The sequence below is a fragment of the Loxodonta africana genome, chromosome 18, assembly GCF_030014295.1.
Source record: "Loxodonta africana isolate mLoxAfr1 chromosome 18, mLoxAfr1.hap2, whole genome shotgun sequence".
Lineage (NCBI taxonomy): Eukaryota > Metazoa > Chordata > Mammalia > Proboscidea > Elephantidae > Loxodonta > Loxodonta africana.
The window spans coordinates 62,864,676-62,936,764 of record NC_087359.1 but is presented as its reverse complement, the minus strand read 5'-3'; the positions used below and the strand labels follow the sequence as shown (position 1 = coordinate 62,936,764).

General features: G+C 39.4%; 1 protein-coding gene and 1 long non-coding RNA gene across 3 annotated transcripts; both read left to right on the top strand.

Moving 5' to 3' along the window:
- The first annotated feature begins 26,191 nt into the window (after positions 1-26,191).
- On the top strand, positions 26,192-67,002 carry YWHAE (tyrosine 3-monooxygenase/tryptophan 5-monooxygenase activation protein epsilon). 2 transcript variants are annotated; one of them, XM_064271511.1, is made up of 7 exons: positions 26,253-26,371; positions 48,154-48,340; positions 53,655-53,854; positions 57,589-57,695; positions 58,382-58,588; positions 61,361-61,497; positions 65,976-67,002. In XM_064271511.1, exons 3-7 carry the CDS (start codon positions 53,657-53,659, stop codon positions 66,026-66,028), a joined length of 702 nt encoding a protein of 233 aa, XP_064127581.1. In that variant the 5' UTR covers positions 26,253-26,371; positions 48,154-48,340; positions 53,655-53,656; the 3' UTR covers positions 66,029-67,002. The 2 variants fall into 2 exon arrangements, with proteins under 2 accessions (XP_003416855.1, XP_064127581.1); XM_003416807.3 differs by lacking the exon at positions 48,154-48,340 and having other exon boundaries at positions 26,192-26,371.
- Positions 26,672-48,144, top strand: LOC135228111 (uncharacterized). Its single transcript, XR_010318424.1, has 3 exons — positions 26,672-44,624; positions 46,272-46,533; positions 47,825-48,144. It is a non-coding gene; the product is annotated as an uncharacterized LOC135228111 (long non-coding RNA).
- Positions 67,003-72,089: the final 5,087 nt, after the last annotated feature.

The window sequence follows — 72,089 nt, the reverse complement described above, 5'->3', positions numbered from 1 at the left end:
TCTTAGCCCTTTTTCTTACTTTAATGTTGTCTTCTTGTACGTAATAACATCGTTGTTTCCCTGTTTTGAGCATTTTTTTAATCTGATTTATTTTTGTGATTTCCCTGCCTGGGTTGACCTCTGATTGCTCTGTCCAGTGTTCTAGTCTTGGGTTGATACCTGATATTATTGATCTTCTAACCATAGAATTCCCTTTAGTATTTCTTATAGATTTGGTTTTGTTTTTACAAATTCCCTCAACTTCTGTTTATATGGAAATGTCCTGATTTCACCTTCATATTTGAGAGATTTTGCTGGATACATGATTCTTGGCTGGCAATTTTTTTTCTTCAATGCTTTATGTAAGTCATTCCATTGCCTTCTTGCCTGCATGGTTTCTGTGGAGTAGTCCAAGTTTATTCTTATTGACTCTCCTTTGTAGGTGATTTTTAGTTTATCCCTAGCTGCTCTTAGAATTCTCTCTTTATCTTTGGTTTTGGCAAGTTTGCTTATGTATTGGTGACTTTCTTTTAAAATATACCTTATGTGGAGTTCGATGAGCGTCTTGGATAGATATCTTCTCATCTTTCACAATATCAGGGAAGTTTTCTGCCAACAAATCTTCAACAATTCTCTCAGTATTTTCTGTTGTCCCTCCCTGTTCTGGTACTCCAATCACTCGTAGGTAATTTGTCTCGATAGAGTCCCACATGATACTTAAATTTTCTTCATTTTTTTTTTTAATTCTTTTATTTGATTTTTCTTCAAATATATTGGTGGCAAGTGCTTTATCTTCGAGCTCACTAATTCTGCCTTCCACTTGCTCAATTCTACTCCTCTGACTTTCTATTGAGTTGTCTAATTCCGTAATTTTGTTAATATTCTGAATTTCTGATTCTGTCTCTCTATGGATTCTTGCAGCTTATTAAATTTTTCATTATGTTCTTGAATAACCTTTTTAATTTCTTTAACTACTTTATCTGTGTGTTCCTTGGCTTGTTCTGTATATTGCCTGATCTCCTTCCTAATTTCGTTCCTGATGTCTTGAAGAGTTCTATATATTAATCTTTTGAATTCTGCATGTAATTCCAGGAAGGCACCTTCATCCAGTATATCCATTGATTCTTTGTTTTGAGAGCTTGTTGAGGCAATCATGGTCTGTTTCTTTATGTGAGTTGATATTGACTGTTGTCTCCGAGCCATCTATAAGTTATTGTATTAGTTTATTTTATATTTGCTTACTGTATCCTAGCTTATTGCTTTGTTTTGTTTTGATATGCCCAAATGGGTTGCTTGAGTGAGCTAGCTTGATTATTTTTGCCTCTGAAGCTCTGATGTTCTGTCACCAGATGGCTAGAGCTGTTATTATCAGGTATATCAGTATAGGAGTCATTCACTTTTCTTGTATGAATTCAGCTCAGGTGTCCAGGTAGCTGGCCATCAAGTGTGTGGTGCAGGCTTTGCCCTACTGTCTTAGAGGGGCAGGGATGATTGGTGTAGGTACTGGTATCTGGTGGTAGCAGGGCTTTATGCTCTGAACAAAGCAGGGGGCTGAGAACCGTCCCCTGAGTGTCTGTGAGGAAAGCGTGTCCCTGTTATGTAGAGTGTACAGCTGGGTGGATTCTACAGATGGACTATGGGCAACCAATGCTTTCATTTGTAAGGACTGGGAAGTACTAGTTATCCTTGGACCACTGTCACAGGTGGCTGGATGACCTGAGTGGAGCTACCAGTCCTTAGGCCCCTGATGTGGGTAGGCGAGGACCCTATTTAATAGGCAAAGTGGTGTCAAATATCAAACACCCACCTCTTCATCGCACAGCTGAAATGGTCGCAATCTGTCAACAAGGAGCTATTCTCCTGAAATAGGCCTGCACAGGTCCATGCAGGGGGGAAAGATATTCAAATTCCATGGACCATTTATGCCTGGACAGGAGCCACTTCTGCCCTGAGTTCCTGTTGTTAGTGAAGGTGGCAAATTATCTTTTCCTCCAATTGTGAATTTATTCCTATTCCATGGCTGGGAGGATGGCTCTGGGCACTCAGCAGGGCCTATCTCAGACCCAGGGAAATCAACAGCCTCTGAAGCTGGCTTGAGGGTGGGGAGCGGGGTAAAATATATGCAAGTACTTAGCTTTTACCGAAAGCTCCGTTATTCTCTGGTTTCAGAGGTGTGAGTAGGCTGTGCATCTGGCTGCTTCCCCCTGAGGAAATTGCAGCTGAACGCTACTACCGGACTGCTGCAGCCTCTCCTGGGAATGGTGCCTGAGGGCTCCCGGCGATTCAGGTCAAGTAACTCCTCTCCACTTCTGAACCGTCTCTCCATCCCCCTTGCTGCTCAGTCTGTTTTCTAACTTTGCCTTTGATGTTCAGGGCTCCTAGCTTGCCATAAATATAATTATTTCACTTGTTTTTTTGGTCTTTCTTGTAAGAGCGATCTCAGAAAGCGTCTGGCTATTCCTCCATCTTGGCCCTGCCTCAGCATCCTATATTTTTATTTGCTAAATCTGGCAACCCTATTCCTGGTCTGCCCTTAGAGAAACTCTGCTCCAGGGCTGCTGCTCTTTCCTGCAGGGAGATTCTTTCTGAAGCATCAGACATCCATACCAGGAGAACTGGGACCAGCCAGCTCACTCCATAGCTCACATTGCTATCATCTTTGCTAACTGCCTCAATTGTAAGTCCCTCCAGTCATCTATCTTCTTGTTACTGGCATCCTCAAGCCTTTCTGAATTTTCTTTTCCCTGGCCTAGTCTCTCATTGCACCCCATCACTCCTATGTATACCCCATTTTTGGACTTTACTTCACCTTAGAAGCTCTTGCCATCCTAACAGGATGGCATAACATGCCCCCAGCCAGCCTCTTTACTGTCATTTATAAATCTTGCCCTCGTTTGTTATAGATTTTGACTTCTGGCTCACAGTCTTTCTTCATCCCAATGCCTGCTATCATCTGGAGTGACCGACTGTGATTGTTAAGGTTGTATGTTGACTTGGCTTGGCCATGATTCTCAGTGGTTTTGCAGTTATGATGTAGTTTGGCAGCTGTGTAATGATGTGATCACCTCCGTGATGAGATTTAATATAATGTGATCACCTCCTTGATGAGATCTGCTGTGAGTAGCCAATCAGTTGAAAGTGAGTTTCCTTGCGGGGGGGTGGCCTGCATTGAATATAGGTGGACTTTCTGGCAAGACTCATGGCTTTTTGCTCGCACTGGATCCTGCGGCTGCCTCCTGTTTAACTGACCTCTGATTCTTGGGACTTGAGTTAGCAGCTTACCTGCCATCTTGCCTACTGATCTTGGGATTTCTCAGTCTTTGCAGCCTGTGAGCCAGAGCCCTGCTGCTGTCTGACTTGCTGATCTTGGGTTCTCCAGCCCTTGCAGCAACATAAATCTGGAGAAACCTCTCCTGATGCATGGACTTGGAATATTCCAGCCTCGACAATCATGTGAGCCGTTTCCTTAATATAAATATCTTTTTTTTATATATATTTATATCTTTACTGATTTTGCTTGTCTAGAGAACTCAGTCTAAGACACCCATTCATCATCTGGGCCTCTCACCTTTTTGACCATCTCAGTTCCCATTGTCTAGTGCTGTTGCTGTGTAGTTGGCTCTAACTCATGGAGAGCTTACACAAACAGAATGAAACATTGCCTGGTCCTGCACCATCCTCACAATGCTTGGTATGTTTGAGCCTACCGTTGCAGCCCAATGGATGTTTGCAGCTATTACTTCTCATTTTGAGTTGTGTCACATCAGCAAATGAAGATCCCGAAGTCATCATCTTAAAGATCTGCATCATTAGGGTTGACTTTACTTTGAGGAGGCAACTTTTCTCTAGTCGTATTTTAAATGCTTTCTAACCTGAAAGGCTCATCTTCCAGCACTATATCTGACAATGTTCTGTTATTATCCATAAGCTTTTCCTTGGCTTATTTTTGGAAGCTCTGCTAAAACATGTCCACCATAGGTTACCCTGCTTATATTTGAAAGAATATGGTTTCGTCCCTGGAATCTTAAACATCCTATTCTCTGAACACTACCTTCTAACCTTCCATTCTTTCACTTTTTTCCTATGCCCTTGTTCTTCAATCTCAGGGAGCCCTCTAAGCCCTAGACTTCTCAACTATCAATCTTTCCTTTTTTCAAGTTAGGTAGTAAGCAAACATATAAAATAATGTCAGGTCTTAGATATATCCAATTGTCTACTGGACATCTCCAATCAGATGTCCTGAAGGCACTTCAAACTTAACATATTTCAAACTAAATGCATCATCCCCTCCTAATCTGCTCCTTGTCTATGTTCCCTACCTCAATGTCTGTCACTATTTGGCCAAGCCAAAAATCTGGGTGCCATCCTTTATCCCTTCCTTTTGTTCATTATCCTACTTTCTAGCCGTTCACCAGGTCCTAACTCTTGACCATCTAAGATCAGTCCACTTCTCTTCAGCCCTACTGCTACTACCTTAGTTCAAGCTGCCAACATCTCTCATCTGGATGATCTCAGCAGCCACCTACCTGGTCTCCTTGCCTCTAGCTTTGGTCTCTTCAATCCCTCCCCCACATTGCAGCCCTAGTGAGCTTTCTATAATTCATACTGGGGTATGTTCTCCTTCATCAGATATCTAAACTCCCTGCAAAGGGATACAGAGCTCTTTGCAGTCTCATCTCTCCTTACTCTCCCTCCTATCCTCTGGGCTCCAGCCACACTGAATTTCCTGCCTTTTCTTCACCTGACCCACCTGCCCTCCTCTCCAGGCTTTTGGATAGTCTGCTCTTCCATCTGGCTCATCTTCTCTTACCTGACCTTCAAGTATCAGTCTTATCTGATACTCTAATTTGAGTCAGGTGCCTGTTCTGTGTCCTCCCTTGGCAATTTGTGCTCACTGTTGTGACATCACACTAAACTGAAATTGCCTGTACATGTGTACCTCACAAGACCAAGGCCCTGTGCATTGCTGTATTCCAATGCCCAACCAGTGCTTGATACACAGTAGACCCCTAGGACATGCACTTTGAACAACAACAACAAAAAAATGAGAATCAGAGGATAAGGGGCTAGAGGTCATTAAAAGCCAAGGGGGAGCCCTGGGCAGTAATAATCCTGGGGATTTAAGAAAGGTACTGGATCAGTTAACTTTTGCTGCAAAATAAACAAACCATTCTAATACTTAATTAAAATAATAATCATTTATTTATGTTACATTTATTCTGTAGGTCAGCAATTTGGGTTAGACTCAGCTGGGGAGTTCTCCTGGTCTTGGCTAGTCTCAACTCATATGTTAGAGGTTACTTGCTGGGTTGGCTGGAAGCTGGCTGGTCTTGGGTGGTCCTTGGCCCGTATAGTTTACCTCTGCTTCATGTGGTTTCCCATCCTCCAGCAGGGTGGACTAGTTCTTATGGCAATTGGCAGAATTCTAAGAGAGTGTGCAGAATCATACAAGGTCTCTTAAGGTCTAGCCTTGGATCTGACACAATGTCAGGTCCTCTGCATTCTATTGATTGAAGCAAGTCACAAGGCCAACCCAAGTTCAAGGAGTGAGGAAATAAACTCCACCTGTTGATGGAAGGTGCTGCAAGGCACATTGCAAAGGGGTGTGGACATAGGAAAAGTGATGGATTGGATCATTTTTGCGAACAATCTGCACAGAGACCCCATAATAAGTAAAGAAACTGGTAGGTTAAAATGTGTAAAGAAGCAGATTTCTGGAAAGTATCATCATTCAATGAGTCAATGCCCAAATGCTTATATAGTTTATTTTTATTTTGTAACTTGAAAATGTTGCATGTGCAAGCGTGATGATTTTCAGCCCCTGTCAAAAGTAGCTGTTTGGAACTGGGTTATGTGGACTGTTTGGGCAGGAAGGCACATGGAAAAACATCACTGCAATGAAAAGACATTGACAGTAAGCTTCATAAGGGAAGGGGTTGTGTTCACCTTATTAATTTTTATCTGTAGCACCTCACATGATTAGCACATGGAAAACACTCAGCAAATATTTGTAGAGGGAAGGATTGAATAATACCACACCCGTTGCCATAGAGTCAATAGTGACTCATGGTGCCTCCACATGTTACAGAGTAGAATTGGCTATAATCTTTATGGAAGAAGATCACCAAGCCTTTCTCCCACGGTGCTTCTGAGTAGGTTTGAACCTCTCAACTTTAGTTAGCATTTGTGCCCCCCAGGGATGCAGTGACTGGACAATAGGAAACCTGGATTTACTATTGTAAAGGAGGTTTCGAAGGAGAACTGAATGCCTCGTTTTACTGACAGTGCTGCTGTGTGTGGTATGCGCCAGTGATTCCCCACCCAAGGATACCTGGTAATTGGGTCTGGGAGTAGAGCTCTAAGACCCAGTCTGCTTTCTGCTGGCCAAGCCAGGTTCCCGGTGCTTGTCTGTCTGCCTGGTTGTTGTTAGTTGCCATTAAGTCTACTGCGACTCATGGTGACCCATGTGTTCAGAGTAGAACTGCGTTCCATGGGGTTTTCAAGGCTGTGACCTTTCAGAAGCAGATTACCAGGACTCTCTTCCAAGGTGCATCTGGGTGGGTTCAAACTGCCAACCTTTCTGCTAGTAGTGGAGCACTTACCAGTTTGCACCACCCAGGGTCGCCCATTGTCTGCCTGGAGGGGGAGACATTTAATTAAGACAAACACATTTTGCTTGCCAAGCAGCAAGCCCCCCAGAGCTGCATCTGCTAGGAAGGGGTACCTTTTCCAGAATGTCACAAAAGTTCCCAATGAACTAGCAGGGGCCTGCTACTCGACCTAAAGGCAGCAGAGAACTGGATACTGAGGGCTAGGAGATGGCCCAGAATGCACAAAGCAAGAGAATAAAATAAGCACAAAACTAGATACACAGTTCTTATAGGTGGATCAAGATAAATTAATGAGGGATTGAGAGAAAACAGGAGCAAAGGAAAAAAAAAAAAAGGCTTAGTGAGGTTAATATGTCTGGATCAAATTCAGAAGCCAACTGAGAGTTAACAGGGACCAGAACAGAAAAATGTGCAAAACCTGATTTGTTTCTAGAAAAGGCAAATCCATAGAGGTAGAAGATAGATTAGTAGTTGCCTAGAGCAGCTGAAAGCCACCAGCTGCTCCTCGGGAGAAAGACGTGGCAGTTGCCTTCTGCAAAGATTACAGCCTTGAAAACCCCGTGGGGCAACTCTACTCTGTCTTACAGGGTCACTATGAGTCACAATCTTCTCCACAGCACAGGTGGGGCTGGAGGTGGCGATGAGGGTTGACTGAAAATAGGTATAAAGTTTCTTTTTAGTGTGATGAAGATGTTCTAAAATGAGATTCCAGGGATGATTGAAGAACTTTGTAAATATACTAAATTTTTATTGAATTGTATACTTCAAGTAGTTGGATTTTTATAGTAGGTAAATTTTACTATCAATGAAGCCATTTTAAAAATACTGTTTTTCTCTTGTCAGTTTGGAAACCCTGGTGGCGCTGTGGTTAAGAGCTATGGCTGCCATCGAAAAGGTCAGCAGTTCAAATCCACCAGGTGCTCCTTGGAAACTCTATGGAGCAGTTCTACTCTGTCCTACAGGGTCTCTATGAGTTGGAATCGACTCGACAGCAATGTTTTTTTTTTTTCTTGTCAGTTTTAGCGTCACTAAAAGTGAAAGACAAGAATTCGTGTCCCTCTGATGTGATGCAAAAGGAGGGTTATAGCAAGCCTCCCTTCTGAAGCGTTCTGGCCAAAAAACAATTGAACCTGACTCTAATCCAGTTATCAGTTTACAGGAAATACAGAAAATGGAGGAACAAGTTAAATAACACCACAGGAAGCAAAGAAACAAATCCAGAATATGAGATATTCTCAAGTCAATGGCATGAAAATAAAAAAGGACAGGAAGGGATATGTGTTACGGATGGAAAGAGATGTGATCTATCAACAAATTGAACTTTGTCTGTGCCCAGAAATAAACCAACTAGAAGAAGACACGAGACAATGGTGGGAAATTGAACATGGACTGGTTATTAGATGATATTAAGAAATAAATGTTAACCTTGTTGGGTGTAATGGTATTTTGCTTATATTAACAATATCTGTTAGGTAGACACAATCATGGACCCCCAGAGATGTATCCACACTCTCATCCCTGGAACCTCACTTGACAAAGGGATTTTGCAGTTGTGATTAAAGAACTTAAACAGTTTATCCTGGGTTATCCAGGTGGGCCCAATGTAACCACAAATGTCTTTATAAGACAGATACAGGAGGAATCAGAGTTAGAAAAAGGAGATGTGACGATGGAACCAGAGGCTGGAATGAAGTGCTTTGAAGATGTAGGAAGGGCCCATAAGCCAAGGAATGCAGGCAACTTCTAGAAGGTGGAAGAGGGCAGGGAAACAGATTTCCCCCTAGAACCTCCAGAAAGAACACAGCCCTGCCGACGCCTCAATTTTAGGACTCGTGACCTCTAGAACTGTAAGATGATAAATCTGTGTTGTTTTAAGCCACTAAATTTGTGGTAATTTGTTACAGGAACAATAGACAACTAATACAAATACCTTTACGAGTACAGCCTTTTGGTTCAACTGAAATTTTTTTTTTTTTTAGCATAAATCCCTAAGAGTAGGGTTAATGGGTCACGGCTATTACTACATTTTAATATACTGTTTTCCAAAGAGTGTTTACCAGATGTTAAAACTACCAGCAGAGTTACCTGGGAAGCATGGGCCATTATTAAACTTTTTAAAAGATAATTTAGTATGTTTAAAAGTTTTATTTGTATATGTTTTATTACCAGTAAGAATGAGAGTATTTCCATTTGTGTATTTACCACACGGATTTCCTCACGTATGAATTATCTAGTTATGTCCTTTGTATGGAAACCCTGGTGGTGTAGTGGTTAAGTGCTACGGCTGCAAACCAAAGGGTTGGCAGTTGAAATCCGCCAGGTGCTCCTTGGAAACTCTATGGGGCAGTTCTACTCTGTCCTATGGGGTCTCTATGAGTCGGAATCAACTCGACGGCACTGGGTTTGGTTTTTGGTTTTGGTCCTTTGTGTATTTTTTTTTTTTCAGGTGTTTGTATGACCAGGTTTTAGGGGGTTCATGATCCCCCTGGACTTATCTGTCATATGCTGTGAGTGTACGAATTTGTGTACATTTTTTCAATTATTTTTTTTATAATTTTTATTGCGCTTTAAGTGAAAGTTTACAAATCAAGTCACTTTCTCACATAAAAACTTATGTACACCTTGCTACATACTCCCAATTACTTTCCCCCTAATGAGACAGCCCGCTCCCTCCTTCCACTCTCTCTTTTCGTGTCCATTTTGCCAGCTTTTAACCCCCTCCTCTGTATATTTTTACTTATTGGTTTTACTGTTTATTTAAATAGAGTAACAGAAACAGAATTTACTTTCAGTGGCGAAAAGGCATTCTTCCAAGATCCAGTGAGGATCTGATGCTATTTTATACTAGTATTTCTGTAAGTTAGTTCTTAAACTTACCTCGTTAAATTAAAAAAAAAAAAAATTTGGTGAATGGTTTAAAGCCTTGTCATAACTTCTTTCTTTCGAATTTACTATTGTCCTCAAGCCACTTATTAGATAATCCTTTCTTACTCCTTTGTTTTGAAATTTTGAGAGGTTTGAAAGTGATGGTTTTTCTAAGTATTTTGGAGAACAGCAGAATCTTGGTCTAAATCAGTCACAAAAGTAGAAGGATGCAGATGGGGTGGGTTTCTCATGTGTCCCTGCCTCTCTGGGCACCTGAGAGGGCGACTGAAGAGATATGGCAGGACTGGGAGGAGGTTCCAGGGGAGCCAGCTGTACTCCATTTCTTGGCACAGTAAGAATGAGGGAATTTTCATGAGGGTCAAATGGACACCACAAAAAGTTGCTGGGCTGAAGCCTCTGGGTAGCTGTAATCTACCCAAGAGGGAAAGCTTTGAAGAACCCTCCTAAGAACTCACACAGGTACCCCTGGGAGAGCCAGTCACTGGCTGTATGCCATACAGGGGCATCAATGGCCAATGAGCGTTGAACAGAGAACAGCAACCACTGAGAGAGGACTACAATGAATAGACCCTTGTTCCTTTCCTCTCCTGCCTCTCCCACCTACACACTGGAGAGGGGGTTAGTGTTGGGGCCTCTCAGGACCTGACCATGGCCTTCTACTCTAAAGCAGCCAGAGTCCCAGCTGCAGCTTATGTGGGGGGAGGGTAAGTGATGCTTTGACTGGAATCTGAGATTAAAATTGTAAATAACTGAAAGTGAGTAGGAGGCTCATAAAAATGCTTCACCAAAAGAATAAAAAGAGAACCCACAGACTGGGAAAAAAATTTGGGGTACAACACATCCAACAAGGGTCTAATCTCTAAAATCTATAGACAACTTCAACACATCTATAACAAAAAGACAAATAATCCTATTAAAAAATGGGCAAAGTACATGAACAGGCACAAAGAAGACATTCAGATGGCTAACAGACACATGAGGAAATGCTCATGATCATTCGGCATTAGAGAAATGCAAATCAAAAATACAATTAGATACCATCTCACCATGACATTACTGGCACTAATCAAAAAAACAGAAAATGACAAATGTTGGAGAGTTTGCAGGCAGATTAGAACTCTTATGCACTGCTGGTATAAAATGGTACAACACTATGGAAAACGATACGGCACTTCCTTAAAAAGCTAGAAATAGAATAGAAATACCATATGATCCAGCAATTCCGCTCCTAGGAATATACCCTAGAGAAATAAGAGCCATCAAACAAATAGACATACACACACCCATGTTCATTGCAGCATTATTCACAATAGCAAAAAGGTGGAAACAACCTAAGGACCCAACAACACATGAACGGATAAACAAATTATGGTACGTACACACAATGGAATACTACACAACTATAAATAACAAGGATGAATCAGCAAAACATCTCTCAACATGGATGAATCTGGAGGGCATTATACTGAGTGAAGTAAGTCAACCACAAAAGGACAAATATTGTTTGAGGCCACTATTATAAAAACCCAAGAAAAGGTTTACACACAGAAATAAACAATCTTTGACAGTTATGAAGGAAGGGAGAGGTGGGGAGGGGAAATCACTAACTAGATCATAACTAAAACCAAACCCAAACCATTGCTGTTGAGTCAATTCCGACTCATAGTGACCATATAAATCAGCGTAGAACTGCCCCATAGGGTTTCCAAGGAGCACCTGGTGTATTCGAACTGCCAACCTTTTGGTTAGCAGCCATAGCTCTTAACCACTATGCCACCAGGGTTTTAGACAAGGGTTAACTTTGGTGAAAGGAAAGACAACACACAATACAGGGGAATTCAGCACAACTTGACCAAGGCAAAGTCATAGAAGCTTCCTAGACACATCCAAACACCTTGAGGGACCGAGTTACTGGGGCTGAGGGCTGGGGATCATGGTCTTGGGGGACATCTAGCTCAACTGGCACAGCATAGTTCATAAAGAAAATGTTCTACCTCCTACTTTGGTGAGTAGCTTCTGTGGTCTTAAAAGCTTAGGGGAAACTATCTAAAATACATCTATTGGTCCCATCACGTTCAAAGCAAAGGAGAAAGAACAAAACCAAAGACACAAGGAAAATATCAGTCCATAGGACTAAAGGATCACATGAACCACAGCCTCCACCAGCCTGAGCCCAGAAGAACTAGATGGTGCCTGGCTACCACTACCGATGACTCTGACAGGGATCACAACAGAGGGTCCTGGACAGAGCAGGAAAAAAAATGCAGAACTAAATTCAAAATCACAAAAGAAAACCAGATCAAGACTCAGTGAGCTAGGAAGCAGTGGGCTGCGGCAGCTCACCTGGGCTTACCCTTAGTTCTCCCGACCCAATACACGTTGCTTTGGCCATATGCTGAGAGCTAAGGGATAATAAGCCCTTGTGCTCAAGAGACGTGATAGAGATCCATGAGAGATTCTCAGGGATCAAGGCTAATTTGACATCCAAGCCATCGATGAAGGTGTGGTCAAGAGTTGGCCTGGACCAGAAAACAACAACGCTCATACACCGCCCTCATTTGCCGTAAGCTGGCTTGCTTTCCCTCTCCATTCCCCTGGTGAATTGAGGTCTCTGGCGTCTGGGGTAGCCAAGAACCTGTGTGCCTATAATATTAATAACTAATAAAGACACTGTGGAAAGACACACACAAAAAAAGAAGACCAGACTTACTGGTGTGACAGACACTGGAAGAACCTCTGAGACTATGGCCCTCGGACACCCTGCTAACTCAGAATTGAAGCCACTCCTGTAGTCCACCTTTCAGTCAAAGATTAGACTTGTCTATAAAACCAACAGTTCAAAGGTGTCAATTCTTCTTTGGTCTTCCTTATTCATCAGTCCCTGGACATCACGGTTGGTAAACCACAGGGTCAGCAAAAAAGAGGAAGACCCTCAATGAGATGGATTGACACAGTGGCTGCAACAATGGGCATAAGCATAACAACAATTGTGAGGATGGCGCAGGATCAGGCAGTTTTTTTTTTTTTTAGTAAAGCCAAAAAAGTTTCATTCGGCATATATTCAAAAAGGCAAAAATGGGAAATTGGACAAACATGCTGCCAGAGCCATGTCTGCCCGAATCCAAGGAATATTACAGAACAGACAAAAGTGGGAAATGGACAAGCATGCTGCTAGAGCCTTGTCTGCCCAAGTCCAAGGATTACAGAATAAGCGAGAGTAGGAAAATGGACAAGCATGCCAGGCAGTCTTCTGTTCTGTTGTACATAGGGTCGCTATGAGTTGGAACAAACTTGATGGCACCTAGCAACAACAACAACATAAAACAAATGATAACACTTATGTGGAATGTGCTTCTAAGTTCAATCAAGTATATGAGACCAAATATGCAACATCTGCCCAAAAGCAGAGACAAGGAGGCAGGAAGGGATAGGAAACCTGGGTAAATGGATATGGGGAAACTGGGGTGTAAAGGAAAAGGGGGAGAGTGCTGAAACATTGCAGGAATTTAAACTAATGTCACAAAACAATTCGTGTATAAATACTTGAATGAAAAACTAACTTGTGCTGTAAACTTTCACCTAAAGCTCAATTAAAAAAAAAAAGTGAGTAGAAAGCTAAAAAATCTGTCCAAGAGGTAGTTTCCCATTGCCCTAGAGTCAATTCTGACTCATAGAGACACTACAGGATGGTGTAGAACTGCCCCATAGGGTTTTTGTCATGGATTGAATTGTTTCCCCCCAAAATATCTGTCAACTTGGCTGGGTCATGGTTCCCAGTATTATATGATTGTCTATCATTTTGTCATTTGATGTGATTTCCCTATGTGTTGTAAATCCTATCGCTATGGTGTAATGAGATGGATTAGCGGCGGTTATATTGATGAGATCTGCAAGATTAGATAGCATCTTAAGCCAATCTCTTTTGAGATAGAAAAGAGAGAAGTGAGCAGACAGCCATGGGGACATCGTACCACCAAGAAAGATGCACCAGGAGCACAGTGTGTCCTTTGGACCTGGCGTCCCTGTGCCTGAGAAGCTTCTCGACCAGGGGAAGACTGATGACAAGGACCTTCCTTCAGAGCCGACAGAGAAAGCCTTCCCCTGTAGCTGATGCCCTGAATTCGGACTTCTAGACTACCGGGCTGTGAGAGAGTAAACTTCTGTTTGTTAAAGCCACCCACTTGTGGTACTTCTGTTATAGCACCACCAGATGACTAAAACAGGTTCCCAAGGCTGTAATGCCTATAGGGGCAGATTGCCACATTCCTCCAGCGCTGAGTTCGAACTACCAATCTTTAGGTTAGCAGCCGGGCACCTAACCACTGTGCTACCAGGGCTCCTTAAGAAGTTAGTTAAAGCATTGCCATCAAGTCAATTCTGACTCATAGCGACCCTACAGGACAGAATAGAACTGCCCCATAGGGTTTCCAAGGAGCTGATCAGGAGATAAGAGATTTGCCAGAGCATAGTTGAAAGAAATGATTGAAAGAAAATTCAAACAATTTCATCTCTGGGAGCTGAGACTGCTTAATAATGCAGGGCTTGCCACAGAACAAGAACGTAAATCTTCTCTGCAGTATTAAATGTTAAAAAACACTCAAGCAATAACTAAAGAATCTTGAAGAAAAGGGTTATGGATTCTATATTTCACCACTCGCCTGTCTCAGTTTATCACACTGTGGTGGTGCGTGTTGTTGTGATGCTCAAAGTTGTGCCGCTGGTATTTCATATATCAGCAGGATCACCCATGGTGGATAGGGTTCTGCAGGGCTTCCAGACCAAGGCAGAACAGGAAGGACCTGCCAATCTACTTCCTAAAAAATGGGTCAGTGAAACCATAAATGCTATAGTGCTAGGAGGTGAGCCCCTCAGTTTGGAAGGCATTCAAAAATGACTTGGGAAGTGCTGCCTCCTCAAATAGAGTCCACCTTAATGACATGGATGGAGTAAAGCTTTTGGGACCTACATTGGCTGATGTGGCACTACTCAAAATGATAAGAAACAGCTGGAAATGTCCACTAATAATCAGAATATGGACTGTATGGCGTATGAATCTAGGAAAATTGGAAGTCATCAAAAAAGAAATGGAATACATAAAAATCAATATCCTAGCCATTAATGAGCTGAAATGGACTGGTATTGGCCATTTTGAATCAGACAGTCATATGGTTTACATATGACAAATTGGAACGACAAATTGAAGAGGAATGAGGTCGCATTCATCATCAAAAAGAATGCCTCAAGATCTGGAGAGGTACAATGCTGTCAGTGATAGGATAATAATCTATACACCTACAAGGAAGACCAGTTAATACAACTATTATTCAAATTTACACACGAATCACTAATGCCAAAGATGAAGCAATTGAAGATTTTTACCAAGTTCTATAGTCTGAAATTGATGAAATAAGCAATCAAGATGCATTGATAATTACTGGTAATTGGAATATGAAAGTTAGAAACAAAGAAGGATTGGTAGTTGCAAAAAATGGCCTTGGTGATAGAAATGATGCCAAAGATCACATGATAGAATTTTGCAAGACCAACGCCTTCATTGCAAATATCTTTTTTCAACAACATAAATGGCAACTATATGCTTGGGGCTCACCAGATGGAATACACAGGAATCAAATCAACTACATCTGTGGAAAGAGGCAATGGAGCAGCTTAATATCATCAGTCAGAACAAGGCCAGGGCCTACACCAGAACAGAACATCAATTGCTTATATGCAAATTCAAGTTGAAGCTGAAGAAAATTAAAACAAGTCTATGAGAGCCAAAGTATGACCTCCAGTATATCCCACCTGAATTTAGAGACCATCTCAAGAATAGATTTGATGCACTGAACGCTAATGACCGATGACCAGATGAGTTGTAGGATGATATCAAGGACATTATACAAGAAGAAAGCAAAATATCATTTAAAATACAGGAAAGAAAGAAAAGACTAAAATGGGTGTCAGAAGAGACTAAAATGGGTGTCAGAAGAGACTAAAACTTGCTCTTGAACATACAGCAGCTAAAGTGAATGGAAGAAATGATGACGTAAAAGAGCTGAATAGAAAATTTCAAAGGACAGCTTGAAGTATTAAAATGACATGTGCAAAGACCTGGAGTTAGAAAACCAAAAGGAAGAACACGCTCAGCATTTCTCAAGCTGAAAGAACTGAGGAAAAAGTTCAAACCTCAAGTTGGAATATTGAAGGATTCCATGGGCAAAATGTTGAGCAACGCAGGAAACATCAAAAGGAGATGAAAGGAATACACAGAGTCATTGTACTAAAAAGAATTGGTTTACGTTGAATCATTTCAGAAGGTAGCATATGATCAAGAATCGATGGTACTGAAGGATGAAGCTGAAGCTGCACTGAAGGCAATGGCGAAAAACAAGGCTCCAGGAATTGAGGGAATACCAACTGAGATTATTTCAACAAATGGATGCAGTGCTGGAGGTGCTCACTTGTCTATGCCAAGAAATTTGGAAGAAAGCTACCTGGCCAACTGACTGGAAGAGATCCGTATTTGTGCCCACTCCAAAGAAAGGTGATCTGACAGAATGCAAAATTTATCAAACGATATCATTAATATCACACACAAGTAAAATTTTGCTGAAGATAATTCGAAAACGGTTGCAGCAGTACATCAACAGGGTACTGCCAGAAACTCAAGCTGGATTCAGAAGAGGACGTAGAATGAGAAATATCATTGCTGTTAGATGGATTCTGGCTGAAAGCAAAGAATACCAGAAAGATGTTTACCTGTGTTTTACTGACTAAGCAAAAGCATTCAACTGTGTGGATCATAACAAATTATGGATAACTTTGTGAACAATGGGAATTCCAGAATGCTTAATTGTGCTCATGCAGAACCTGTACATCAACCAAGAGGCAGTCGTTCGAACCAGAACAAGGGGATACTAAGTGGTTTAAAATCAGAAAAGGTGTGGGTCAGGGTTGTATCCTTTCACCATACTTATTCATTCCGCATGCTGAGCAGAGAATCTGAGAAGTTGGACAATACGAAGAAGAATGTGGCATCAGGTCTGGAGAAAGACTCAGTAACAACCTGCAATACTCAGATGACAAAACCTTGCTTGCTGAAAGTGAAGAGGACTTGAAACTGTTACTGATGATCAAAGACCACAGCCTTCAGTATGGATTATACCTCAACATAAAGAAAACAAAAATCCTCACAACTGGACCAATAAGCAACATCATGATAAACTGAGAAAAGATTGACGTTATCAAGGATTTCATTTTACTTGGATCTATAAGTAATGCCCATGGAAGCAGTAGTCAAGAAATCAAATGAAGTACTGCACTGGGCAAACCTGCTGCAAAAGATGTTAAAAAGCAAAGATGTCACTTTGAGGACTAAGGTGAGCTTGACCCAACCCATGGTATTTTCAATCGCCTCATATGCATGGGAAAGCTGAACAATGTAAAAGGAAGACTGAAGAAGAACTGATGCCTTTGAATTACGGTGTTAATTTGATAAGGACTATTTATCAGAAACCAATAGTAAATATCACACTTAATCGTGGAGTTACAGACATTCTCACTGAAATCAGGAATTAAACAATAATGCCCATTTCATCTCTCTTACTCATTATTTCTAGGGCTCCAAGGCTATACAATGAGAAATGAGAATTAAATAAGAACTATACATATGAGAAAGGAAGAGGCAAAGTTATCATTTGTTCACTCTGAAAATCTAAGTCAATTAACTAGTAAACTATTAGAATTAATAAGAAAGTTCAGCAAGTCAGTTGGATGCAAGTTAACTATTCAAAAATCATTAATTTTCATATGTATCAGCAGTAGCCAATTCAAAACATAAAGTGGAGGGAGATCCCATTTATAATATCAATTGCCTCTGAATATTTGGGAACAAAATTAACTAGAAATATGTAAGACCCCTATTAACCTAATTATAAAAATGCATTTAAGGCAATATATTTTTAAAAAGACTTGAATAAAAGAGAAACGTACATTCCTGATTGGGAAGACAGTTTTAAAAAAAAGATATAAGCTTTCCTCTAATTAATCAGTAATTTCAAGATCAAAATGAACATGGGTGCTGAAAGAACTTTCCAGTTGATTCAAAAGTTCACCTGGAAGAATAAATGTATAAAATGAGGGAAAATTTGAAAAAACAGACAAACAAGCAAAAACATATTCTATCAGATATGAAAATGTACTATAAAGCTATTGTAACTAAAATAATATCATACTGGCATAAGAAGAGGCAAACAAGATTAGTGGAACTGAATAGAAAGGTTCTAAAACCAGACAGATAAGAAGAAAATTTGGTACATAGTAAACACTGCCTTCCAAATCAGTTGAGAAATGATTATTAAAAATATCAGAACTACTGACTTTATTCCCTACTTTCCCAGCATACACAATTTCAAATAGATCAAAGATCTAAAAGTAAAGAGCAAACTGTAACAGAAGAAGAAAGCACAAGCATACACCGTGGAATACGGTTGGTGAATACTGTGGCGTACATGGTTATATTGTTGCAAGTCCAGAAGCCTTTTTTTTTGTATATATATATATATTTTAACTTTTATTGAGCTTCAAGTGAATGTTTACAAATCAAGTCAGACTGTCATATATACGTTTATATACACCTTACTCCGTACTCCCACTTGTTCTCCCCCTAATGAGTCAGCCCTCCCAGTCTCTCCTTTCATGACAATTTTGCCAGCTTCCAACTCTCTCTATCCTCCCATCCTCCCTCCAGACAGGAGATGCCAACACAGTCTCAAGTGTCCACCTGATACAAATAGCTCACTCTTCATCAGCATCTCTCTCCTACCCACTGTCCAGTCCCTTTCATGTCTGATGAGTTGTCTTTGGGAATGGTTCCTGTCCTGGGCCAACAGAAGGTTTGGGGACCATGACCGCCGGGATTCCTCTAGTCTCAGTCAGACCATTAAGTCTGGTCTTTTTATGAGAATTTGGGGTCTGCATCCCACTGCTCTCCTGCTCCCTCAGGGGTTCTCTGTTGTGCTCCCTGTCAGGGCAGTAATCGGTTGTGGCTGGGCACCATCTAGTTCTTCTGGTCTCAGGATGATGTGTCTCTGGTTCATGTGGCCCTTTCTGTCTCTTGGGCTCATAGTTATTGCGTGACCTTGGTGTTCTTCCAGAAGCCTTTTTAAGCACAGCACAAAACTGAGAGACCCAAAAGAAAAATACTAAAGGATCTGATTATAAAATATGAAAAATTTATTTCATTTAAAGGTCATCATAAAGTTAAAGGACAAATGACAAAGGAGAAAATATATGCGTCATACGTAACAGCCAAAAGGTAACGTCCATAAAACAAAGAATTCTTAAAAAAACCATAAGAAAAGGACAACTCAATAGAAAAACGAACAAGGGTAGACATAAACAAGTTACAGAAGAAACACAAATGGCCAATAAAAGCTTCAACTTTATTAAACGAAATGCAAAAGAGACAACGATCTTAGCTCACCTATCAAGTCGTCAAAAGTGAAAGATTGTTAGTATCTTGCGTCGGAGAGAAAGTCCAGAACCCGGCAGTCTCCAATACTGTTGGTCTAGGTATAAATTAGTATAATGTTTTTGTAAGGCAATTTCACAGCGATCATAAAAATTAAAGTGTGCATACACAAAGGCACTTCTGGGTTGTGCGTAACGATCTGTTTCCAGAACTGGATGGAGTTTACACGAGCTATGTTTATTTTGTAGAAAGTCATTGAGCTATGTATTTACGATTTTTGCACTTTTCTCTTTGTATGTTACGCTTCAATAAAGTTTGCCCCCCAAAAAGTGTGCATACTTTAAAAATTGTTAAAATGTGCATACTGTTGACCATAATTTCCCTTCTAGAAAATACTTTCCCTACTTGTACGCTTATCCACATGTGAAGATATAAAGGGGTTCATTGCAGTGTTATTTGTAATAGCAAAAAATTTTAGAGCACCTAAATGTCCATCAATAGAGGGTTGATTAAATAACCTAACATCCACACAAGGAAACACCATGAAGCTATTAAAAAGATTAAAGTAGCTTTATAGGTATTATTAGAAAGATACGTCATAATATATTAAGTGAAAAAAGCAATCTGCAGAACAATATTGTAGTATAACAGCTCGTTTTTTTTCACTTTTGTACCTTAAAAGTAATACGATAATTAAAGGCATTTCTAAAAAATACAAAACAGTAAAAAGTTGAAAATAGTCCCCTTACCTAAAAAAAAGCTTATTTTAACATTTGTTTGATGTATTTTTCTGATCTTTTAAAGTATAATTTTATTTTTAACTATGCAATAATACTGAATATGTCATTTTATCTCTTGGCTTTTATACTTAACCATACATTGTGAGGAGCCCTGGTGGTGTAGTGGTTAAGTGCTCAGCTGCTAACCGAAAGGTTGGCTTGTGGAACCCACCAGCCACTCCGCTCATGGAAGATGTGGCAGTCTATTTCTGCGAAGATTCCAGCCTTGGAAACCCTATGGGGCAGTTCTACCTTGTCCTATACGGTTGCTGTGGGTCAGAATCCACGCAATGACAGCGGGGGTTTTTTGTTTTCTGTGTTTTTTTGGTACATACTGTGAGAAGTTTTCATGTGACTGCTTATTTTCATGAATACATTTAAATTACAAAGGAAGCACATATACACGGTGAGAAAATTAAATGGCTACAGAAAGGTAAAAAAATAAAAAATGAGCCTATTTTTGTAAACAAAAACTCAATATGGATTAAAAAAAAAGTTTTTAAAAGCACTGAACTGTAAGCTCCTAGGGACAATGACTAATCATATTTTTTAACATCACATTTCCTTCTTGTGGGGCTTAGTACGCCATGTATCCGTGGTAGACACTCTACTCCGCAGGTCTAGTGAGCTCTTGTTTGTACTAAAGCAAATTCTTCAATTAAGTTTGGAGACATACTTCAGGGTGTGACCTAATGACCTGGGGATTGTTTCAGAGGCTTTTCAATGGACTGTGAAGGATCCATTAACACATCATTGGAGAGAAGTGAAGGACCAAACCTGTGAGAGGCACAACCAGTACAGCACCATAATTTTTTTTTAAAACATCTGTTTGTAATCCCTGATGCTATACCAGAAATGTTTCTGTTTTTGGTGCCCTATCAACAATTTCCATCCCTTTTAGTACTGTTTACTGAGAGAACAGGCAGTACACTCAGAAAATCAATCTTGGTTTAAGATTTCTGCATTCTCAGTCATTTCTTAGGAGCAGACACCTTCAGATAGACTTCAGCTAGTCTTGGGAGACACTGGTCAGGAGTTCCCTGCCGGGAGAGAAGACCCAGTGGATAAAAGAAGGTTACCTCCTAATCTCTGCATGTCCTGTCGTTAATCTAGGAGCAAAGCTGACATTTTTTTTTAGGTGGGGTGACATATGTGAACACATGGGTCAAAACCTGTGACTGAACTTCATTATTTGGCCACCCTTATTGGTCACCACGACTTCATTTTCATTTCTCTCAAATTATTTTTGCTGTGTCCACAAGTTGATTCTGACCCGTAGTGACCCTCTAGGACAGAGAACTGCCCCATAGGGTTTCCTAGGCTGTAATCTTTGTGGGAGCAAAATTCCAGGTCTTTTCCCCTTGGAGCTGCTGCTGGATTCGAACCACTGACCTTTTGGTTAGAAGCTGAGCTCTGCACCATTGCTCCACCAGAGCCACTTTCTCCCAAATTATGCTGTACGGTCGCTACGAGTCGTAATCAACTGGACGGCAACTGGTTTGGTTTTGGGTTTTGAGTCAGAATCAACTCTACAGCAACGTCTTTTTTGGTATCTCTTCACTGCTATGCTTTTCAAGAGAGCTCTACACTTAACTGCTTTCATTTCCTCACCTTCTTTGGGTCTGAACCAAATGTAGTCTAGCTTCCAACACCCTTTCAAAACTGCTCTTGAAGGTCAATAATGACCTAATTGCTATATTTAATGGCTTTTCCTCAGTGCCAGTCTTACTTAATGTCTCCGCAGAATTTAATACTACTCACCACACCCTTGGAAACCCTGGTGGGTAGTGGTTAAGTGCTATGGCTGCTAACCAAAATGTTGGCAGTTCGAATCCACCAGGCGCTCCTTGGAAACTCTATGGGGCAGTTCTACTCTGTCTTATAGAGGCCATATGATTCAGAATTGACTCGACGGCAACAGGTTTGGTTTGGACCACCTCATTATTTTTGAAACTCTTCTCACTTGTTTTATGACACTAATGTCTCCTGATTCTCACTCAAACTTGAGCCACAGAAACATTAATAATACATAGTTAACATTCATTGAGTATCAGGCATCTTCCAGGTAACCGCCCACTTGATTCTCATTTGTATGAGGAAAATATCATTCCCATTTTATAGGTAAGAAAACTGAGGCTTAAAGAAGGTGAGTGACTTGCCTCCATTGCACACGCAATAAGTAGCCCTTGAACCCAAGGAATCCAAGAGCAGAGGCCATAGTCTTAATTGCTAGGACGTGTTCTACAGAGCTGGAAAAGGTCAGCAGATCCAGTTCCTTCACTTTACACATGAATACGAAGCTCATAGAGGTGAAGTGACTTGCTGAAGGTCATACATTTATTTAGTCCTAGAATTTTTTCTTTTTTTCAGACTTAGTACTCCCCCTCGTGTCTGTCAGTTTGTCGTACTGTGGGGGCTTGTGTGTTGCTGTGATGCTGGAAGCTATGCCGCCAGTATTCAGATACCAGCAGGGTCACCCATGGAGGACGGGTTTCAGCTGAGTTTCCAGACTAAGACGGGCTAGGAAGAAGGACCCGGCAGTCTACTTCTGAAAAGCATTAGCCAGTGAAAACCTTAGGAATAGCAGTGGAACACTGTCTGATATAGTGCAGGAAGATGAGCCCCCCAGGTTGGAAGGCACTCAAAAGATGAGTGGGGAAGAGCTGCCTCCTCAAAGTAGAGTCAACCTTAATGACGTGGATGGAGTAAAGCTTTCAGGACTTTCATTTGCTGATGTGGCACAACTCAAAATGAGAAGAAACAGCTGCAAACATCCATTAATAATCAGGACCTAAAATGTACGAAGTATGAATCTAGGAAAATTGGAAATAGTCAAAAATGAAATGGAACGCATAAACATCGATATCCTAGGCATAGAGAGATGAAATGGACTGGTATTGGCCATTTTGAATTGGACAATCATACAGTCTACTATGCTAGGAATGAAAACTCGAAGAGGAATGGTGTTGCATTCATCGTCAAAAAGAACGTTTCAAGATCTACCCTAAAGTACAACGCTGTCAGTGATAGGATAATATCCATATGCCTACAAGGAGGACCAGTTAATACGACTATTATTCAAATTTACCCACCAACCAGTAGGGCCAAAATGAAGAAATAGAAGATTTTTATCAGCTGCTGCAGTCTGAAATTGATCGAACATGCAATTAAGATGCATTGATAATTACTGGCGATTGCAATGGGAAAGTTGGAAACAAAGAAGGATCAGTAGTTGGAAAATACGGCCTTGGTGATAGAAACAATGCCGGAGATCGAATGATAGAATTTTGCAAGACCAACAACTTCATTGCAAATACCTTCTTTCACCAACATAAACAGCGACTATACACAAAAAAAAAAAAAAAAAAAATACACATGGACCTCACCAGATGGAACACACAGAAATCAAATTGACTACATATGTGGAAAGAGACGATGGAAAAGTTCAATATCATCAGTCAGAACAAGGCCAGGGGCCAACTGGGGAACAGACCATCAATTGCTCATATGCAAGTTCAAGCTGAAACTGAAGAAAATCAGAGCAAGTCCACAAGAACCAAAATATGACCTTGAGTATATCCCACCTGAATTTAGAAACCATCTCAAGAATAGATTTGACGCACTGAACACTAGTGACCGAAGACCAGACGAGTTGTGGAATGACATCAAGGACATCATCCATGAAGAAAGCAAGAGGTCACTGAAAAGACAGGAAAGAAAGAAAAGACCAAGATGGATGTCAGAGGAGACTCTGAAACTTGCTCTTGAGTGTCAAGCAACTAAAGCAAAAGGAAGAATTGATGAAGTAAAAGACCTGAACAGAAGATTTCAAAGGGCCTCTCAAGAAGACAAAGTGAAGTAGTATAACGACATTTGCAAAGAGCTGGAGAAGGAAAACCAAAAGGGAAGAACATGCTTGGCGTTTCTCAAGCTGAAAGAACTGAAGAAAAAATTCAAGCCTCGAGTTGCAATAGTGGATTCCATGGGGAAAATATTAAACGACGCAGGAAGCATCAAAAGAAGATGGAAGGAATACACAGAGTCATTAGACCAAAAAGAATTAGTCGATACTCAACCATTTCAAGAGGTGGCATATGATCAGGAACCGATGGTACTGAAGGAAGATGTCCAAGCTGCTCTGAAGGCACTGGCAAAAAACAAGTCTCCAGGAATTGAAGGGATATCAATTGCGATGTTTCAACAAACAGATGCAGCGCTGGAGGTGCTCACTCGTCTATGCCAAGAAATATGGAAGGCAGCTTCCTGGCCAACTGACTGGAAGAGATCCATATTTATGCCTATTCCCAAGAAAGGTGATCCAACCGAATGTGGAAATCATAGAACAATATCATTAATATCACACGCAAGCAAAATTTTGCTGAAGATCATTCAAAAACGGCTGCAGCAGTATATTGACAGGGAACTGCCAGAAATTCAGGCCTGTTTCAGAAGAGGACGTGGAACTAGAGATATCACGGCTGATGTCAAATGGATCCTGGCTGAAACCAGAGAATACCAGAAGGATGTTTACCTGTGTTTTATTGACTATGCAAAGGCATTCAACTATGTGGATCATAACAAACTACGGATAACACTGCGAAGAATGGGAATTCCAGAACACTTAATTGTGCTCATCAGGAACCTCTACATTGATCAAGAGGCAGTTGTTCTGACAGAACAAGGGGATACTGATTGGTTTAAAGTCAGGAAAGCTGTGTGTCAGAGTTGTATTCTTTCACCATACCTATTCAATCTGTATGCTGAGCAAATTATCCGAGAGGCTGGACTATATGAAGAATGGGACATCAAGATTGGAGGAAGACTCATTAACAACCTGTGTTATGCAGATGACACAACCTTGCTTGCTGAAAGTGAAGAGGACTTGATGCACTTACTAATGAAAATCAAAGACCACAGCCTTCAGTTTGGATTACACCTCAACATAAGGAAAACAAAAATCCTCACAACTGGACCAATGAGCAACATCATGATAAACGGAGAAAAGATTGAAGTTGTCAAGGATTTCATTTTACTTGGATCCACAATCAACAGCCACAGAAGCAGCAGTCAAGAAATCAAAAGACGCATTGCATTGGGTAAATTTCCTGCAAAGGACCTCTTCAAAGTGTTGAAGAGCAAAGATGTCACCCTGAAGACTAAGGTATGCCTGACCCAAGCCATGGTATTTTCAATCACATCATATGCATGTGAAAGCTGGACAATGAATAAGGAAGACCGAAGAAGAGTTGACGCCTTTGAATTGTGGTGTTGGGGAAGAATATTGAATATACCATGGACTGCCAAAAGAACAAACAAACCTGTCTTGGAAGAAGTGCGGCCAGAATGCTCCTTAGAGGCAAGGATGGCGAGACTGCATCTTACATACTTGGACATGTTGTCAGAAGGGATCAGTCCCTGGAGAAGGACATCATGCTTGGCAGAGTACAGGGTCAGCAGAAAAGAGGAAGACCCTCAACGAGGTGGATTGACAGGGTGGCTGCAGCAATGAGCTCAAGCATAACAAAGATTGTAAGAATGGCGCAGGACCGGGCAGTGTTTCGTTCTGTTGTGCATAGGGTAGCTATGAGTAGGAACGGACTCCAGGGCACCTAGTAACAACAACACAATTAGTACTAGAACCCAAGTCTTTTGAGCCTCAGTCTTTTATCATTGGAATTTGATAAATTAGGGTTAAGAGTGTGAAGTGACATAATTTGGAATGCATAGGGAGCCACCCAGTCTCCTTCGCTGGCTCCTCTCTGCTTTCACTTACCTTAATGTAGGAATTCTCCAGTGTTTTGTGTTTGGTCCTTTTCTAGCTCTATATGCACTCTCTAGGCACTTCCAAGCAGCGTGAGAATTGGAAGCCCTTCCGCCTATTGCCAACCAAACCAAATCCATTGCCGTCAAGTTGATTCTATCACATTTTCTCCCACAGAGCGGCTGGTGGATTCAAACTGCCTATCTTCCTGTTACCAGTCAAGTTCTGAACTACTGTGCTACCAGGGATCCTATGGCCAAACACAGCAGGGCCCAACTCTTTACACTGGGATTAAAGGAATCTCAAAAGCTCTGGGACGGAGCAATGTAGGAGTGGCAATGTAGGACAGGGCATATTTATTTCGGTGACAAAGGCCTGCAATGATCAAAACCGTTATGGCCTCTCGTTTTCTTTGCCCGTAGTCCAGGCCTCGACTTGCTCGTGTCCCTCGGCTCCCTCGAGGTGCGGTCCAGGCCCATTTCGCCTCCCGATCCCCGCCTCCCTACATCCCCGCGGACCGTCCTCCCTCCCAGCAGTCAGCGTTCCCGCCTCTGCGCTCCAGCGCCTGCTGAGCCGACAGAGGTGTGCCGTCTCGAGGGTTCCAGCCTCTTCTGGCGGTGATCTTCAGGACCCGCCCCCCGCGCCAGTTGCCAGGGAGCGGTTACCATAGAGCTGAGCAGTTGTCCGCGTGCGCAGGCGGAAGTCCCGGATTGAGGCGCCGCCATTTTTGCTGCCCGGACGCGGAGCGAGAGGCTGAGAGAGTCGGAGACGCTATCCGCTTCCATCCGTCGCGCAGACCCTGCTTGAGCCACCGCCGCTATGGATGATCGGGAGGATCTGGTGTACCAGGCGAAGCTGGCTGAGCAGGCTGAGCGATACGACGGTGAGTTGGTGGGGCAGCGGAGGGCTGGAATTCTCGGACCCTCTGCCGCCGCCCACAGAGGCCGGGAGGAGACAAAATGGCGGCATCGTCTCCGCGCCTGGCCCGGGGACGTGGATTCGGGAAGCAGGAAATGGCCTATGGGCTCCTGGAGCGATGGAAGGCTCCAGGCCCAGGAATTTGACCCCTTCGGCGTCCTCAGTTGTAGCCACTCGCGGACCGGGAGGCCGAGGCGATAGGGTGGAGGAGTTGATTGTAAAATGGCGGCTGGGGGAGGGCGAGTCTCGGGGCGGGGGAGGGGGAGGAGATCTCGGGTGCTGTCTCCGGACGTGCAGTCCCCAGGGGAGCTTTTGGGACAGTCTTGGGATGTGGAGAACAATTGGTTGGGGTGATGGGGGAAGAAACGCCCGCCACATGGGGGAGAGTGGAGACTGGGAGCTGTAGCGCTGGCGCCTTTGAGGGAAATATGGCGGGTGGGGGCGGTGGCTTTTCCCCGGAGGCCCAGTGTGGGGCGGCGGCTGTGGAGTCTCACAAAGGAGAACCTTTGCGAGTGGAGGGTTTCCTTGGGCTTGTGGTGGGGGGTGTAGTCCTGGATGAGAGTGAGAGTAGGGGGAGATGGGAATCACTGCAGTTCATCTTTGGGCGGAGACAAGCTGAGATGCTGCGATCGGATTTCTTCCCGTCGGCTGGCACACCTTGGAGGAGGGTTTTTTGGGCTTTACGATCTGCCTCGCCTTCTTGTTCTGGGGAGGTCCAGAAAAATCTCACTCATACTCCCTTTTTTCAGGCTTATCCCTCAGAGCTCGAAGTTTCCTGGTATCATTTGGCTCCAGAAACACTGGGTTTTAGTGGATAGGACATTAAACAGGAGGCGAGGAGATCATGACTGTCAGTTTTAGGTTTTGTAATGCCTGTGCCTCGATTTACCAGTTTGTAAAAATGATGGCTTCCCCGTTCTCACGAACGCACCGTTATGACAAATGGAAGGATCTTCTGTTGAACGAAATTATCTAAAATGATGTGTAGTAGCCGTATTTTGGTCGAGTCCCCAAGCTTGGAATGCGTGTTTTACTTTATTGGAAATCTTAACCTGATTCAGGCGCAGAACTGAGGCTTGAGTCTTTGAATTAGGCGATTCCAGGAGAGTCTGTATTTTCTTTTTTGCATATGAATTAAATGGTTTTATGCACAGTTTTGAACAGTTCCTCTTCTGTTTATTGCTTCTTTGTCCTGAAAGGTTCTTTAGTAATTTTTCAGAACTTTATCGAATGGCCGTTGTGTCTGTTCAGTTAGTCCCAGGCAGTTTCCTTTTCAACATAACTCCTCTTCCCACCCCTCCCCTTCGCATACACCCACATATCACACATTGGACCTAGGTACTTGTTACCCGTACATCCATTAAATTGCACTGTATTAAAAACCAGCATTACGTGGTCTTACACAAATAGATTATTTCTAATGTTTTTTTTTCCCGGGGGGGCGTGTGGCGGGGTGAGACGTGGTTGGAGTCAAATGCCTTGACCCATCTCGTAATTACTTAAGCTACTGATTTTTCGAAATTTTCTTCTCAAGTACTTAAGCCAGTTATTTTTTAAAATGTAAGGTAGGGCCCTTGGTTTCTTGAATAGCGTCAGGGCTAGTCCCCCTGTGTCATTAGAAATTAGAAATCAGGGATTTAAAAATTAGAGGGAGAAGGCCTCCAGAAGTCAAATTTAGGAAAGACACTGCACTGAATTTTTTCTTGTAAATCTTTAAGTTATTGGTATTGAACGAGGTTCCTTTTGGAAGGGGGAGGGGTAATAAAAGGGGAGAAGTACAGCTCAAGGTCAGTTTGTCTTTATTTCAGTGTTTAAAATTCAAACAAATGTAGGTATACTTGTAACGGAGTTGTTTTTTCCCGCCTTGTGCCCCAGATCGGTTTCACCCTTAATCTACCAGTGCCCTTGCGAGGAAACTTAACATTATATTTGAATACTTTCGGTTGTATAGAGATTTAGGCTGTGAGTAAACTTGATGTGATAACAAAAAGAATGTGGAGGTTTTTTTTTTTTTTTGAAACGGATTGGGAAACTCATGATTGTAGTTTCCAAACAAATCATAGTTTAATGATAATTGTATTTTGGAGTTGAGTGCTGAGGATTTAAAAGCAAGATCTTTATTGGTTATTCAACATAGAATGCTTTTGATAGAGCCACATTATTACGTTGTTCAAATGTTAGATTTCCCTTTCAGAATCTAAAGGGGAGGGACATAGGACCTACAATGTGGAGAAGAACTATAGAGAACTCTGACAATTGGGAGCTTAAGAATCAGTGGAAAGGAAGAGGAGGAGGAAGGTGCAACAGGAGTAAGCCTGTCTCTACCTGTATCCACAGATGCATGTTGTTGTTGTTGGTTGTAGAGTCGGTTCTGACACATGATGGACCTCATGTGTGCAGAGTAGAATGATCCATAGGGTTTTCAAGTCTGTGACTTTTGAGAAGCAGAATGCTGGGCCTGTCTTCAAAGGAGCCTCTGGGTGGGTTTGAACTGCCAACCTTCAGCTAATAGTGCTTAAGTGTTTCTGCCACCCAGGGACTCTAGAGAGTCATAAAACCAAAACCAAACCCGCTGCCGTCGAGTTGATTTCGACTCATTGCAATCCTATAGTACAGAGTAGTACTGCTCCATAGGGTTTTCAAGGAGTGCCTGGTGGATTTGAACTGCTGACCTTTTGGTTAGCAGCTCTTAACCACTATCCCACCAGGCTTTCCCTTTAGAGGCTAAAAAACCAAAAACCAAACCCAGTGCCATCGAGTCGATTCCGACTCATAGCGACCCTATAGGACAGAGTAGAACTGCCCCATAGTTTCCAAGGAGCGCCTGGCGGATTCGAACTGTTGACCCTTTGGTTAGCAGCCGTAGCACTTAACCACTACACCACCAGGGTTTCCTGTAGCGCCATAGGTTTCCTTTATTGAGTGCAGTGAATTCAGTTTTGTGTCTGGTAACAAAAAATGATCCCATAGTCCTGGTCACCAAACAAAGTTTACTACCAGGTGTGGGGAGTAGGAAAAGATGAGGATGCATTTGAGTGATTTGTTTTCTGGGTACTTGGATATAAATGTTGGTTTCCCAATAGTCCGTGCTTTTCTCCTCGTTTCTGTATTTTGCATGCTGTGTTGAGTTTAATGCCTAAACTCCTTTTTAGCCTTACTTACCTATCCTGGGAGATTGGAATCAATTTATATATATCTATATATATCTATCTATATATATTTTTTTTTTAACGATACTAGAGGAGGAGCTAAGCTTTGTACAGGAAAAGGACAATTTCGGGTTGCGGTTAGAAAATATTGAAGTTTGGGGCCAATAAGATTGTTCACCTTGGAGATCAAATCCCCCATCCCGTCACTTTAACAAGTCAGTAGCTTAAGGAATAAACTACTGGTGCAATGCTGGACTGGTAGGCTAAAGGCTTGGTAGCCTGCTTCCATTAGGATTACAGCCAAGAAAAAGAAATAGAGCAGTTCTACTCTATAACACATGGGGTCACCATGAATCAGAATCCACTTGATGGCAACAGTCTTAAGGAATAGGTTTTTATCTTAGTAGTAGTAATGTTAAGCAAGTTGATCCATCTCTCAGCATTCCTGAACCAAGTCTTACCTTTTGTGTATATGAACCATGTTAAAGAAAAGTGGAGAATATTAGAAAGGAAAAAAGAATGAGTACTTTTCCCATTTTGGGGAGTAGAGGGGTCAGCATAAATTACTTTTGGGCTTGTGGGGTACTTGATGGTTTTGTTCCTTCCTTTTCTCCACTCCCTGTGAAAATTGGCTCCATGGGAAGTAGGGGTAAAGTTTTGATGATCACTTTTGGTTCACTTGGATGCATGAATGTGTCAGTTCCAGGAATGCATCTGTTCTGAGACTGTTCAGTGAAAGCTGTCATTTTCAAACATCAGAGCCCCACTTCCAGCTTATTCTGATTGAATGGTGGGGGCATGTTTTGAATTAACTCCTTAATACATATCTTGTTGGGAAAAAGTGAGTAATAGTAGATTAACTTTAATAATGAGTTTAAAAATATTAAGAATAAACACCAAATCTTTGTTAATTCTTATGTTGGTATTTCAGCTAGTAGACTAGCTTTGTTGAACAAATTTTATTTTTCTCCTGCTTAACTAAGTACACAGAATTAGGTAATGACATTTTAAAAAGAGCTTTAAAAAATCAAGTTTTAGCCTAGGTATTAAATTAGATGTTCTTCTGTGTGCACTTCAGACTTGTACACAGTATGGTGTACATTGAACATGTTTCATTCTGGTTTGTGTTATAAAATTATGGAATAAAATGAAATAACTGCAATTGGGGGTATTGGGTAAATTCTTACTACTGTGAGCATTCTTTGGCACCTTTTTCACCTGTCTATGACAAAGGTCTCAGTTTGAACTCTGCTATGGGGAAGAGTACTTATGACAGGTATTAAGCTGAGCAAATTTTGGGTTTAGTAAATACAAGCAAGCACATTGAAAGTCTGTACAAACAAGCTGGCTTTTCATAATTGTTTTGTAGCTTGGTCAAGGGCTTATAAAATACCTTTAAATGTCCTGGTTTTAATCTGGTATAGCAATCCAAATTTCAGCCTAGTAAATTAATGTATCTGACTTTACAAGTGAGTTTTAAATACTTTAAGAAGCTGATCTGACTTAAAAGGAGAGCTGTAAGCAGATTTTGCAGGAATTTTTTACCTTATATCTCAGAAAACAGAGTGTATGTGTAGGTTGAGTTTTTAAATTATGCATTATGTAATGCCATATTTATATAGTGCTTCACAGTTCCCAGTACACTTTCACAGAAATTTTTATTTCATGTAACAACATTGAAGTAGAGTGTTACATTCATTTTATGGTTCAGGAAAGTAAATTTGAAAAGATAAAATAATTTGTTTTCCTCTATGATCACTTGACTGGTTGGCTAGTAAATGGCAAAGCCAGAACTTGGCTTTCTGCTGACCTTTAGACCAATCCTCTTGCTCCTTAGCCACTGGCAGAAGACCTACCTGTAAGTCAGGTGGTACTTTCTGAGGCTTATGCTAGTTTCTTTAGCAGTGGTTTCAAATAAGTAATACGTCTCACTTTTCTAAAGAAACTTGGTTCTTTGTTTTCAAAACGTAAACCCCAACTCAAGCCACGGTGAATGAAGGCTTTAGGGGATCTCAGAATTGTGTGTTTACATACAGGTCCTAAGACCTACTTTCTTTAAACACCATGGTTATCACAGTGTCTGTACTGGAGTATGGCTAGTGGCATGCATTTCTGTAAAGTACTTTTTTAAGGCTTTTTTTCCCTTTTGTCTTCACGAATGTAAGGGTTAAGTTAATGAGGTGGTTATAAAACTTTTAGGAGGGGAGAGATTGGCAAATGATTCACAGATGTTCTAAATAGTAACCTAGGTAGCTGTCAAACAGAATCTATTAAGGAGTAATGAGAAACTAGCAACAAGAAATAATTACTTTTACTGCTTTTGAAGTGGTCAGTTACCAGTGTGATAGGGTAGTTGAATATGGATATATTTGACAAATTGGGTTGTCTACACAACTTTTTGGTTTATGCTTATAACTAAATATCCAGGCTAGTCATGCTTCTAGGAATGATTTCAGAAGCTCATTTAAATTTACTGAATTGTAACGACAACTGCCTTAATAAAAGAGTCGTCATGGTGATTTATTGCCCAAATTAGGACATCAGTGAAAGGAAGGGGTGCTGATTAATAATTATGCTGGGACAGCAGGTACAAACTAAGATTATCCTAGGTGGCAAACTTATGGTCATCCTACCTAAGACCATTTGTTACTGCTAGTTTTCTTAGATTATATGAAAGTTTTTTTAAACTTTGTCCATCCCTCTACCACTGAGATAGGTAGCTTTGCTCTAAGCTCCCAGAAGATAATTCTTTTTTTCTCAAATGAAGTTAGCGTTTGGCAGACAGATTAAAGGCTAAGTGAAAGATTTTCCCCTCCCCAACAACAGGGAACTGGAAAAGTCAAGGATATGGTAGTTGCTGAAAATAGAGCTCGCTGGCCTTCCAGTTAGTGAATCTGTACTGATAGTGTCAAAGCCAAGTATGTTGGTTTTGTTATGAATGTCAGCTTTGAGCTAGTTTTGTATTTAAAAAAGTAATACACTTGGTGTTAGCAACAGTGTTCTAAATTCATAATTTTTTCCTTCTATACAATTAAAAAAGAAGTCTCACCTACAGCTTGTTACGATCATTTTGTTTAGACTACTGAGTCCTGTATAGTTTAGAAAACATTTGACCCAGTTTAGCTTTTCTGAAATTTAATCTTGAATTTATTGCTATTCCAGTGATTGATTGCAGTATTTGGGCAGATAGATCTGCCATTGGTAGGCTTAATTTATGGTCAGGTCACGATTTTATGTAGAAACCTATCCAGTTTTTTCTTCATTTATATGTAATATTTGAAGGAGGCACTATGAACAAGAGTTATGACACTATTTCATAGGTTGGCAGATGTGTTCCAGTTTGTAGTTTTGAACAAATAGTTAAACCTCTTGGAGCTTTAGGTTTCTCATCTGTAGAATGGGGATTAATGATGTCTGCTTTACCTACTAATTTACAAGTTGGTTAAGATAATCGAGGGCTTCTGGAAACTATAAAATGTAATACTTGTCAGGTAGTACTTACTGTGAAAAATTCTTAGTGGCTGAAGTGAAAGGTCAAATAAATGTCTTTGCTACCTATCTACTAGGGTCATATTAGGAGAAAATAAACCTACTTTTTTGAGTTATTCTTAGCAAGTGTACTCTCATGGTCTTAGTCCAACTAAGTAACATTTGCATAAAGATATAATTCTCAAAATACTTAATTTTAGCATATCTGAAAATTTGCATACCCAGAAAGTGAAAATTGTCCACATTGTTTACTCCCAAGCAATATAACTTACACTTTTGTCACGTTGAGCGAGTATGCAGTTCTTTTGATATTAATTCCAGGTTAACATTTGGGAGAATATACCTATTTCCCAAGCAAATATAACATCTTTTGTGTATGGGTTTTTGGATGAGCGGTTTCACAGTATGAAAATGTAAAAGTGAATAAATGTTAAAATATTTGTAGGTTAGCAGTCTCAGATTACTGATTAAGAAAAGAAACGGTGTTACATGTGATGAATTTTGTGAGATGTGAATCCAAAGGCTTAGTGTAAACTTTGGGCAGTGAATGGGCTCCGATTAATAGAAAGCTACAGTGCTACTTACTCCCTGGTGGTTAGTCTTTTGAGGACTTTGTAGGGCCTTGGCATGGTTGTGGTGGACACCACTGTGTTGTCAAAATGTAAAGTGCTCTACTTAAGACTTTGTGGTATTAATTGTATTTGGTTATAACAGGTTAAAATGTAAATTAAATTAGGTACTAAAAGTTTATAATGAAATTACCTTGAAATTCTCAAAATCATTGTGTTTCTGACCAGAAAACATTGTTTTATGACACTAATGACCTCGCTTTTATAGATCTTTCAAAAGGTATTCACTAATGTGAAATATTTTTTTCTGGGCAAAATAGACTTTTTTTTTACACTACTTTAAAAGTACATCTTTATAAAGAAAAACAACCCGTTGTCGTCGTTTGCACTCATCCTGACTCGGTGGCCTTCACAATCGTGTCAGAGTAGAACTGTGCTCCATGGAGTTTTCAGTGAACTGGCTTGACTCTGGGTGGTGCATTTAATGCTAACTGGAAGGTTGGTGGTTTCAGTCCACCCACAGGTGCTTTGAAAGAAAGGCCTGGTAGTACACTTGTGAAAAATCAGCCACTGAAAACCTGTGGAGCACAGTTCCGCTCTGACACACAGGAGGTCGCCATGAGTCAGAATGTGTGCAGACACCATGGCGACTGGTTACATCTCTACAGAAGCACTGAAATTTTGATGAGAGGTTCTTGGCCATTCAAAGACTTAGGGGAAAAAAGTCAAATTAATAAATCTGAATCGATAGTATTATGCTTTTACTGTGTCAGTGCAGTTGTTGCTTCTGGTCATTTATTTCCTGATGTATTCCAAAACATAATTTTAAGTTTTTTTTTTTTTTTTTAATGTCTTCTCTAGTTTCACAAAAAATGGAAAAAGAAATTTAGACTTTGATCTCTCTTTTTCCCCATAATTCAGTGCTTTGGGTCATTTACTTCCTCAGCCTCTTCCTTTCCATGTCTACTTCCAGTGGAGCCTTTTTGATTCTACTACAGCTAGACACATTTGACTTCCTGAGGGAATGTCTTCAATTCTAAGAGAAGTCTTCTGTTTTGGTGGAGTAAGAGGCCCCTCTCCCCTTAAATAGAGTCTGATGGGAGAGATCCGTTTCTGTAGGCAAAATTGTAGGCTTTGGATAAAAAATTGTCTTTTTTTTTTTTTTTTTAACCTAGCCGTAGCTAGTTTGCAAGGTTTTAAAGCTCATTAGAGGGCCAAACGATTTATTTTTCCTCTTTCTAGGGAAGGTATGAGTTAATTTTAGAGTGAGGAGAGGCATCTCTATTCAGGCTGGTATGTGAAGAAGAAAGTTTTACGTAATTCCTGTGATGAAAATATATACAACAAAACGTAACACTAGTTTCAAAATAGTGTTTTGAAAAGCCTTAGTGAAGGATTAAAAAGGAAGTTCCAAACACATTTGACAAACATACGTTGAGTGCCAACCATGTATTAGGCACTGTTCTAGGCTCTTTGGGGGAATCAGTGAAGAAAATAGACAAAAGATCTCTTCGCTGAGTTTATAGTCTAGTGAATGTATAAATGCTTTTAAAATCACTCTTCCGTTAGTATGTGTAATTAAGAGTTAATTTGAATTAGTCAATAGCACCAATGGTGGCTGCTCTATGGAGGGCACTATATAGGGTCCCTGTGAGTTGGAATCAACTGTGCAGTGATGGATTTCGCTTTGGTTTGTACCAGGTGCTGGTCCCTGCTCCATATCAAAGGCTGTAGGAAGCCTACATTGATTACATTACTTCACTATTAGCCTAAAGTGGTACTGACAAGTTGAAAAACCATTAAGCAATTATTTTCATTGATAATAAAACCCTGCAACAATAATGGCACCTACTATTTTTTGGAGACTGTGCTAGGTACTATGTTAGGTGCTTACCAGTGTCACTTAATCCTCAAAACAACCCTGCAAAATTGGTACCACCCTATTTGACAGATACGGATTAAGTACTTTAGGAAAAATGACAACAAATAGGTAACATCACTGGGATTCATGCACGTCTGTTTCATTCCAAAGCCTGTGTTCCTTCCACTTTCATATTTGCTGTATATACTATTAACAGTAAACAATTCAGACAGCTTGCAACTTTATTTCTGTTCTTAGATTTTTTCCTTCGGTAGATGAATTTTATTGCATCTTAAAAATATCACCAACAGGTCTTAGAATCATTCAGCCTCGTTTCTGTAGCTAGGTAACTCTTAAATCTTAGTCATCAGCCTGTTAAACTGTTCCCTTTTCAGAGACATAGATGTGATTCAGAAATTTTTGATAGCCTTGTTTTTTTCTGTTTTGTAGATTTTAATTTTATGATTTTTTAAAAGGTTGCTTTGACCAGTCTTTTGACTTAATTTCTCTCTGTTAAATTATTAAGTAATAAAGTGCCATCTTTCATGTATGAAGACAGTAAAAGAATAGGTAGGCTGAGTGTATTTTCCAGTGGAGGGGAAATGTTAGATAGTGGAATGAGCACTGGATCAGGAGTCATTTTAGGAGGGAGGGGCGTCTTGTCTATTTCAAGTTTTACTTTGACTTCTGTTGCTTTAGACATGCCACTTAATCTTTCAAGGACTGTTTTCTCATGTGTACAACCAGAGATTTCTGAAAGCTATTATGAATTTACAGGCTGAAACATTTTGAGTACATACTACAAGGGTGGAGGGCTATAAAACAAATCTAATTCAGCTGTGGATTGAGTCTACAATTTTGGATTCTACTCCAGCCAACTCAGCTACTGGTCCATATAATAGAGAAGCTTCCATTCTTCAAATTTGTGTTCATATTTCTACTTGTGTTTTTTTAAAAAAAAAAACAAAAACCATTGTGTTTAATGAACTATAAAGGTCGGAATATATGAAACTGCCAGTTTCAATCATTTTTTTGACCTACCTTTGTCCTGGGGTGAGAGCTAGAAGGTGAGGATTCATTTACACCCATAAAAGCCTCAAGGCTTTTTAGGAAACACTGGGATTTTTGACAGACTGTACGTAAATACTTTCTCCCAGAAGTTGGTTTTGCTTTTTGATTTTTTACCTGATTTCACTTTTCGGGTCTATCTTCTGCCTCCCCGCCTCCCCCTGGAATAGTGGGTTCATATTTGCTATTTTTGCAGTTCTGTTTTTAAAAAAATTATTTGCAGTTTTTTTTTAATGCAGCACTTTCAGGGTCATCATGTTGTACAGCCCCCTGGAACTGTGCAACATAGGGACCCTCAGGTACTTTTTGTTTTCAAACAAATGGAATTTATCCGTTTTGTTAGTTGTCCGAATTGACATAAAGAGAATGGAAAAGGCTACTTCTTTGTTTTCTGTCCATTAGAGAATTGGTCTCAGTGGTATACTTCACAGTTTGTAAAATGCAGTTGTAAGAAAACGTCTGGGTTTAATAGTAATACCCTTCTTCAGCTGTAACTGGTAGATTCCCATTTCATCAACGTGGAAATTTTCTTACTGTTCTGTATTTAAGAACTGTCCCCCCCCCCTTTGTGAGATGCTTTGTTTCTGGCTTTGAAATAGAGCTTGCTCTTATTCTTCAATACCCTAGCTTTTTCGCATGGTCATTTAACATGTTCAGATATTCTTCTGTTTAATCAAGGAATAGAGAAATTAAACAATGTAGAGCACAAGGTAAACACCAGTGTAACTCCCTGAGGTGTGGGACAAAAGCTTTAGAAGTGGCTGGATAAGAAGCTCTAGGAACTTAGTGATACTCATGTTGATATGGCCCTTTACTTTTTCTTTATGTACTTTTTTAGTGGCTTCTTCAGACATGTCGATCGGGAGGTTGGGGAAATTGCAACAGAGGATGTTGGCTTTTCCGTCTAGACCAACTGCTGTTAAATGTTTTTCCTCTTTCCAACAATTAATAAATGTACACCACTAACTTGTTCCCTATACTTTTACTTCTGTAACTACTTTTCTGCTTCTATAACTTTTCTTACGACTTTCTTGACCTTCACCTTTCTTCTGTTGCTGACATTTCTTTATTCATTTTGTCTTTACCATTTATCCTTGTCTGTCACACTGCGTGAAAATCCTGGTGGTGAAGCGTATAAGAGCTATGGCTGCTGACTGAAAGAAAGGTTGACAGTTCAAATCCACCAGGCGGTCTTTGGAAACTGTATGGGGGAGTTCTTCTCTGTCCTATAGGGAATCAGCTCGATGGCAACAGGTTTTATCTTTCTTCTGTTTTAAGAATTTTTAATTTTGTTGAGAATACACACAGCAAAACATAACCGATTCAGCATTTTCTACTTGTACAATTTAGTGATATTGATTACATTTTTTGAGTTGTGCAACCATTCTCACCCTCCCTTTCTAAGCTGTTCTTCCCTATTAACATAAACTCACTGTCCCCTAAGATTCTTATCTAATCTTTTGAATTGCTGTTGTCAGGTTAATGCCATATAGATCTTAAAAGAGCATAATGCTAAAGACAGACCTTTTTTTTTTTTTCTAATGAAGCTGAACTGTTGTTTGGTTTTAAGAAGACTTCAGGGGATATTTCTGGTTTAAGGTTTAAAGATTATCTCAGGGCAGTAGTTTCAGGGGTTCATCAACCCTCCACGGCTCCAGTAAGTTTGGCTTCTATGAGACTTTGAAATTTTGTTTTGCATTTCCCTCCTTTTGATCAGGATTCTTCTGTGGGATCTCTGATCAAAATGTTCAGTAATGGTAGCTGGGCCCCATTCAGTTCTGGCCTCATGGCAGAGGAGGCAGTTGCTCATAAAGGCAGTTAGCCACACATTCAGTATCTTCCTCCCACTTCTGACTCTCCTTCCTCCGTTGCTCCAGGTGAGTAGAGCCCAATTGTGCCTTAGATGGCCACTTGCAAGCTTTTAAGACCCCAGACACTATGCATCTAGCTCGGAGAGTTACCTGGAATGTCCCATGTAGCTATGACCCTAAACCTCCAAACCAAGGAACCAAATCTGATGAGGTGTTTTTCTTTCAACTATTTTAAAACCTAAAATAATTTTGGGACATAAATAGTACTCTTCAGCAGTATATTTGAGTCCAGCATGACTCCGAAAATAATGAGGAGACTATTTAATTTACACCTGTTTTGTGATCCTCAGATCAAGTCTGGATATATTAGCAAGTAGATTTACCTTACTACTCCAACGGCACTGGGTTTTTACTCAGAAAGATGTGGTTTAAAATATTAAAACCTTTCTGTTTTATATATTTGTATATATTAAAATATACCTCTATCCTTATTTGATATCATCCAGGTTTTTTAAATTTAAAAATAAACTGGAAGCTGATTTACCAAGAGATACTTGTGAAATAGAGACGAATTCTTTGTGTGTATAGAGAGATAATGTTTACCTTTTATTAGGAGCACAAGTCATTACCAAGAACAGTAGCTGGTTAAATTGCATTAAGATCAGTTTGGGCATCTTGGACATTTTCCAGGTGATGTATCTATTTGATGTATTTCCTATAAATTTTTTTCAATTATAGAAGTATTTATATATTCATTGAACAATTTAAAAAAAAGAAGGATCTGGGAAGAAAAGTACTCATATTACCCAATGTTTTCTGGGCTTGAGTTCTTATATGATTTCCTTATATTGTGTGTGTGTGTGTTTACATCTGACTTTACTTAATTTTGTAATGTGAACATTTTATTACATTATGAACTGTAACTGTTTTTATTGGCTATGTAATATATCCAATAACAAGCTGATTTGAGTTTTTGTCTAGTATAACAACACTGCAATGAATTTATATCCACACATATATCATTTTACTGTAACTTGATTTATTTACTTAGAGATTCTGACATTGATTCACTGGTCAAAATGAGTGAATATTAAGCATTTGACATGTGTTATCCAATTGTTTTCTGTAAAGATTTTATCAGTTTATGGTATCAACAATTCGAGTGTACAGTGTAGAATTTTTAACCTACAAAAACGTGTATCTTAAGATTTAAAAATGTAGTTAAAAGAGAAATTCAGTTTTTCCCACTTTTGTTTTGATTTTTCTTATTACAAAAGCAAGAATTACATGTGAGAATGTAAAAAAGCACAGCCGTATCAAGTAAATACTGAAAGTTACTCATTCCTGCCAGAAGTAACTATTGTTAATAGTATTTTTCCAGAACCACTTTTTTTGTGCAAGTGCACACAAACACCCCTTATTTATTGACTAATATGCCATCAATGTTAGATGCTTCATTATTTTATGTAACACTAATGAAGAAAAGTGCTACCAGTTGTACCTTGACAGTTAAAATGTGAAAAAAAGAACTCCTAGAATAGATGCTGTACACATGTACAGTTTATTCTTTCATAGAAATAACATTGTTATTCTGCTGCTTGCCTTTTCCTCTAAACAAGATATTGTGAGTATTTAAAAAACACTTCAAAGACAAAAATCGGAACATTTTAGCTAGACTAATAGGAAGACTAAAAGTCTGGTTTGTTCATCTAGATCAGTTTACCTTTATTTTTTAAAATTAAAATTTTTTTATTGTGCTTTTAAGTGCAAGTTTACAAATCAAGTCAGTCTCTCACACAAAATCTTACACACACCTTGCTATATACTCCTCGTTGCTGTCCGCCCAATGAGACAGCACATTCCTTCTCTCCACCCTGTATTCCTGTGTCCATTCAGCCAGCTTCTGTCCCCCTGTGCCTTCTCATCTCCCCTCCATACAGGAGCTGCCCACATAGTTTCATGTGTCTACTTGAGCCAAGAAGCTCACTCCTCACCAGTATCATTTTCTATTTTATAATCCAGTCCAATCCCTGTCTGAAGAGTTGGCTTTGGAAATGGTTCTAGTCTTGGGCTAAGAGAAGGCCTGGGGATCATGACTTCCAGGGTCCTTCTAGTCTCAGTCAGACCATTAAGTCTGGTCTTTTTTACGAGAATTTGAGGTCAGCATCCCACTGCTCTCCTGCTCCCTCAGGGATTCTCTGTTGTGTTCCCTGTCAGGGCAGTCACCGGTTGTAGCCAGGCACCATCTAGTTCGTCTGGTCTCAGGCTGATTGATGTAGTCTCTTTGGTTTATGTGGACCTTTCTGTCTCTTGGGCTTGTAATTACCATGTGTCTTTGGTGTTCTTCATTCTCCTTTGCTCCAGATGGGCTGAGACCAATTGTTGCATCTTAGATGGCCACTTGCTAGCATTTAAGACCCCAGGCGCCACTTACCAAAGTGGGATGCAGAATATTTTCTTAATAGATTTTATTATGCCAGTTGACCTGGATTTTATTATGCCAATAAACCATGGTCCCCAAACCGCACCCCTGCTACACTGGTCATCAAAGTGTTCAGTTTATTCAGGAAACTGCTTTGCTTTTGGTTTAGTCCAGTTGTATAGATCAGTCTACCTTTAGAGAAGAACTTCCCAGGAGATTTTAACGTGCAGCCAGGGTTGCGAACCACTGGAATAGATCAGTAGGGGAACGAGGGAAACCATGATGGCGTAGTGGTTAAGTGCTACGGCTGCTAACCAAGAGATCAGCAGTTTGAATCTGCCAGGCGCTCCTTGGGAACTCTATGGGGCAGTTCTACTCTGTCCTATAGGGTCGCTATTAGTTGGAATCGGTTCGACGGCAGTGGGTTTTTTGGTTTAGGGGAATGAGGGCATTGCACTGTAGTTGGCAGGGAAACGTTACTGAAAGATGGAAAAGATTTGGATGGTGGAGAGGGGAGGTTCTTTTAGATATATCATCAAAGGCACAGATAGGGGATTAAAGCCTGTGATGCCTAGGAATGGGAGATCTGGGTTAGAAAGAAAAACTGGAACCAGAATAAATGGAAGGCCTTATTAGAGACTTAGATTCCAGGCTCTGTGTTCTTTATTTGGCTCCTTACTGCATTAAGCACATTGTTAACACTCCTGAGTGCTTAGATCCTCATGGGTTCCTGCTTTTTGTTTTTGTTTTTTTAAACCTGGGAAGAGAGGCTAGCAAAGAAAAGGAATTTAACATACTAAACTGCTGCAATGTGCCCGGCAATTTACTGCTCAACCTCATTTTAATTCTTGAAGCCCACAGAGAGGTGGGCATCATTTTTTCCTATGTCATTGGTGAGGGAACAAGCTCAGAGAGGTGAAGTGACACACCTGAGACCAAACAGCGTGCAAATAAATAAGAGTGAAAACCTTATTGAATCTTCCTGGCTCTTCAGGTGGTGTTTTCACTACCACAGTATTTCCCACAGTGTGGTGTGTGCCATTTCGTCCACCTAATATAAGTACAAGTGGCAAGTAGATAAGACAAAAGTAGTGAAGACGTTAGTTACTGAAATAAAATAAAACCAAAAAACCAAACCCAGTGCCGTTGAGTCGATTCCGACTCATAGCGACCCTATAGGAAAGTAGAACTGCCCCATAGAGTTTCCAGGGAACGCCTGGCAGATTTGAACTACCAACCTCTTGGTTAGCAGCTGTAGCACTTAACCGCTATGCTCGCTACCAGGGTTTCCTGAAATAAAAGAATAGGACCTCTTAAAAAGAGGCTTTACAGACCTTCCATTATATCTCTTGCATCATCCTGTTTGTCAGCACACATCATGATTGTATGTCAGTTTGTTTACTACCCTCTCCATTCTAAACTTTGCTTAAAGAAAAACAAACCCCAGGAGTGGTTCCTAGGTCTTGCCAAATTGTTTACCTTAAGTTATTCCTTCCTTTAGAATAACTTTTCTTAACATACTCGAAGATTGATCTCATCATATGTGGTAGTTTTAATTATGCACAACTGTTGTGCTAGTGATTACTATCATAGCACTTTGTATCTGTAAGAAAATATAAGTGATGTAAGATTTCTTAAGTTACAAACCCCGGGTATTCATCGCATTGCTAGATCTTTTCCATGTTATTTAGTGTTAGAATTAAAGTAGTTAGGAATTTTTTTCAAAGATGGAATTACAGTTTTGAGCACTGTAAGCTGTGTCTTAGTGTCCCAGAGAACCCTTTAAGTGATTTGGAAGCACACTCACATTAGTGCAAATAGTCAGCCTGCTAAAAGTTGTGATGTTAAGGTGATGACATACTGTAACATCACAACTTTGAGCCAAAGTAAGCAGCTGAATTACCATGAAAAAACTAAAATAGTCAAATTTAGCAGGGATTTAGTATGTAAACTACCAGTATGGGTCAGCTTAGCAGTCAGAGTTGTTTGTAGCTAGCTTCACCTGATGGGCTCATTAGAGTACAGCTCTATCAAAAATCAGATGTTCCATAGGGATCATACTTGAATGTCTTATAATTGATACTACCTGCTCTTAAAATTCTTCAGGTGAAACTCCTTTTCTCTGCATCGTGATACAGAACTGATGGTTCCAAAAGAATATTCGTCAGTGTGATAGAGAAGGCGTTTGGTACTTGAGAAACAATTTGGTCCCTGTCTGTATGCTCCTAGGCGCTGACATAATCATCTTCACTAACAAGCTTTCGGATCTTTTAGAAATCCATAAAGAAGAACGTTGATTGTCCTTGACTTATCTAGGAATTGACTATATTTAATGCTTGTCAGAATTTAGCCTAGCTGATAAAATTACTTCATTAACACCTTGGAGGTTGTCTAAGCTTTATCAGAAAGTAACACAACACCTGGGCACTTAACGGTCTCACTGATTAATGAGGTCAATGTTTCTCTTTTGTAAATCTAGTTAGACTTTTTCTGGGACTATTCCTTTTTACATAAAGGTCCACATAGTAAATTTCTCTTAGAATTTAGTACTTGGAAATTTTTTTTTCCCAGTAAACTTGGATAATTCTTTTTTGCAAAATACAGTGAAGCAGTTTAACTCAGAACATTTTATTGTTGCCTTATTGCCATTAAACATAGCCAAAATTTGTATTCTACTTTCTGGTACTTTCTATGTGTCCTTTTAAATGATGCCCTTTTTTAAAAGCATGGTTTGCTCAGCCTTTAGTTGTATGGCAGGGTCATGTGACTAGTTTGGGCCAATGAAATGTGAGCATGAATTACAGCTGTAACCGTGCAGAGGCAGTGAAAAGCCTTTTCCTGGCTCTCCCTTGCTTCTTTCACCAGGGAAGTCTCAGGTACCAGATGGCGCAGCTACAAAATGATGGGCCCTCACTTAGCCATGTGAGCGAGAGATGAATCTTTGTTGTGTCAAGCCACTGATATTTTGAGAGTAATTTATTCTGAAGCACACTTAGCCTGTCCTTTGGAATATGGAATTTCCACTTGCAATTCAGGGCTATTGGTGCTTTAGAAAAGGTTTAAAACAATGTTTTTCTCTTTTGTGATCTCAATTTTGAGATGCTAAATACATCCAGTCTTCTCTGCCTTCTAAAATCTCAGAGGAGGCAGGAGTATTTAAAAATTACGTGCCACTTTCTCTAAAGATGAATAAAAGCATCCTCCTAGCTGGTATATTAAATATGTGAATGCCATATGAAGAAGGACATTGTGATTTCATGGCATGCTTAGCATATGAATGAGTCATGAAAAGGCATATCCTTCACATTCCTCTCTTCCATTCTTCCTGTAATGTGCAGATTAATTCTCTGGTAGTTTTTTTTTTTTTAATCCCTTAATTTTTAAATCACATTTCTCCAGAACTGGGTATTGAGATTTTAAGGGAGGCATTCTATCTTATAAAGTTCTCTGGCCAGCCTGAGCCTTTCTTTAGATGTTTTAGTTTTCCCTTTGGTCCTCAGTCTAGCTAGTCTCATAATTTTATTGTTGGCATAGGTCTGAGCTTCTCTTTTATTCTTTTGGGAATCCACCAAACTCAAACATCAGGCTGGCTTTTGCTGCTGTACTTTTTACTCCCTTGTATCGCAGAAAACAAATGTTTTTCCCGTGTACAGTTCAACGGCCACTCCTTTTCATACAGTGATTCCAGCACTCAGTGTTAGCGGTTTCTCTGATTATCCTAAGATGGGGAGATTCCTAAAATTTAGACTGTTGACACCCTCCTCCTTCCTTAGCTCACCTTTCCTTACCATCAAAGGCTATAATTCTTTTTTTTTTTCCCCCACACAGGAACTGGGAAAATACTTGAAGGTATTTGTTCTCTTCCTCTTGCTGTACTCTAATGTAGAATGGCTTTCTGTGGTGGTCACTCTCTTATCATATTTATCCCTATTTTCCGGTTTGTAGTTACTTTGTGATGTGTCTGTGACGTAATAATCTTCATGAGATAAAAGAAAATACAATGTGAGGGAGTAATGACAACATTTTATTGAAAAGTGCAGGTCTTACACTGCTGCCCCTGTCTAACAATGGATCTGGTTCCTCACTTGAAGAATTGCGTATTTAATAAACCAAAAAACCCATCGCATGGCGTCAGTTACAGCTCATAAGCCCGTGTGTTATAGAGTAGAACTGAGGCCCATAGAGTTTTCCTGACTGTAATCTTTATGGAGGTACATTGCAAGGGCTTTCCTTCATGGTGCTGCCATAGGTAGTTTCGAGCCACAGACCTTTCGGTTAGTAGCTGAGAGCAAACTGTTAGCACCATGTAGGGACCATCTCATTTAATAGAGGTACTCCGTTAGTTGATCTCAGGGGAATAAGGACACCTTTATGCGTCAGGCTAGTTGTATGCATTTAAAAGACATTCTGATAGATTTCAAACAATAGTTTTAGGCAGCTGGGCTTGATAACTAACAAGTGGCCTAGGGAGAAAATTCAGTTACAGAGATATTCTCTGCTTTTTTACCTGACTTTTCTTGTGATGATTCTGAGTCATCCCTAAGATAACTTTGACATACAGTGATTTGGGAAGCATGCCTTCATGCAAGCCAGAAATAAATTTATTATCTTAGACCTCTTCTCATTTTGCATCTTTGGAAGTGTTCCTTTTCAGTGTTCCCTCCCCAGTCGTCTGAAGAATTTCACTGTCATCATCATGTCTATGATCTGGATGACTTTTCCTTCATTGAGAAGGAGAGACTACAGAGTTTGAGGCAGAGCTGCTTAGATAGACCTTAAAGAAAAGAGCTAGGTTTTTTCCTTAGCTATCTGGTTCTAAATGAGCCTTGGTGGCTTTGAGTGGGAATAAAATCTGGTCATTTTATAAAGTAGCATTTTTTGGTCCTACGTTTTAGATTGATTTGATGAATGTATTCCCCTTTTTTTCTTACATTTCATACTTTTTCATACAAAAGACAAGTTATAACTACACACTATGGCTTCCTTTTCTTGATAACCCATGGCACACAAATCAGTAAGCCTTATAGATTGTAGTATACTAGGCTCTCAGAATATCCCCAAATGACTCTGATATTAGGAAACATTGTTTGTTCTACTTCAGTCATTTTGTATACATGATTCAAGATTAGATGCTTCATATTACAAGGTCCTGTAGATGTCATCTGTGGAGCCCTGGTGGTGCAGTAGTTAAGAGCTTGCCTGCTAACGAAAAGGTTGGCAGTGCAAATCCGCAGGCTGCTCCTTGGAAACCCAGCGGGCAGTTCTCTGTCCTGTAGGGTCGCTATGAGTTGGAACTTACTCCACAGCACCTAATATTTTTTTTTTTATCACGGAGCCCTGGTGGTGCCGTGGATAAGAACTCAGCTGCTAACCAAAAGGTCGGCAGTTGGAATCCACCAGCCACTCCTTGGAAACTGTGGGGCAGTTCTACTCTGTTGTATAGGGTAAATAGGAGTTAGAATTGACTCGACGGCAATGTTTTTTTTTTTTTTGTAGATGCCGTAAAGGAGCCCTGGTGGTGGATTGGTTAAGCGCTTGACTACTAACCGAAAGGTTGGCGATTCGAGCCCACCATCTGCTCTGCAGGAGAAAGACGTATCTGCTTCCATAAAGATTACAGCCTTGGAACCCTATGGGGCAGTTCTACTCTGTCCTGTAGGGTTGCTATGAGTCAGAATTAACTAGACGACAGTGGGTATAGATGTCATAAGGAGCCCTGATGATGCAAATGGTTAAGTGCTTGGCTGCTAACCCACAGGTTGGTGGTTTGAACCCACCCAATGGCTCTGAGGGCAAAAAGACGTGATGTGCTTGTAAAGAGTACAACCTAGAAAACCCTATGGGGCAGTTCTGCTCTGTCACATGGTGTCACTGTGAGTTGGAGTTAACTCGACAGTACACAACAACAACATAGATGCCGTAGTCTTTTTGATTAGAAATATCATTGGCTGTATAGGTACTTTGTTAAAGTTTAACACAGAATGTCTATACTCAGTTTCCCTTTTTAATTCTATACTTGATGAACAAACCTCAGTCTTTCAGGATGATTCTTGGGGTCTCAGAGACTTGTTTAGGACAGACATTTTCCATTAAATAAAATGAGCTGCTGAAATTACTTAGAAAGGACTACAGAATCTGGCTCTGTATTGAGGGGATTCTTAAATAGATTTTCATTTACCTAGGACATATTCAGTCAAGCCCACCAAAATACATTTCTCAGTCTCTATTTAAATAGTTTGTCCTGGCATCTTCATTCTCTCCTCAAGTATTTGTGTGCTTTCTGTGACATTAGTTACTGTGCTCTTCTGGGACTACCAAGATAAAAGCACAGGGAGATAATATTTTTTGAGACAAACACTGGTACTTAATACAGAGAAATGGGAATATGGATTTGGAAAGCACAAGAAAGTTTCACAGACAAAAAGAGGCATCTACCAGAATCGTGATTGACAGAACTTTTTTAAGGCAGTTTCTGATGCACGTCATATTCTTTTTCTTGGGGTAATTACCTTCAGTGTTCTTGGGCTGAAGAATTTCTTGTTTCTCTGAGCACTCTGCTTGAGAAGTCAGTCTAGTGTGGTGGTAAAGAGTGCAGGCTCTTAGCAGGATAAAGGGCATTTATGAAAAACCCATAGCGGACATTATACTCAGTAGTGAAAGTCTGAAAGCTTTCCCTCAAAGATGAGGAACATGACAGAATGTCTGCTTTCACCACTGTAATTCAACATTGTGCTGGATGTCCTAGCCAGAGCAATTATGCAAGAAAAAGAAAAGGCATCGAAAGTGGAGAGGAAGAAGTACAACCATCTTTATTTGCAGATGACATTCTAGGAAAATCCCAGAGAATCCACACACACCCACACACACACACCCACACACACACACCCCCACCCCCACCCACCCACCCACCCCTAGAGCTAATAAATGAGTCTGCCAAAGTTGCAGGTTACAAAGTCAGCATGCAAAAATCAGGTGTGAGTCTATAAACCAGCAAATGAAAAATCCACAAAGGAGGTAAAGAAAATAATTCAATTTACTATCTCATCTAGAATAAAATACGTAGGAATAAATTTAACTAAGGAAGTAAAGGACTTGTACACTGAAAACTACAAAACATTGCCAGAAGAAATTCAGATGCTGGTGAGGATGCAGAGAAAATGGATTGCTCATACACTGTTGAGAATGTAAGCTGGTACTGCCACCCTGGAGAACAGTCTAGCAGTTAAAAAAACTAAACAGGTACCATATGACCCAGCAATTGCACTTCTGGTCATTTTCCCCAGAGAAATGAAAACATGTTCTCAGAAAAACCTGTACTTGGATGTTTATTTATTTGTAATAGCCAAAAACTGGAAACCCCTCATATGTCTTTCAGCAGGTGATTGTTAAAGAAACTATTCACACATGGAAACCTGCTCTGCAATAAAAAGGAATGAACTGTTGATACATGCAGCAACCTAGATGAATCTCCGAAGAATTATACTGAGTGAAAAAAACCAATTTCAAAAGATTATTTACTGTATGATTCCATTTGTAACCATACCTGAAATGAAAAAATTAAACAGGTTAGTGGTTGCCCAGGGTTAAACAAGGGGGGTAGAAGTGGGAGGGAAGTAGGTGTGGCTGTGAAAGGACAGCTTGAGGAAACCTTGTGGTGATGGAAATGTTCTGTACCTTGATCGCGTCAGTATCAATATCCTGGTTGTGATATTTTACTTAAATTTGCAAGGTGTTACCATTGGGGTGGAAGAAAGGCCTGGCAGTCGACTTCCAAAAATCCTAAGGATCCATATGGTTTGACTATTATGCATGGGGTTGCCATGGGCCAGAGCCAACTCAGGGGCAACTAATAACAGCAGCACCATCATTAGGGTAAACTGCGTTATGGGTACATGGAATCTCATTCTAGTATTTCTTGTAACTATGTGAATCTACAATTCTTTCAGAATAAAAAATTTATTAAAAAAAAAAGCTCAGGCTCTGAAGTTAGGTGTTGGGGTTTGAAATCTGTTTCTTAACACTTATTAGCTGTGTTGACTTAAGGCAGATTATTCTTAGCTTTAGTTCACTGTTTTTAAAATCATAATTACAGGATGTAATTTCTGTGTTTGGAGAAATTATGGATATGACCCTATGCGTTGCTGGGAGGGGGGAGGTACGTTAATCTTGTCAGTTATAACAGAGCCTCTTCTTTTTCCCAGGACTGAGCCTGAGCAGTTCGCTTCCATCCTGATTCTGGATCTCATTAGGAACTGCAGAATTGGGCCTTGTGGGAACTTGTAGTCAGTCTGATGGGTAGAGACATTCCCCCTCTTGTATTTTGTATTCTCTGTCTTTATAAGATTAAAAGACTGTTGAAACTCAGAGACTTGTTTTACCAGCTGGTAAGAGCAGTCTTGGGAGAATCCGGATTAGTCGTATGTTGATGTAGAGATGTTAAGGGCATGGGGAGTATTGGCACTCTACTAGGTGTTGGCAGTAAGGTTTCTGGAGATAATGTTTTGGGGGAGGGGTTAACGTCTAGATGGAAAAAGATGTCTTAAGCAGAAATAAACCACATTTTTTCTCCCATTTCTTAGTGGCATTCTTTACTTTGGTCATGCTATGCTGATTATACCCACATCTGTGCTACTTTTCCTGTCATCAAAAATATGCTCCCATCCCCCCACCTACCCTTGGTAACCAGACATTTACAGTCTCTGAATATATACCTGTTTTCCTAAAAGTGGAATCCTAACAGTCTTTGTTTGTCCTTATGTGATTGACTTTATTTCACTTAGCATTATGCCCTCTGTCCATACGTTTCACAGACTCATCATGGTTCTTTATGGTAGAAATAAACTACATTTTTAATGTATGAAGCATCTCTCTCTTTCATGGTCATTGAAAGTAATTTTCATCTGTTGTTATAGATGCAAACAAAGGGATCTCCATACAGGTAAATTTAAATAAATGGCCAAATCTGAGGTAATGTGATTAAATTAAAGCACAACTAGAGTCCGATTTCCTGGGTTGGAATCCACTGACTATGGTCTTGAGCAAGTTTCTTCACCTTCATATTCTTTAGTTTTCTCATATAAAATGGGAGTAATACTTGTACCTACTTCAAAGGTCTGTTAAGAAGAATAAATATTAATACATGCAAGGTATTTGGGACAATGCCTGGCATGGATGTTTTATTTGTGAATGAGTTTGTTGAATGAATGTGTAAGTACTTAAAAGAATAAAACCAGGGACCAAATCTAAATTAAAGTCAGCTTGAAAAACATTTCACTCTCATTCTGTCCGGCAGGATAGTTGAGTTACAAATCGAGGTGTCTCAGAGCCAAGCTGTTTGAGTGTAATGACTCAATGAAGGGAAAATGACCTGGAACCAAGAGTGGCTGTTATGTTTGATCATTAAGATTCCTTTGACTTTTACGGGTTATATGTTTCAGAGTTCTGCAAGAAACCAAAACCAAACCCATTGCTGTCAAGTTGTTTCTGACTCATACCCTATAGCGCAGAGTAGAACTGCCCCATAAGGTTTCCAAGAATCGGCTGGTAGATTTGAACTGCTGACCTTTGGATTAGCAGCTGAGCTCTTAACCACTGCACCACCAGGGCTCGTCAGAGTTTAGCAGCGGTGATTTCTAGTTAAAACTATCCATTGTTGCCAAACTATCAAAAGTCCCAAAATGTGTGTTTCTTTGTCAGACTTCATGTACCAGTCTGCCTGTGCATCCACAGATAAATGACTTGACCATGAGTTGCAGCTCTCTCTGGCTCCTGATCATAACCTGTAGCAAACACATTTGACACCCCCCCGTCCCATAGAAATATGCCTAGATCACGTTTCATGAATTACTGGTTGTATTGAGGAATTTGTCAATATATAATGTGGTATTAATCCTGTAGTGATGGAAGTTTTAATGTGACTAGAGTTTTGGATAAATTACAGCTGTCACACAGTTTTGGAATACATTATAGTAAGTGTCATGTTTCTTTTGCTGGTGTTACAAGGACAGGGGTGACATGAATGTTACCATAGGAGCCCTGGTGAGGCAGTGATTATGTTTCATTATAGCCATAATGGATACAAATTGCCATGCAAAGCACTGATTGTGGAACTTTTAGGGTGACTAGGAAACTCAGGCTACTAACAAGTTGCTGTGGAGTCGATGCCGATTCATGGAACCCCATGTGTGTCAGAGGAGAACTGTGCTCTGTAGGGGTTTCAGTGGCTGGTTTATAGGAAGTAGATCAGCAGCGCTTCCTGGGTGTCTCTGGGTGGACCTGAATCTCGAACCTTTCTGTTAGCAGCCAAGTGTGTTAACTGTTTGTACCAGTTCTACTCCTGGAGAATTGAAAGCATATGTCCACACAACAGCTTGTACGTGCATGTTCATAGCAGCATTATTCATAATAGCCAAAATGTGGAAACAGCCCAGATGCCCATTGACAGGTGAATGAGGAAACAAAATTGGTATATCTGTACAATGGAGAATTATTCAGCCATACAAAGGAATGAAGTAGTGATACATGCTAGGACATGGATGAACTTTGAGAACATCACACTTAAGTGAAAAGCCACTCACAGAAGGCCGTGTATTGTATGATTCCATTTATATGAAATACCCAGAAAAGGTAAACCCAGAGACAGAAAATTGATTGGCAATGGCCTAGGGTTGCGGGGAAATAAGGGTAAGGTGATGAAAATGTAGTGATGGCTGCACAACTCTGAATATACCAGAAACCAATGAATTGTACACTTTAAATGGGTGAATTGTATGGTATGTGAATTATATATCAATAAAGCTGTTATTTTAAAAAGTAGATAACTGCTGCTTTCATAGTTGCGCTACGTAGTCCCTCTGTGCATTGTTATGTCACTGTCTAAGTGAAGGACTTTTATACTTAATTGAATTTGGAATAGTGGTATTTCACCGGAATCTAGAATATCACTTAGTGTTTAAAATGTTTTCTTTCCTTCATATTATAATACTGTTAAATATTCATTGTTTTGAAAACCTGTAAAACAGAAAAGTGAAGAAAATCTGAACGAACTGGTATAGTACCCAGAGATATATCCCTGTTAAATTTTGGTGGTATTAAGATATTTATATTGTTTCTGGTTTTTCAGTATATAGTGTTGCAAAGCCATACAATTAAAAGAATCCCAGTGGTACTGTTTTTGGTATAGGTGGGATACGTTATGTTTGTGTTATGACCGTGGTTTAACAACAACAACAAAGACATGTTCCAAATGAATGGTTTCAGGATTTCAGAAATAGTGTAATGGTAATAAGACCATTTATTAATTCAGCATGTTTTGTAATGCTTCAGAATTGCATTAAAAAAAATCAGCTTTATTGACTTGTAATTTGTATACAATAAAATGCATCACTTTTAGGTGTATAATTCAGTGGGTTTTGATAAATATATACTCTTGTGTAACCACCACAGTAGAACATTTCCATTACCCCCCAAAATTCCCTTGTGCTCATTTGGGGACACAAGCACCTTCCCCCCTCCCGCCCCGTATTTTGGTAACTGGTTTATTTTGTGTTTATAGTTTTGTATTTTCTGTAATTTAATACAAATGGAGTCATAGTCTTTTGTGTCTGGCTTTTATCACTTGTTGTTTTTGAGGTTCATCCATGCTGTTGCTGGTATAAGTAATTTGTTCCTTTTTATTCTTGAGCAGTATGGATGTATCATAACTTATTCATTCCCCTCTTAATGGTCATTTGGGTTATTTCCAGTTTCGGGCCATTGTGACTACATTTGCTATGAATATTTGTATGAAATTCTTTGTGAAAATGTCTTCTCTCTTGGGTGGGAGTGGGGTTGCTGAGCCGAATGGGAAAGTGTGTGTTTAATTGTATGAGAAACTGCCAGACTTTTCCAGATGCTTTACCATCTTAATATTTTTATTATGTGAAAGAAAAATTTTTGAAACAAATATTTTCCATTTCCCTGGAGTTACACATTAAGAAGACTGCTCTTACTTAGCATACCATGGGGCAGTGTTTCATGAAGTCACATATCCAAAGTGCTCGTTAAAATGCAGATTCTTGGGTATCGTTGCCAAAGATTCTGCATCTAGAGAACCACATGGTAGTGTGGCGTTGTTTTTTTAAAACAAACAAACAAACATGGTTTTCATTAATATATTTATTCACTTAGAATTTATTGAGCTCTTTTTGTGTCTTTGCATTCATATGCCCTTATTACTTATTTTTTCTTATTCTTAGATTCTCCCATGCTTTGTCTGTGCCCCTTTCTCTGCTTGCCACCTAGTGGTGACAAGGAGGAACCATTAAAGGTTTTACCAATGAGTGAATTCTTGGAGGGAGGGGCCTGGCCTTTTTAAAGGAGGGAAAATTGAAACACCCAAAGATGTGTTTGTGCTTGTGATGAACCAAATGTTCAGTGTATGTTTGCTGTATGAATAAATTCCCCTTTCCTCCATGGATTTTGTTTTTCAAGCAAGGAAATGCATTTATAGCCTGTAAATCTTTATCTTAAACTGCCAGCTTCATTCTTACTGGAAAATGGATTAGATGTGTGTTACTAGCTCCTTTATTTTATGTGAAAGAAATACTTTTAAATTACACTAGGCACCGGATGAAGTCTTCGTGATTTAATACAGTTTATAGTCTGTATTCTCTTGTTTTGGCTCTTAGATTCTTTTACATGTCTTCAGTTTTTTTACTCACTTTAGCTTTAATGACTGTTAAAAAATTTTTTTAAATCTTTTTTATTAAAAAAAATTTTTTTTTGTTAAAATTTTGATTTTTTCTTTCCATCAGCTTGACGGGGGGAAAAAACTCTTGTGAAGTGATGTGCTAATAAAACATTCAGTTTGTAAGGTGTGATTTTGCTTTTCCGTGGTAGAAATGGTGGAGTCAATGAAGAAGGTGGCAGGGATGGATGTGGAGTTGACAGTTGAAGAAAGAAACCTCCTCTCAGTTGCGTATAAAAATGTGATTGGCGCTAGAAGAGCCTCCTGGAGAATAATCAGCAGCATTGAACAGAAAGAAGAAAACAAGGGAGGAGAAGACAAACTAAAAATGATTCGGGAATATCGGCAAATGGTGAGATTGGTGTATTCTAGGTATTTTTCTTTAAAGAAAGGTGATAAGTGACTCAAACCCAGGCATTAACTTTTGGGTTTTTTTTGACGGGGGGAATGTGCAGAGCTTGTTTTGAAAGACCGTGTTTTTACATCCCACGTTGTATTTTTTGTGTATGAATTTTATACGACAGAAATAAATGATTTTTGGGGGGGGAGGGATTGCTGTTGCCTTAATATGTCCTTTTTTTTTTTTTTTTTAGTGTGCTTTAAGTGAGAGGTTACAAATCAAGTCAGTCTGTCACATATAAGCTTATATACACCTTACTCCATACTCCCATTTACTCTGCCCCTAATGAGTCAGCCCGGTCCCTCCTTCCAATCTCTCCTTTCGTGACTGTTCTGCCAGTTTCTAACCCTCTCTACCCTCCCATCTCTCCTCCAGACAGGAGATGCTATGTCCTACTTTTTGCTTTTAATTTTTATTGTTAAAAATTACCACCAAGGGAGAGGAGGCTGGCTTTTTTCGAGGGCCATGTCTGGAAACCCTGGTGGCATAGTGGTTAAGTGCTATGGCTGCTAGCTAAAAGGTTGGTAGTTCACATCCACCAGACGCTCCTTGGAAACTCTATGGGGCAGTTCTACTCTGTCCTATAGGGTCACTGTGAGTCGAAATCAACTCGATGGCAACGGGTTTGGTGTTTTTTGTTTTTTGTTTTTTGGCTTATATTTTAGTCCTAGAGCTGTTAAGCATTTAACCAATTTATTAGGTGTTGGACATTTTATGTTATAACCTAGTACACACATGTTATGTATACATATGTAATATACGTTTTATATTTTATGGATTTGAGCTTTTTACTCACCTGGATTAGGAATTATGGGCTATACAATACTTCAGGACAGAGGTGAAGAACATTTTCCCCTTGGAAGCTGCAGCGGGTCATGTTCAGTTTTGATCACTGCACAACTAGAAAACTAATGGAATTTTTGTTTTTATTGTGGGAACTGTAAAATACTTCATTGAATGATTTGAACATTCGGGTCAACTTAACAAGTATTTGCATCTTGTCTACAGCACAATTTGCTAGGTGCTTTGGGTGCAGTGACGAAATAGATATAGCCTTATGGAGGCTCAGTGTAGTCACTGCTCTTTTAAACAGAATAGAAAATATCAGAGGCATTGGACACTGTAAGGGCAGAATTATTTCATGAAGCTCTTGTTTCAGATCTTAGGTGTGTGCGTATACATGTATAAAATATTTTTCTTACTGTGGGTCTTGAGAAGTTTGGTAGCCATTGATCTAGTGCAGTGGTTCTCAGCCAGCAATGATTTTGCCCCTTAAGACATTTGGTGATGTCTAGAGACATTTTTAGTTGTCACAACTTGGAGGGTACTACTGGCATCTAGTGGAATGTTTCTAAACATCCTGTGATGCACAGGACAGCCCCCCACCACAAAGAATTATCTGGCTCAAAATGTCAGTAGTGTTGCTTTCGAGAAACTCTTGAAGAGGCAGACATATAAACACCCTTAAGAATACAGTGAGAGGAATTACAGAAGAAGGCATGAAGTAGCACGGAGGGGTGTGAACTTGGTAGGGGGAGAGAGAGGAGAAACCATAATTATTGACTGTCTCCAGCTCCACTGGGCTGTTATAAGTGGGAAGATACTTTGTGTGTGTGTGTGTGTGTATGTATATATTTATATTTATGCAAGGTATTTGTAATCTTTAAAATTATCCTCAGGAGGGGTAGGTATTATCCCAGTTTATTGGTAGGAAAGCTGAAGTTCTGTGAGGTTGAGTAATATATCTGAGGCCACACAGAAGGTGATGAGCTGCTGTTGATGAGATCATTACCCTCAAAAATGTTGCAACAAGGAAAATGGATTGTCAGCAGACAAGTTTGGTGTCCCAGGGGAATGTGGAAATGAAAAAGTTGAAGGTTCTGAAGAGAGAGAAAGAAGTCCATGTGTTAAATTGTAGAATTTGCTCTAGGTAGAGAAGGAAGCAGTAGGCAAAGGGAGGGACTGATGAATTGGGAGAATATTAAAGGTTCATGAGGCTGGAGGTCTTGATGTGTCCCTAAATAGGCATAACAGGAGTGAAGGAACAAAAAAAAGGAAGTTGTAGTCCAAGAAGGATGTATAGTACTAGAATTTAAGACTTGTAGGATAGAGCAGTATAGTTAAAGGGTGTTGACAAGTGAAGGTCATGCAGTTGAGATTAAGTAACTGTGTTGACTGCAACATGGATGATGAAATTACCTTGATGTGATACTGGAAATTAGAGAGGTAGGCTGTGAAGGTAGAAGAGGAACCTAGAGACCTACTGATGACAGAAATTAAGAAATAAGATGTAGAGAGTATGAGCTTCAGAGGAGGGACGGACTTGTAATGTGAGAGCAGTCACCTGAGGAGTCAGTATGGAGGAGGTAGGAGAATTTATCAGTTGCTGTCAAGTTGATCCTGACTCATAGTGACCCCATGTATGTCAGAGTAGAGCTGTGCTTCGTGGATTTTCAGTTGCTGGTTTTTTCAGAAGTAGACGGGCAGGACTTTCTTCCAAGTCACCTCCAGATGGACTTGCACTCCACCAAGCATGTTAACTTGTTTGCATCACTCAGGGATTCCTGGGAGAATTTAGAACTTTAGAAACCTCCTTCTAGAGCAGTCTACTTGAAAAGCCACAATGAAGATATGACAAGACTGGAGAAGAGGGAGTGGGAAATTACTTAAAATGGAAAGGAGGTTCCAGAGGGCATAAAGAGAACTTGTTGGAAAGGTTCAGCAGCGTCACCGTGAGTAAATAGAAAATAAAGAGTAGAATGTATGTGTGTTTAGAGGTGGTGTGCATTTTCAACATTAAAATGGATGATCTAGAGAAGAGTGGAAATGTTTACCTTTGTATGTAGATTTATGGTGACCTAACTGGCTATGGTGATGCAGTGGTTAAGAGCTCAGTTAGCAGTTTGAATCCACCAGCTGCTCCTTGGAAACCCTACAGGGCAGTTCTTTTCTGTTCTATCGGGTCATTATGAGTTGGAATCAACTCGATGGCAACAGGTTTGGTTTTTTTTTTTTTTAAACTGGCTATGGATCTTTACCACCAAAGTGATTAACTGTCAAGCACGGGGAGTCCCTGGGAGATGCCAGCTATTAATCCTAACTGAAAGGATGGAGGTTTGAGTCTACCCAGAGGTGCCTTGGAAGAAAGGCCTGGTGAATTTACTTGTGAAAAATCAGCCACTGAAAACCCTGTGGAGCACAGTTCTACTTTGACATGCATGAGGTCACCATGAATCAAGGTTGACTTGATGGTAGCTATTTTTTTTATGGTTTATCAAGCATGGTAGCAGTTGAGAATGTGAACACCAGAGGCAAACTGCCTGGCTTTGAATTTTGATTCTGTGCCTTACAACCTGTGACGTTAGGCATGCAACCTAACTGCCTGGGTTCGGATCCTAGGTCTTATAACTGCTTCACTAAAGAAGGCATGTAAATTGCAAACATTCAGTAAAATCCAATCAGTGCCATCCATTGATAATTCCGTAGTTGAGCTAGGTGTTTTTGTTATTTTAAAAGCAGTTAACAAACAGCATACAGAAAAGAAAACTTCCCATAACCTGAAGACAGCCTTTGTTTTTGTATCAAGAGAGGGAAGAGGATTTGGAGAGGGATGTATGCTCTGTCCGGAGTGGGGGGATATATATGATCATTTATTTCTTAGGCTTAAACGCTGTTTGCTTTTTCAGGTTGAGACTGAGCTAAAGTTAATCTGTTGTGACATTCTGGATGTACTGGACAAACACCTCATCCCAGCAGCTAACACTGGCGAGTCCAAGGTTTTCTATTATAAAATGTAGGTTCCACTAGAAGGGAAAATGTAAGATTAAAAGTTGGCTTTCTTAGAATCATGACTTTTTCTATGTAGGTTTTTAATTATTAATAAGTTTTTTTTAACGTTGGAAGAATAGCTATATGGGAGGAGTGATTCTCAAACTTGAATTAATTTTTGAATAATACTAGCAAATTCACTGCTAATGGAAGAAGAACATAATTGTTACAGTATAAGATAGCAGACTGTTACTATTACAACGGGTACTGCATTTTTCCTTACCTGTTTATACTTATTAGTGTTTGTGAATTCCCCCCCCAAGCTACAGCCATGCATTGACAGTTTAGTCTTAACATTTTATATAGAAATTTTATTTCATGATCGACAAACTGTTGTGCCATTCGTTAGGACCGATCACTTACCTTATTTAATTCTAAACTATTGAGTGACAAATTTTGGGGGGGGGTTTTCAGTTAATTTATCTGGGATTTTGCTTATATTTGGTAATATGAGCTCTCTTAAAGAGGAAAACCAAATAGATGAGTTAATGACTCCTGAAAGAATATTTTAAAAATGATTGAGTGTATCTGTTTATTAGATACATTTTTAATCACACATTTCATTTCTATAATATAGAAAAAATTTTAAATAGTTTATTTTCCTTTATTTAAAAAGCTAATTCTGTTCTTACTTACTTATTTGTTTTTAAGGAAAGGCGACTACCACAGGTATCTGGCTGAATTTGCTACAGGGAATGACAGGAAGGAGGCTGCGGAGAACAGCCTAGTGGCTTATAAAGCTGCTAGTGATATTGCAATGACAGAACTCCCACCAACGCATCCCATTCGTTTAGGACTTGCTCTCAACTTTTCCGTATTTTACTATGAAATTCTTAATTCCCCTGACCGTGCCTGCAGGTAAGTCATGAAAGAAAATAAAAGTTCTCTGTGACAGTGAAAAAGGTTACAAAGGAGAAGAGCTGCTTGTCTCTCTGTCTTGTTTTCTGGAATTGCTTTTGTAGGCTTGGCTGTGAACAAAGAGTTTCTTTTGGCTGTTAGTAAACCTGCTTTGGATAGCATAAAGGTAGACTTATTTCAGCCCATTTGCCCACTTACCCAGATAGGATAATTTTGCTGACTGCTGGGAAGACTTTTTTGGGGTGCGGGGCAGATTGAAAAGATGTTACATGCTGGAGAGTGGGGAAGGAGAATGAGTTGAATTATAAGACAATAATTTCACTTTTTGTATGTTAGCTTTTAGTCTTTATAGGTATGTTTTCAATATAGCTAGGCTCCTAGTGAATGTATTTTGTAATTTCTGTTTTAATATATCATAATTTTCCATCTCATCGATATATGCTAAACCATTCCCCTATTTATAGTTCAGATTGTTTTTCCCAGTTTTTTATATTGTAGATAGAAATTTAAGGGATATCTTCATATATGCATATTGCTTTTTCTTTTTGTTGAATTATGTCTTCCGCATACGTTCAGGAGTAGGTATGTTATTGTACTCCTAATCATAAGGTCTTTTTGATGACATTGTGGGAAATTTTACTTTATAGGTTTACAATAAATATTACAGTAGCAAAAAACTAATTTTCTTTTTATTGTGGTAAATATATATGTAACAGAACATTTGCCATTTGAACATTCTTCGCATGTACAGTGCAGTGACATTCATCATGTTCAACCATTACTGTTATTTGTTCCCATATTTTCCCATCACCTTTAAGAAAAGCTCAGTGTTGCCTAAGCAGTGAGCCCTCCTTTCCCCTTTCCTCCCACCTACCCTTATAAACTTTGGTTTCTATACACTTACCTAGTCAAGCTATTTCATATAAATGGGTTCATACAATAAATTGTCCTTTTGTGACTGACTTATTTCACTCAGCACATTTTCAGGGTTCATCCAAGTCATGGCATTTCTCTTTATGGCTGTGTAATAATTCCATTGTGTGTATATTCCACATTTTGTTCATCCATTCATCTGTTGAAAGACACTTAAGCTGTTCCACAGTTTTGGCTATTGTGAATAGTGCTGCAGTTGAACACTGGTGTACAGTGTTCTGCTTCCAGTTCTGTTGGTATATACCTAGCAGTGGAATTGCTGGATCATATTGTAATTTGTGTTAAACTTTCTGTGGTACCACTAAACTTTTCCATGGAGGCTGTACCATATTACAGTCCCACCAGCAGTGGGTAAGGGTTAGAATTTCTCTGCATCCTCGCCAGCACCTGTTTTTTAATCATAGCCACCCTAGTGGGTGTGAGGTAGTATCTCGTGGTGGTTTTGGTTGGCATTTCCCTAATGATGTTGAGCATCTTTTCATGTGCTTGTTGGCCAAAAAAAAAAAAAAAAAAAAAATTTTTTTTTTGGTTCTTAAATGAAAGTTTTAAAAATTGTAGAAGAGGAATTAACTAATAAATTATAAATTCAGTATTCTTTTGGAATCAGATATTCCATGAAAGGAGAGATTTCCAGCTGTGGATTCCTTTGAATACAAACTGGTATCAGTTCATGTAAAATGATTCTGAATGGCTTGTTGAGTTTGTCTAAACAGATACAGGTCTAGACTGAAGAAGTTATAACTATCTGTTCAGTTGATTGCATTGGTCGAATTAATCTTTGTCATTCTCCATGTCCCTCTGTCTGGCACATAGCTTCAACTCAAGTCACTTCCATGCCTTTGCACAAGCTTTTTGCTCTAATCTGGCGTGCTCTTTGTGATCCCCCTACCCACTAGGGTTAGCTCAAATTTCACTTCCCCACTGATTGCTACTCCTGTTGGATCTCTGAAGTACTGTCTCCGGGATAGTAATTAATTCTGTTTGTTTGCTTTAGTTTTACTGTGGCGAAATACATGTAATAATAAGACATTTACTATTTTGGCCATCTTTGTGTGTACAGTTCTGAGACTTTATGTTCACCATGTTATGTAACCATAACCACTATCCTATTTGCAGATTTTTTTTATCATCCTTAAGAAAAACTCAGTACACCTTAAGCAGTACCTTCCTATTTCCCCTCGTTCTGCTTTTGTAATAGTTATTTATGTGTCAGCCCACTGTCTTGAGATGTTTTTAAATATATTGTAGACTCAGATTATGTCTTCTCTTTTCTTAGTCTCCCCCTAGTGTCCAGTGTCGTTCTATGTGCATGGCGTGCAGCACTCAGTGTGGATTTTGTTTCGTTTAAATTATTGTGAATGAGTTGTATGATCACATTTCCATGGGTTCTGTATTGCATTTTTTTGCTTCCTTGCTGCCATTAACATTAAATTCTGTTGAATTAAACCCTGAGGTATTGTCCAAAAGTCTCCCTTTTTACATGAAAATTTTATTAAATAAGTGAGCTATTAACGAGAACTTGGAAATAACCTTTATTATGCATATATTTTGGTGGTGATTTAGGATGGAATTTGGTCTGTATGTTCTGTGTATTTATTGATAGCCTTGAGGAAGCCCTAATAAGAAGTGGTGCTCCAAATAATATTTTTATTCCAAGTTAATATTCACGAGTTGTTTCTGCTTTTCCCTTATAGCAGTGCCTGCCTAAGCCACTTACTCAGATATCAGTGTTTCACACTGGGATAACTGAAGAAGATTGATAGCTAACTTACTGTCATTTCTAACTCTGTTTTTGGACTTGAGTTCATTTTTGTAATGCATTTATCTAAATACTTGTAGGTTGGCAAAAGCAGCTTTTGATGATGCAATTGCAGAACTGGATACTCTGAGTGAAGAAAGCTATAAGGACTCTACACTTATCATGCAGTTGTTACGTGATAATCTGACACTATGGACTTCAGACATGCAGGGTGATGGTAAGCAAATTCTGAAGTTAAACATATCTTTTTCAGTTCTTGGCCCCTTTTGTTCTTTCAGAAATTCCTTGGTATTTCTTTACAGTAAGGTACAATTTGGGATCATAGCCTAGCCTCCAAATTGTCATTTTTCATTAATGCCTTTACAGGAAATTTTACTGAAGTATAGCCTTCCATTTCGGGCTGTAAGACAATCAAGTATATAATCCATTTTGGGGGAAAAAGGGGAGGAGGCCTTTTGTTAATATTCAGAGGTTTAAAAGATTTGTTTCTAATTAATGATGCTTTGTTTAACTAGTTTACCTCTTCACCTCAAACTATTTTGAAGGTTGGGCAAGAAAGATAGAAAGGAAGCAGCTCATTTTATTTTCTTCAGATTCCCTTTTAGAGGGCTGTGGTTAATTTTGTATTTGAATGTCGTGATTACTGTTTGACTGAGTAGTACCCTCAGGTTAAAACGAGATAGTATCAGGAGACACTTAATGAAGCATCTTCTCTGTGTGAAAACCTAAACTAAAACTAAACTAAAAAGGAACTCATATCCCTCTGGGTTCTGTAGTCCAAATGGAATCTCCAGCCCTTGGGTCATTATTTAAGAGGACTCTGTTTTTTAGTTTTCAGTTGCAAGCATTTACCAAGATAACTTTGAAAATTTGATCTTGTTTGTTTAATATTTACTTTAAAGGCCCAAATTGTCACATCTGTTAATTGTAAAGGAGATTTTACTCTGCCCATTTCCAAGGCATCATTTCTGTTTAGGGTAGATCATTGAACGGGGGGAGGAGAACACACTTGTGTGATGTGGGGACTGGAAACCAAAAATTTATTAGTGATTTTAGCTGCTGTTCATTAAAGATGCATTACTGACACTGAAATATGTATTGTATTGCTTAAGGCTTAGCTCTAGGCTCAGGTCACCAACATGATGTACTGTCTTTGGAAGCATTATACTTTTTTAAGATGTCTTTGAAAGTGGGGATTGGAACATGTATATTGTCAATTTCTTTACTCCAGAAGAGTAGAGTCAGATTTCTGACTTATCAGCGAAAGAGAGGAAGACCCTCAACAGGATGGATTGACACAGCGACTGCAACGATGGGCTCAAGCATAGCAACGATTTTGAGGATGGCACAGGACTGGGCAGTGTTCTGTTGTTTATAGGGTCGCTGTGAGTCGGAACCGACTCGATGGCACCTCATAACAACAACGTGATAACTAAAGTGAGAATTAGGCAACTCAGCTTTTAAAGCTCACTTGCTCTATGAAGTATTTAGGTATTTGGCTACATGAGGATTGGCATGAGATACGTGATACATAAGACCTACTTGCACGCTTTTACGACAAAGCCGGATGGAACCACAGACTATTTTCCAACACAGCACACTTCAGGCAGCCACTACCAGTCTGTGGTAATCAAAGCCAATTTACTCTGAACTAATGACTTAAGGTTCCTTCCAGCTCTAAAATTCTATTCTAACAATAACAACCTAGAAGAATGGCCATACAGCTGTGGACTCTTCACAGTTACTCCCATCTCAGAGAAGACTAGTATCTCTGCCTGTTTGAGGGGATAAAAGGAAAGCATGTGGAGAGTTGGGTAAGCGGTATAACATAAGATATACCCTTCCACCCTAAGGGCACATTTTTTGGAGGGTGAAAGTATGAAAGAAGGTGACCTGGGTTAAAATGCTATTTGTTTAGGATAGTATATGCCAGCTTTTATAACTGACCAGATTATAAAATTAAATAGAAAATAAAGTTTATATTTTCTAGTGTACTCTCATTCATTATTACTTTTAATTGGAGTAGATTATGACACTCCATTTTTATACAGAACCAAGCTACTCTTGGTTATCAAGCATAGTTTTATTAAATGAGTCATTTTTAATTTAGGGTAATACCTTCTTTAAAACTTTTCATAGTTGGGAAGATTCTTTGTACAAAGATGTTTTGTTACATTTTAGCACAGGTTTCTCTTTAATCCTGGAACAATTTTTTTCTTTTAATCTAGTGAAATACAGTTGCTTCAGCTCCTTATTCACTATGTAAAATGGCATAATTGATTAAATTTGGATGAAACAGACTAGTTTCTATTTCTTTGTCATAAGATATTAGGAATCATGGAACATAATAGTTTTAACAGTGAAAAATCAGGTAGTCTGTTGAGATTTTAGCAAAAATAATAGAAAATACCTGAATTAAATTACATACACTAAAAAATAACTTTTTCTACAAGGTACAATATCATATGCTTTATTAAATTGGTTTCGTGACTTAGAATTAAAGCTGAATATAATAGAATTGCTGTCATGGAATTTGCAGTTTTCCAGAGTGTTTACTTGTATTTATTTTAAGAATTATTTAAATGTATTTCTCGTTTTTTACTGGCTATAGAAAAGTGTCATAAAACTTCTACATCAAGAGTTTCTAAAGGAAGAAATGTATGTGGTTCATAGGCTTTTACTGATAACCTTTTTGTGTTTTTTAAGTACATAGTATGTTTGTCTTGAGTGTGTTGGAACATAGAGGAAATGTATATATACTCTCTGCCCATTTTACATCCTCCCTCACCCCTCCCCCAACTAGAAATAATAGGCAAAGAAATCCATACCCTAGGAAACCTTTTTTTTCCTTCTGTGTACCTTTCAGGAGGATAATATGACATTCTCTTAAGGATAAAACGAAGGATTAGACAGGTGATTTCTTAGAGTGAGGTTTATAAAAATCAAAGGACCAAAATTTGACTCCTTAAATCATTGATCTTTCCCTTTTTCCTGCTCTCTTGGTTTATTCTTCTTGTAATGTTGCTTTCATATGATTGTTCTCCCTCCCTTTCTCCTTGCAATATAGATTCCTAAAGGAAAATCCAACTCTTCCTTTCCTAAAAACTCTACTTTGTAAGTCATTACCATGGCACAGTGAATTCTGCTTTTATTTTAGTTTCAGTTCTTAACTAATCATGCCTGCATATCATTGTTCTGTCGCTTACAAAACTGCCTGTTCTACATTCTAGGGCGCTGATAAACCTTGTAAGACATTTATGGCCTGTTACCCTGTCTCCTTCTGGTTGGATGGACTTATATGACAATGATATTTTTATGCCAGAGTTACTTGGGACTTTTGGCAGATCTAATGGTTGCTTACGAGTGAGTGAGAACGTGTTCTAGTGCAGTGTGTTAGCTATACTTCAGCAGTGCATTGCTGTTACAAATGAATGAATGTTCCTATCGTGTTTCTTGAGTTTGAATACATTATTGTTCTGTGAGGAACAATTGAGTGTTTATGTTCTTTACTAAATGGCTATTTTTGTCCTTCTTGACTTTTTTTTTAATGAGTCAAAAATCCTTGTATACCTTAACTAATTTATTACAAAAGAAAATTTAAAGTTACTAAAACTGTCTTTTGTGTAACCCTTGTTGCTATGGCAGCATTTATCATTTATCATAGCGAGGTCTTAAAGGCTGTCTAAAAGCTGTTCTTAGTGTAAATAGCTTAATGCCTGTAGGCAGCCAGTCTTAGTGTCATTTGTCCATCCCAATTAGGTGATTTCACAAGTAGTGCGGGTGGATTGTCTGAACTGTCGCATATTATGATTGTTGAGTTAATTAATTGATTTTTCATTTATTTTGATTGAGACTAGTAACTGCATAGAATTATAAGTTGTTAAAACACAAAAGAATGTAACTTTAACCTGTTTCATTATCATTTTTAGCAAAAGCCTGCATGCATCTTGATTCTGGCTGACTCCTTCAATGCTTATTAATAGGTAGATGACCCTCTAGTGAAGAGGCTGGCTTTCTCTTGCATGTCATAGTGCAGTTGGAACTCCTCAGGCTAATCATCACGTTCAAAGGGGAAAAAATAGCATGAGAGAACTGGTCCAAATGCCCTTCTTTAATAACCTCAGTGGTCTGGTTTGAGCATGCTGTTTCACCTGGAGTGAGAAGTCTGGTTACTGTTTGGTGTGACTGGCCAAAGATGCAAAATGTGAAATTGCCATTTACAACAGCGGAACACCCCTTGCCAAAACTCCCTTGGAGCATTTTACTGCTCAGTTCACTAAGCTTTCTGAGATCGATTTTGCAAAAACGTGGTAAAATACTCTTGGTTCTTGGAGGTGAGGTTATTGAGAAAGAGTGTTTTGACCCAAGATAATGTGAATGCTTGAAAATCATTTTAACAATGTAGTTACCTTGGCTGTCCACTCTAAAAAGCTATTTAGCATTAGTACATTGACTTTTACCGTGCATCAGGTTTTTTTTTATCCTGACTCTTGACCATACTTTCAGGGCCTTGATCAAGCAGCCCTTCTTGGCTTAGGCATCTCAGGTGTGCAGGATGGTAGAAGTTCTTTGCCTTTGTGTGTTTAATACAAATTGTATCAAATGTAAGGAGTCTGATGCTTGGAATGATACCTTTGTCTGTGACCACACAGCCTAAGTTAGTATGAATTGATGAACTGTCATTCTTTTCTATAGGCGAAGAGCAGAATAAAGAAGCGCTGCAGGATGTGGAAGATGAGAATCAGTGAGACACAAAAGCCAACAAGAGAAACCATCTCTGACCACCCCACTCCTCCCCATCCCATCCCTTGGAAATTCCCCCATTGTCACTGAGAACCACCAAATCTGACTTTTACATTTGGTCTCAGAATTTAGGTTCCTGCCCTGTTGGGTTTTTTTTGTTTTTTGTTTTTTTTTTTAAAAAAAAAAACCAGTTTTCAAAAGTTCTTAAAGGCAAGAGTGAATTTCTGTGGATTTTACTGGTCCCAGCTTTTAGGTTCTTTAAGACACTAACAGGACTGCAGAGAGGCTTTTTCAGCATTACTGTATTGTCTCCGTGCCAGATGTGGCAAGGTCACCATTAGAAAGGAAATTGCATTCGAAAGCCATTAGACTTCTAGGTGATGCAAGCATCTAAGAGAGAGGTTAATCACACTATAGGGCATATGTGGTAACATTTTTCCTTTTTCTAATTGTTTAAATTGAATTTTATACCAATGTTTAAAATTAATTGGGTATTAGTTTGAGATGGTTAAAGGTTGTTTGGGGAGTTTATTATAATGATTTTGCTGTAAAAAGTGTTTAAAACTATGCTGAGATGTTGCTGAAAAGCATGGTGCTGGTAACAGTTCAACAATCCGTGGCTGCTCATTCTTGCCTACTTTGACTCCCTCTGAAGCAGGTTAGCATTGAAGGTGGTATGGAAAAGCCTGCATGCGTGTTCAATTCTTTGTTTCTTCTCCTTCCCTCTCCCTCTGGGGCCCCCCACTCCTGCCCTTCTTCGCTCGCTCAACCTCTTTCTTTCAGTATGTGTAACTTGAAGCTAATTTGTACTACTGGATATCTGACTGGAGCCACAGATACAGAATCTGTATTGTTCTTACTGAAACACAGCATGGAATTAACATTAAACTTAAATAAAACAAACCTAAATTAAAAATGCCAAATATTATTGCGCCTCCATCCTTTATACTTCTAAAATAAAATCTCTAGTCCAAACAAGTCAACAGTATTATGTTTGCCTGAATGGGAAGATCCCTTTTTCCCCCACATAAATTATTTGTCTGTCCCAAAGCTGCTGTTTATTTTGAAAAACAATTACCTGTAACCTGGTCGTAAAGAACATTTACGTAGTCGAAGTCAGTTAGTTGGTTATACCTTTTATGTCTTCTACACCAGGCAGCAACACGGTATTTTAGTCATTCAGGTGGACATTTAATACAAGGTATAATGATGGATCGTTTTATAGCATGGATTTTGGATTGTACAATCAAGTTTAAGTCTGAATGTGTGCAAATAATTCTTAGGAGGAGGTAAAACTGTGTGTTCTCCATTGTTTTATGAAAGGTCAGTGGCAGAAGCAGAGATGGATAAATTCACTCTCAGTAATACATGCACAGTAAAATGTTCAGTATAGCATTCCCCCTTATCAGAACCAATGTAAGTAGTTTCTTCCAGAGATACTCTGTATATTAGTGTGTATAGCTGGCTAGTGTCTTGTGGGTCATTCGCTGTTGAGGCATATAGATGGGTTTCATTCTAATGACTACCTAACATTTGATGTACCCCTGATTTTTTTTTTTTAAACCAGTTTCCTACTTTTGTGTATTCAGGTTTTCAGCCTTGCTGTTGTAAATGATGCTGCAGTGAATATGTTTGTAACAATTGGCCTAAATATTTCATAATGCTTCTGTGTATTTCTAGATTTTCTGTCAGAAAGCATACATTTTTAAATTGGTAAATATTGTATTTCCCTCTGAAGAGCCCGTTCCACTTTATAGCCTCATCAGCAGTATATTACAATACCACTTTTCTCCCTGCACTTAACTAATTTCTAAGTGAGATGTTGACCCTGGAATGTATACCCTGGGCTTGAGTTCTCAGTAGCAGAGACTTAGGTAGTTAACAGATTAATAATGATGTAATTGTTTGTTTGTTTGTTTTTACTAAAATATTACATTAGTCTAAGTGCATGTCAGTAATTAGGATCACCAGTTAGGTTTCTGTGAGTTGCTTTTCCAGCATGTGAAGAGTTGGAGATGATTGTAGATCGTTGCTATACATATGAAGCTATCTCTAAGAGATGCTCAGGTTGATTTCTTCCATTTCCAGTGTCAAGGTGGGTAGATGCCTGCCACATCTCAGTTCAAAACTAAAAGAATTCATAAAATTGTATCAGTTTTAAAAAACCACTCACAGGATGCAGGGTTTTGCAGGCCACTAAACCCTAACCCATAGACTTGAAGAGTCCCAGTAAACATTTAGGTAATAATGCGTCTACAAGATAGTCTGGCTGATTTGTGAATGTAGTTCTATTTTTTTTTTTTTTTTGTAATGAGGGAGTGCAAAACTTAAGTACAGTCCAAGTTAGGCTGCGTAAGTTTGCTTTGTGAAATCAAAAGAAAGGGGTCCTTAGTTAACTGTAGACGTGACTGTATGTATGGAAATTCAAGATGCCGTGAGTATTTTCAAGGGGTCAGTAATCTTGGTAAGGAGAAAAAAGAACCTGCTATCCAGAGAAACAGGTGAAGGAGATTATGAAGGGAAGAGTTGATTAGTACAGGTCTTTAGAAAGATTGCTGTTACAGATGGGAAGAGCCCTGTTACAGGGGAGACTGCAGGAAGGTGGCTTAGCCCTGTGAGCACAGTGTCACCCCTACTTCCTAGTTCTGTGGGCTGGAAAGGTGGGTTTTCTTTATGTTCCAGCTCTTGATTTAGTCATCTTTTGATCAGTTCACTTCAAAGAAACTGAGTTATTACAGCTTGAATGTAGTTAATTTGTGTTTTAATTACAAGGCATAGTATCTTGCCTTGAAAAAGAAAGGTTTTCAACCCAAAGGGAGCCTACCTAGGCTTTCTAAAATGTAAGAGTAGCGATTAAACGAATTTATGGCTGTGCTTGGGGTCTGTGATAGGTGGCTGAAAAAACCCTCCATTAGCTGCTGTTTGATCCTGGAACAGGAGAGAGGAGAGGGAGCGTGCTGAAAGATGGAGATGAAAGTGAACCTCAACTTTGTTTTGAAAGTTGTGACAAGTTCACGAATCCCTGGGAAGTTTCTAGGGTGGGTTATTAAAGGAATCCTTTCTGAGCACCTCTTGAAGAGAAAGTGGTGATACCTGGATCCAACCCCTACTAGCCAAGAGAAGCCCTATTGTGTTTCTTTCATTTCTTTTTTATTAGGCTTATAATTTATATTGGTAAAAAGTAATACTTAGCTAACGTTGAGTATCTGCTATGTACCACGGACTGTGCTCATTACTAAGCTGTGTCTGGAGTCTAGCCCATAGTAGGTGCTCAGTAATAATTAGATGAGTTGTCACTTAAATATTTTGCAGATAGGAAAACAGGGAGAAGTTAAGGCACTGGACCAGAGCCACAGTCAGATTCAGACAGGATCCAGTTAGGTGTGTGTGCCTACAAGTGCGTGCTCTTAACCATTAAGCCGCTCTGCTTTTTGTTCTTCATCAGAACATGTGGTGTTTCATTGAAACATTCAGTGTTTTGTTGAAATGTTCTCTATCTTAAACTGGTTAAGTTTTGGCGATTAAATTTTATTTGGAAATCTTTTTTTTTTTTTTTTTTACAGTTGGAACAATTCTTCCAATTTAAAGTAGTTTTGCTTAGACAAGTAGAGCCAAAATCCACAAAGATAACCAGTGATAATGGGATGTCACTTTGCCTCGGTACTGTGACTTGAGTTTTCTAGATAACCAAAGTCTTTAAAGGTCAAAGTCATTTTCAGCAAATTTTGGTGGAACCATTTCTGCCATGTATTACTTACCTGCCTTTTAAGAAACAGGTCCTGCACTGTCTCAAGTTACTGCTTTGGGAAGACCCTCGATCTTCACTCTTGTATTAGCTATGTATGTGGGAAGGCTGAACGTTGTTTTTAAGATAAGCCCCTTGCATTATGGCTAAGTGTTTCTCATATAGTTGAAGTTAATGTGTAAAATTACACAGCCCAGGCAGTATGAATCATGTCCAGAAGCTTTCTTCCCCTGTCTAAAGCTGTCATTGACCATTTTTCCAGTTGTCCTGAAACTCCTGTTTTCTTGGCACTTAACATTTCTGTCCCAAATTTCTTGTTCCTGGGTCTTCCACAAAGACCGTTTCTTCTTCATGTGAAGCTGTGGTGCTGTAGGTTTGGGAGAGGGCTGATCTCAGCGCCTAAGGCTTTTGGAACATTTGTAGCCATGATAGCATCACAGAAACTACCGAACTCCGGTGTAATTTGCTTTCAACAGAATGCTAGGAACAAACAACCTTTAAAAAGTTTCTTTTTTTTTAATAACTCAGCCTCATTATTAAGGGGATATAAGCCGAAACAATTATGAGATGCCAATTTCACTTATAATTGGCAAAAATTAGATTTATATATGCCCTGTTGTAGAGAAACACGGTGGATGTGTAAATTGATGAGACTTTTTTTTTTTTTAAGGTAAATCTTGCGTTCAAGTACAGCAGAAGAGTAAAACGCAAGTGTACAACCTAATGAGTTTTCACAAAGAACACTATTTAGCAACCACTCAAAGAACAGGGCAGCATCCTAGGATTCCCTAATGTCCCCTTTTCAGCCATTGTCCCCCTTCCCCCAACAGAAAATAGTATCTTGATTATCACCATCAGTTAGTTTCGCCTGGTTTTGGACTTGATATAGATGGAATCTCTTTTTTGGTTTCTTAATATGCTTGGGTGGTTCGTCCACGTCATTGCTTAGGTGGTAACGTGCTTCCGTTGCTGGAATACGGTGTGCCTTTGCCTTCATGTTGCACTGTTTTCTGGGTGGACATTCGGATTGTTCTTCGTTTTTGGATGTTAGTGTTATTTTTGTACTTGTCTTTTAATGTATACATTTATGTTACATATTTAAGAATGGAATTAACTAGGCCATAAGGGATGCATATGTTCAGCTTTAGTAGAAACTGCAAAACGGTTTTCCAAAGTGGTGGTACTAATTCACAGTCCCAACAGCAAAGCGTGAGAGCTCTAGCTGCTCCACATCCTCACTGGCATTTGTTATTACAGTCTCTCTTTTATAACCATTCTGCTGGGTCTGTAGTCATGTCTCATTCTGGATTTAATTTGCATTTCCCTGATGACTAATGAGGTTGAGCCCCATAAAAATATGTGTATTGGACATTTCGATATCCTCTCGTTAAGGGGCCACTTTTGCCTGTTATTTCTTATTGTCATTTTCTTTTTGGTTTGTTGGAAGGCTTTATGTATCAGCTTAGTTTTTGGCTATATGTGTTGTGTAACTGTCTTCTCCCATTCTGTGTCCTGCATTTTCATTCTCAGTGTCTTTTGATGAACAGAAGTATTAATGTCCAATTTTGCCATCTTTTCCTTTAAGGTAAGTGTCCTTTTTAAGTCCTATTTAAGAAATCTTTGCCTCAAGAAAATGAAGGTTCTTCTATGTTATTTTTAGAAACATTGTTTTACCATTCTTATCTAGGTCTAGAATCATCTAGAATATTTTGTGTGTGGTTTGAGGTACATATTAATATTTTCATATGGATATCCAGTTGACCCAGCATTATTTATTGTTCTGTTGGTCTGTTTTAGCACCAGTGCCACACTGCCTTACTTACTGTAGCTTTAAAATAATTCTGTATCTGGTTGTGCGTGCCCTCCATCTTTTTTGTTCTTCCAGATGGCTTTGGTTACTCTTGGCTTTTTGTATTTCCTTACACATTTTAGAATCGGCTGGGACTTCAGTTAACAGAACAACAGAAACCTGCCGAGGTTTTGATTAGGATTTTATTGAATTGAGAAGAATTGGGGGGAAGAATTAACATTCACATAGTTAAGTCTGCTAATCCATCAACATATCCCTTCATTTATTTATATTTTTAATTTCTTTCAATAATGTTCTGTTTTCTGTGTAGAGATCCGATAGCGTATGTTAGATTTATTTCTAGACACTTGATTTTTGATGTTTTAAGTAGTATTTTAAAAATTAACTTTCAAATTGTTAATACTTTTAGAAATACTGTATATTTACTTTGTATCCAGTGACTTTGCTAAATTCATTTATTTTAATGTTTGATGTAGATCCTGGGGCATGTGTTTCAGGGGATTATTCGACA

Excerpts from the sequence above, each read along its gene's own strand:
- YWHAE (XM_003416807.3), top strand. The coding sequence starts at position 26,308 with ATGGATGATCGGGAGGATCTGGTGTACCAGGCGAAGCTGGCTGAGCAG. Across the intron at positions 26,372-53,654 it reads GCAGGCTGAGCGATACGACG|AAATGGTGGAGTCAATGAAG; the intron begins GTGAGTTGGTGG and ends TTTCCGTGGTAG. Across the intron at positions 61,498-65,975 it reads TTCAGACATGCAGGGTGATG|GCGAAGAGCAGAATAAAGAA; the intron begins GTAAGCAAATTC and ends TCTTTTCTATAG.